The 71,925-nt window shown below is 44.1% G+C and overlaps 2 protein-coding genes across 3 annotated transcripts in view; both read left to right on the plus strand.

Annotated features, from left to right (window-relative positions):
• Positions 1-4,251, plus strand: part of LOC119802133 (NEDD4-binding protein 1-like) — a 4,710-nt gene extending 459 nt beyond the window's left edge. Inside the window, exons 2-3 of the mRNA XM_038313055.1 lie at positions 1,303-1,410; positions 3,229-4,251. Coding sequence (XP_038168983.1) covers positions 1,337-1,410; positions 3,229-3,586 — 432 coding nt within the window. The 5' untranslated portion in view covers positions 1,303-1,336 and the 3' untranslated portion in view covers positions 3,587-4,251. The remainder of the gene's footprint in view (positions 1-1,302; positions 1,411-3,228) is intronic.
• Positions 4,252-43,181: 38,930 nt separating this feature from the next.
• Positions 43,182-59,489, plus strand: LOC119802144 (transmembrane protein 184C-like). 2 transcript variants are annotated; one of them, XM_038313082.1, is made up of 10 exons: positions 43,182-43,738; positions 46,870-47,000; positions 47,093-47,129; positions 48,723-48,928; positions 49,674-49,748; positions 51,666-51,759; positions 54,245-54,357; positions 57,448-57,547; positions 57,994-58,165; positions 58,643-59,489. In XM_038313082.1, the coding sequence occupies exons 1-10, from the start codon at positions 43,610-43,612 to the stop codon at positions 59,020-59,022; spliced, it is 1,437 nt and encodes a 478-aa protein (XP_038169010.1). In that variant the 5' UTR covers positions 43,182-43,609; the 3' UTR covers positions 59,023-59,489. The 2 variants fall into 2 exon arrangements, with proteins under 2 accessions (XP_038169010.1, XP_038169011.1); XM_038313083.1 differs by lacking the exon at positions 46,870-47,000.
• Positions 59,490-71,925: the final 12,436 nt, after the last annotated feature.

A 71,925-nucleotide genomic window follows, 5' to 3' on the forward strand; every position in this document is an offset into this window, starting at 1 on the left:
CGTAGCACAAAAGCAATATGCCCAGGTAGGGGGCACCTAACTGCGGGCTCAGGCAAGTCTAGTTTTCATGGCTGGTGTTTTCCATGAGTTTAGTGTGCAGCTTTCCATGCTGCTGCCGCTGTCAACATGTCAGTAGTGGACTGCTGACCAGTGGTGGATCTGAAGCGTATAGGGAACGTGTAGGGCATTGCGGGTAAGCAACACATCTAGACATGTGTGTCTCTCAGATTTCAGTAGGCCCTTGTGTCAGACTTACAGCTAGCTACATCCTAACAGGGTTTCTGAAAGCTTGGGCTGATGAGATGTGCAAGCCTGAGGACCTGGAAGTCTCCAGAAGCACACAGGAAAGAGAGAACCAAAGTTGTGGGCACACAAATAAGGAAACAATGTAACTTTAAAATTTTAGAAGAAAGACAAACCTTGGCTGCAGACTCTTGGATGAAAGTAAATTACTTGAGACATTTTGAGCTCTGTGTTGCTAAGAAGGTCTTGGTAATGGGTGGAGGAAAGTTTGACCTGGTGGGCACAGTTGATGAGTTGCTGAACTTCTCAGGCACTGGTGTGCGCTAGACACCAGTCTGCACACAAGGAGGCGCACACCAGCCCACTGCTTTTAGACCTCACAGAAGCAACTTGGATACCAAAATGTACATCATAGACATAGATGCTAGGATTTTTTAAGTTTAATTTTATTTATTCATTTATTTGAGAGAGGAGCTTACTATATAGCTGTCGCAGGCTCTATCTCTCCTGCCCCTGGAGTGCCGGGATTAAAAGCATGTATCACCATGCCCAGTCAGTTCTTTATTTCTAGACCCCACGGTGTTCCGTGTTCCCGGCAAGACTTTCCTGCTGAGCAGGCCCAGGCCCCTGTCCTGGCTGAGTAATACTAGGTCAGCCTTGGCTTTCTCTGCCGAGGACGATGTTTTTTCTTTTAAATCAGAGGTGTGCCTATGAACATGTTTTTCTTTTCTTAGTTTCACTTTGTGGCACACCTGCTGAGTCCCAAGCTGAACGTCTCTAATCGTGTTTTCTCATCTGGTAGAAAATAGAATACCTGGCTGGCGACTGGATGAGACTTGCGGGCAGCTGAGAGGAGCTTCTCGCAAGACTGTGTCCACAGCAGAAGTTAGAACGCTTTCACTTGCATGGGGGGGGGGGTTGCTTCCCCTCCAGGCAGTTAGCACTGGGAATGTTCAGACTGACCATTGTCCCAAAACGGAGTGTCTCCTGTGAGGAATGTTCCATTTCCTCAGCAGTGAAGGGAACTGATGGTCAGCACTGTGACTTTCTGTGTTGTAGGCTGCTTCAGTACACGTTCGTGGGGGGCATATTTATGGTTCCCGATGACCCTCTGGGAAGAAACGGACCTCGGCTAGAAGAATTTCTTCGAAAGGAGGGCTTTCTTAGGTATTTCTGTGTATTCCCTTGTATGTGAAAGGTTTTTTATTTTAACCAAATATTGTGCTTTGCAACAAATGCTGTCCTTGAAAACTAGAAATGGCACTTGAATGTCTTCTAGGCCTTAATTAGACTTAGCGATATGTGACCGGTACAGAAGCCAGGCACGGAAGCAGCCCAGGGCTACTCTTCAGTGTGGTCTTTTTCAGTGTTGTCCTGCCTGCTGCCTGCCTTAGACTGTTTCCTCTGAGTCAGCAGGCTCAGCTCAAACTCTGATCCTCTGCATCATGTGCCAGGGTCTAGGCCTGCCCTGTGTGGGTCTCCTTTTCATTTTAATCTAAGAGCACACAGGCATTCATGAGGGTCTCAGAAGAAGCAGGTTTTCAAGCTGGTGCTAACTTGTAGGTCACTGCTCCCTGGAATCTCTGTGTGGGATGCTTTCCCATGCACTTTGTGCAGCCATTTCTTTTGAGTGTCCAGTGCTGCTGTGAACTTGTGTCCTGCTCAGGAACCACTGTGGGCGTGGGGTAAGGGCTGGCAGCTACTGCTTACCATCTCTGCATGTGAAAGCCTGCTTGCTTTATTGTCTGCCACTGAGAAGTAGAGGTTATTTCTACACTAAGAATTCTCAGGTGACCTTGTTAACCACAGCCTCCTTCATGCTAACGTAGTGGCAGACCTTCTTTGTTTTAAAACAAAAGTGAGCTATATTTCTGTGGATCTCCTGGCAGGTTTTTGCATGGGGTTGGTCTAGGTACCTAAAAGGAGAACATAGACTCTGTCCCATCTTTCAAGGCTGCTAGTTGGTCATTTATAGCCTGAGCCTTTGGGGATCATCAGTTTGAACTTGGTGGTGCACTGCAATGGGTTGATTTTCACCCGGAGAGCTTCTTCAATGGAGACTGACAAACTTGGAAAGTCGTGGCCTTGTTATCATTTCTCTGGGAGCCATTGGGTTTTGTCACACTGTTAAGGCGTTGACTCTGGCCAAGGACATGGCAGCCTGCTGTAGGTTTATCCAGTCCAACCCCTCAACTGCACATCTTCTATGGGAAATCCTCATAGGGTTTTAGGCCTCAAGGCCTGTGTTTGAGGCTGTGTGTGGGCCCCATGCTGAGCTGAGGCCCAGGTCAAACTAGAGGTAAATTCTTTGCTACCTGTTCCACTCCTTCAGTAGCCTGGTGGCAGGATCAGCCCTGCTGGTCCTTCTCCCTCACCTAGTGTCATCTTCAAAGTGCTTGGTGACCACTAGCTGTCACTCCTTCATGAGGGGATGCGGCTAATGTTAATGGAGCTTTTGCAGGCTATCAAGCTTCTGATGTTGATGGCACCGTTAGCCCCAGTTCTCAGCTACAGCTGAAATTGGTGGGAGTTTTTAAGCAGGACAGGTGTCCCTGGGTGCCTAGACAACACCATGTGCACACACATTCAGAGCACACTTGCTCCACCCAGACCTCACTGGAGACAGGGATTCCAGGAGCCTCTTGGAGTTGCCTCTGCCCAGAGGAATTCCTCTCCCCAGTCAGCTGATATTGTCTAGAGTAAAACCCTCCAGATGAGCAGGAACCTTGCAGAAGGAACAACCGTGGCCCACCCTCAGACAGCAGACTGGGAGGGGCTGTCCGTCTCAGAGGTGCTTGTTCCCTCATTGGTCTGGAAATGGTGCTGGGTGCCCTGTGAGCCACTCTGGGGGCTGATTTCACAACCCCTTGGCTCTCTGGCCTTCAGAAAACATGGAACTAGCTAGCATCTAGATCCTCTGTGGTAGCCATATGTGCTTCACAGGGTTTCTCACTGCCGCTCTCACCATGGTCACTTTATCCACAGAGACATGCAGCCACTACTCAATGCCCTGCCAAATGTGGACATGTTTGATCCTGGCTTGAGGAGCCCCAACACCCAAGTAGCCAACACCAGCCACCAGCCTCCATCCCGGAACCAGGGAGCCTCTTCAAGCCCTTGGCTTCCTCAGCAGCCCCACTTCACACCCCTGGCCACCATTCCCAGTATACAGCAGAACCTTCTCGTACCAGCACAGAGATCTTCCGCAGAGACCAGTGAGCTGAGGGCGGCCCTGCTGAAGATCTTCCCTGACTCTGAGCAAAAACTGAAGATTGACCAGATCCTGGTAGCTCATCCATACATGAAAGACCTGAATGCCCTTTCTGCCCTGGTATTGGACTGAAGGCTGGGCTGAGAGCCCACTGCTGATGGGGACCAGAGGGAGCTGCCAACTGTGGAGTCCCGTAGTGGGGAGCAGCTTTCCAGAGTGCACAGTGCTGCTCTCGGTAGGAAAAGGAAGGGATGTGTTTTATGTATACAAAAGTCTGGATTTTCAAAGCCAGCTTTTTTCTATGTATAAATTATGCTGCTATTACAGATTGAACATTTTCTGTAAAAGAAAAGTACATTTTCTGCCTGTTCAGAACTGTTTAATAGCAGTTACTCTTGAGTGTATTTACAACTTTATGTTTTTGAAACTATTTTCCTTAAAGCTGAAGAAAAATTGACAAATAAATATGGTTAGCCTTTCTAAATAAAATTAAAAAATAAAAAAAAGGAATTGCTTCCTTAAGGAAAGCAAGCCCTCTTAAAGTATATTTTCTTGAGGTGATCTGTTCTATCCACTCACTTGGTGTGTGCTCCCCTGCCTTCCTCTTGGAGCTGGCCTATTCCACTCTTCTGGGTCTTCTCAGCAGGCCATCTGTGAGAGCGGAGAAGTGGAGCCACTAGATGGCACTTGGTGCCTGGCTGTAGTCAGTGACAAGACAAAGTCAGACTCAGAAGAGCAGGATGACAAGTTTCAATCCATTCAGCCCCATCCTTCTTTCTCTCCGCTGGACAGAGAAGGGAACTGAGTCCCAGCATACTCCCAGACTGGCCCAGCTACCAAATGCCCTCCCCAGCTGAGGCCACCATGTTCCCTATCTGATTCCACAGCTACTGTCACCTCAGAAGGTGAGGTAGGATTGGAGAGTCTGCTAAGGAACTCCCTTCTGTGGCCAGCATGAGTCCACAGCCCACAAGTATGGGGAAGAACCCCATGTGGAGTTTGTACAGCTTTGCCAAAAAGTTTTCTATTCTCAAGGATGACCCAAGCCAATAAATAGCATTAGTAGTTTCAGAGGGGTCTCAGCCCTGCTGTTTCCCTCTTCTGTCTTTTAGAGGTCTCTTAGCTGATCTTCCTGAGCCTTTCAGAACCAGTTATCTCGGTATCGTCTCTTCTCAGTGTAGCTTGAGTTCTGTGTCTGTGAAACATTTCCTGGTCATTCTTAGCATCTTGACTCTCACCTAGACTTTTTAAGGGCTCTGTGTTTTCCATCCGTGCCGTGTCCCGGCTCTCACGATCAATTCCACTGCTCTGTGGATTGTGTCTTTCTCCTGGTCCCACAGTTAGTAACTGAGGATGTGGCGCTGGTTGGTTCTCTGTGGTGCAGGGACTGTAGATCCCAGGATGCTGTCACCATGCGTATACCTTGGTTTCATTTGATCCCTGCATCCCTCAGGAGATGAATACAGAGCTTTCTAGGTAGCCACGGTTGTACTTCAGTCATGTTCTCCTGAATTCATTGATGATGTAACCTGCTGGGGAGTCGTTTGTCATCTGTCACTTGTGCTTTTGAGACCTGCAGGCAGTGAAAGCAGAAAACAGACTTTGCAAGGTACAGGAATAGACTCACTACAGCCTTGTGCCCCAGCTTCTGAGCACAGTAAAGGTGCCAAGGTGGAGCCGTCCCTAGGACCTCCTGGTCTACTCAGTCCCAGTCCAGCATTCCCGGGAGCCAGGAGAGTCAGGGTGCCATCCTGATGCTTGCAGGAAGGAGCACGAGCTTTCCCAGACTCTACAGGCAGATTGACTTTTGTTGTGTAGCCTCTGTGTTCTTAGTATTGTTTCTGAGATACCTGCCCGTGTCCCCTTCCCCATATAGGAGGGAAGAAAAGTTGGAGGAAATCGAGAGGCATTAATTACTGTGTAGATTATAATGTGAAATATAATTCTAGACTCTCTGTGAAATTCATCACCTTTAGGGGTAGCATCCAAATCCCACTTAAACAGCCACCGAAGGAAGCTCACAACCTGCTCCTCTGCCTCATCCCAAGCTCTGTGGCTGTTAGGTGCTTGTAGATGCTCAACCTCCATCCCTCAGTGCCTCCACAGTGAACTTTGGAGTGTTGTGGCATTCCTCCCTATGTCGAGTGCCTCTGACTCCTACGTATCCTGACATTTGGGTGAGGTGGTCAGCGTGGCTGAGGCTGATCATTTTGGTCATTGGTCAAGGTATCTGATGCTTACAGAGATTGAAAGGATAAGTGACTAGTGTAGCTGATGGATTTCCAGCCGCTGTGCGCGTGCGTGCATGTGTGCGTGCATGTGTAGCAGTAGTTGTCCTGGTCCAGTGTGGTGGCACCATGGTTGGCAGGCTCAGCTGTGAGACAGGATGGAGTTGTGTTTACGCAGGCTTGCAAATGTGTAAAGCAAGAAAGAAGACTCCACCCTTTGTTGCCACTGTCAAGTATCGAGTCCCTCCCCCTGGTAGGGGCAATGGCTGCAGACCCTGTGCCCTCTGCACCATGCTCACCCAGGTCCTAGCCTGCCTCTCGCATCTCTTCCAATGCCGCCCATCCTCAGCTTTCTGAGCCATGTCAGCTGGGTCCATTAGTTGCACTGTTCACTGGCATTACCACCTTCCTGTTACCTTTGATCCCTGAGGTTAAAACACCCTGCATTTTGTTGCTGATGCTTTACTCCACCTTCCCACGCTTTCACTCCCCAGTTTGCAAACTTAGCTTCTGCCCACCACATGGAAGGAGCCTGGGAAATCACTGGTTGCCGTTTCATTGTTAATGTAATAGCTACAGACAGGCCATTGGCCTTATTTCTTCCATTTTCCTTCTAGATGCTCTGCTTTCCTTTCTTCTCCTTGAAGGCCAATCCTTAATGCAGTTTCTCCACAGGTGGTTCTAAAACTGGGCCACCCTTAGGGCGCCAGTGAAAAGGGCAGCCCTTGCTAAAATGCAGGTTATCGGGCACAACCCGAGTGGCTCCCAGTTGGTGGCCTGGAACTGCACTTTGAGAAGCTACACTTATTGTAGCAGGTCACCACTCTTTCCTAATGTCACCTTCAATGGTGGTAACACTAATCCTGTCACTAAGCCTATTGAATCGTGACTCCCAGAACCTCAGAAGCGAGGCCTTCGTTCTGTCATCTTCTCTCACCTGTTCCCGGAAAGGTCCCTCGTATCTTTCTTGGCCCTTGGCTTGCTACTGCCCCCCACTTCCCACAATCTGCCGTGACACTGTTCTCTCATGGGTCCCTCAACACTAGGCCACTTTACATCTCCCCTCTCCCAGACTCCAGGGAGCTCATTCAAGTTCCTCTAGAAGACCGTTTTGTGTCTCCTCCTCCTCTTCAGTGATCTACAGCTGCCACCACATCATCGAGTTCCTGTCCTCTGAGCCAAGCGCCCGTGGCTGTTGCCCCATGGCCATATTGGACTATCCATTGTCTATCCCTGCCACAATGCTCACCTGCCACCCAGATGTGGGTTCCCAGGGGCCCTATCCATGCTTATTTCTCTTCTAGAAATGGCCCTCTGCCCTACAGTCCTCCTCCTCAAAGGCCCAGCCCTGAGTCTTCTTTGTGCCCTGAACAGAAGCAGCCCTGTGGTATTCTGTGACCCCCACCCCCACAGCACTTGGTGCCTCGCTTCTGGCTCTTGCCTCTCCGGAAGGTATAGCTGCAGCCAACTGTGTACTGTGTTGCCTCCCTCTAGACTGTGAGCTCCTCGCGGGCAGGGACCATATGGTCACTCTGTATCTCTTGTGGCACCTAACAGTGCCTTGCACTTGGTAGGTGCTCAATACATGTCTGTTCAAGTGAACTGGAGGATGGTGCCTTCTTGACTGGAGGAACTTTGGTGATCGTGTTTCAGAGATGGGACAGACCTCTGTCAGGTGTAGGGGAGGCTTAGCTTGCCTGCTTCACTCTGTCCCCCTTCCCTAGGGCCTTCAGCACACGCCATCCTGGTCAACTTGCCCAGACCTGGAATCCTGACCAGACAGACCGTCCAAAGCAGACAGTTGCTTAGACCTCACCCGCCAGTCCTCTCAGAGATTTTGCCCGTTGTGCTGGGAGCCATGTGGGATGCACCCACAACCATTAGCACCATTTTCTGCCATGGAGAAGAAACATGAGCAAGAGACCGACCCTGAGTCCTGGGCTCACTTTGTCAAGGAAACCTTCCTCAGGTGTCAGGAGGCCCAGTAGTCTCTAAGTGCGCCCAGATGCTGAAGCAGTTTCATGTTAGTTCATCCCGTGAGATCGGGTGTCTACGCAGAGTGAAGTGCCTCACTGTCCTTAGCAGAGCCTGGCAGATTGGAGAGCAGGCATCCAGCTTGATGTTTAGGAAGGTCCCAAAGACGTGTGCCAATAGCCCACCAGGATGAGCACCTAGTCTGGGTGTCAGCATGCCACTCTGTCCTGCTCAAGAGCCCCCCCTCCCAGTTTCCTGCTACCCTACCCCTCTTCCACCCCAGGGAAGGAGGCGGCCTCCACTGTTCTGTGCTGAGGGATGCGCCCAGTACTGTTGCTGTGGGAGGAGAGAGGAAGCACATTTGGTGGTTTGCTTTTGTACACTCTTTATCCTGTAGTCCAGGCTGTCCTTGAATTCACAGCAGTCCTCCTGCCTCAGCCTTCCAAGTGGTAGAGTTGCAGGTGAGACCCATCATGCTTTGCTCCACTGGTTTTGAGAACCAAAAGCAACTCAGCTTTCCATTCTCCAGACACATGGTGCTGTCAAGACCAGGGGTGACTTCTGGGGAAGCAGCGGAGCCAGAGTCCTTCTGCCAGTGCGGAGATGCATCCCAGGGGCTGGACTTGCCCCTCCTGCCTCCTCCTGTTTGGTGGCTTTTGCTGCAAATCACAGGGCTCTCTGCTGCAGACTGTAGCTTCTAGGGTTTTGCTTGCCATCTCTCTCCAGATCCCCAGCTAGCCCCGCTCATCTGCACAGTCTGGAACCCAGACCTGGGTGAGACCCCTCCTCTGTCACTGCTCCCAGCAGAGGAACCAGACCTGTACTGCTCTGCCGCATGTCTGGCCCCTGGATCAGGCCCAAGTTGCAACCTCCCAAACAGGCAGCAGGAAGAAGGGTCTTTCTGAGTGGCCCGCAGGAGCTGAAAAGGTTGTGTTCACAGCTTCCCCATCTATAGGGGCTATACCAGCAAGTCACTTGGACCCTCTGAAAAGGGTTGGACACCCACAGAAAACAACCCCACTACCAATCCCCCCACCATGGATACCTATGCTTTATCTGTCCCGAGACCCTTATACCCAAAAGAAAACACGGGGGCGGTCCTGGAGGAAGGAAGGAGGCGGTCAGAATGACCCTCAGATGTGTGTGTGGGCCCTGCTGTGACACACCCAGTGCTGTGTGGCCCGGAGAAAGGAAACCCAGCCTCTGGAAGGCTTGGTGCTAACATCTGTAGGGGCATAGCATGATGCTGCCATGTGTGGAAGGCTCGCTGCCCTCCCCAGGCTCAGCCAGCACTGCCCATCTGCCCATCTACCATCTCATGGTGACCCTGTTCTGCAGTAAGCAGAAGAGTACGCTGAGCAGAAATAGTTCTCAGGGCAGGTGAGTGCCAACTTTTCACTGGAGTCCAAGGAGAGGAGACTGCCGCCTTCCTGCAGGCCTTTCCCATTTCACAGAGAAGCAGAAGTAACATCCTGGGACAGGGCTGAGAAGAAATGGATACCTCTGCTGAGATATTCCCTTAGGGGAGCAGAACAGAAGAAATGGATACCTCTGTAGTGATACTTAGTTTGTGTTTGAACTAATAAAGCTCGCCTGAAAATCAAAGTGCAGAGCTAAGCTACTAGAGGTCAGGCAGTGGTGGCACACACCTTTAATCCCGGAACTGGGAGGGACAAAGGTAGAGGGAGCTCTGTTAGTTCAAGGCCACCCTGGGCTACAGGAGAGTGAATCTGTCTAAAAGAGAAACAGCTCACACAAATGTGATCCTAGTACTTTGTGATCCCACGCCTTTAATCCCAGCACAGGGAGGTGGAGACAGGAGGGGTGTGGCTGGGAGGAGAGAGGAATATAAGATGGGAAGAGACAGTCTGAGGACAGGCTCGCCTCTTAGGTTTGAACATTGATCAAGGTAAAAGGTCTCTTTAGTGGCTGGCACACTGCTCTGATCCTTCAGCCTTCACCCCCTAGTATCTGACTTTGGGTGTTTGTTTGTTTGTTTGTTTTAAGAATAATTGGAGGGGCTGGAGAGATGGCTCAGTGGTTAAGAGCACTGACTGCTCTTCCAGAGGTCCTGAGTTCAATTCCCAGCAACCACTTGGTGGCTCACAGCCATCTATAATGAGATCTGGTGCCCTCTTCTGGCATGCAAGCATATATGGAAGGAATGTTGTATACATAATAAATAAATAAATCTTTAAAAAAAAAAGAATAATTGAAATTTGTGCTATATACCTCTGCTGGGAAGCTCCCTTGGGAGGGTAGAGCAGAGCTCAGCTGTACCGGTGCTGAGAGAGCCCCAGGATTGGTGCATCTGGCGGAGAGACCACCCCTCCCCATACCCCAGCTTCAGGTAGAGCCTAACTTCCCAACAAGTTAGGATACCTTTCCCTAGTTGCCCGTGTCTTCCTTTCTGGGTGTACTTCTTGGATCCAGAATTCAACTTCATGATTCTCTTCTCGTTGGCCTTCCAGTGTGAATTTAGAGAAACAGTCACCCACCAGTTCTGGAGCTCACCGGTTCTCCTAGACTCCATCCTGAGACTCGAAAGTAGGGATCACCACTGTGTGCTAGTGCTGCTGACATTATATGCGGGTGCTGGGACACAAACATAGGTCCCACTGTTGTCTGAGAAGTACTCTGCCAACTGAGTACTCCCCCCAACACAATCCCTAGTTCCGGTTTCTTAGTCCCCATGTTCACCATGATTGTCACTCTCTGTGGCTCTCATGACCTGGGTGTTCTGCAGAATATGGAAGTCCATATCCCATTCCCCGTGGTGTCTGTCTATCCATGTTGATGTGACTTTGGTCTGTGCTCTGAAAACGATGATGACCCAACATGAAGAACAAAGTAGTTTTCTGCCTGTTGGTCAGAACTGTCACCAAAATGCTAGAGGTTTGGCTGCATGGAGTCAGCCCGTCTCCTAGCCTTCTCATTTCTGCCAGGGATTGTTTCTTCTGAGGCCCTCGGGGCCTCTGTCGCTAGTCTCTCTGAGCTTTGGGAATTGAAGATGACCATGGTGTGTATTGACACTTCTCCTCCTGTGACACCGTTTCTCCAGTTTCTGACACATCTTTCAGTGCGAATATCTGCTAAGAGGGACCCAAGCTACACAACATAAGTGGCGAGCATCCACAGTAATTTTCAGTCCAGAGGAGATCCTTCTTTCACTTCCTGACACCAGGTCTTGCTGTGCTGTGCGATAACCCTTCTGTATGCTGTTGGCCAATGAAAAAGCTGATTCGGCCTTTAACAAGGCAGAATAAATCTAGGTGGGAAAGCCAAACAGGGAGAAAGAAGGGCAGAATCATGTGAGACAGGAGTCAGAAACCAAGACACAAGACGTAAAGCCACGGCCACAGGGCAACACATAGATTAAACGAAATGGGTTAATTTAACTGTAAGAGATATTTAGTAATAAGCCTCAACAACAGGCCAAAATTTGTAATCAATATAACCTGAGCGATTGTTATTATTATCGAATGTATTTCAAGACAGGGATTCTCTGTGTAACCGTCAGTCCTGACTGTCCTGGAAGTAACTCTTGTTGAACAGGCTGGCCTCTAACTCACAGAGATCATCCTCCCTCTGCCTCCTGAGTGCTGGGATTAAAGTCTTGCACCACCAGCTCCCAGCCTAGGGATTATTTCAAAGCTGCTACTGCATGGTGCAGTCCAGAGAAACCTCTGTTTCCAACCCCTCTGTGAAATTTGTAAAATGGTTTCAGGATCACCTTAGTCAGGGAGTGTTGCCCCAGCATGCTTCAGTATCTGGTCCAGATTTGTAGCACTGGACAGGTGAAGAGGAAGGCCAATGCCTATGATGTCAGCACTTGGCAGTGGAGCAGAACGAGATGTTTGAGGTCACCATTAGAGACATGGGGCCCTCATTGAGCTTCGGAATGGGTCACTAGCCCTGTCTCAGAATCAAAAATCAAAATACTTCGAGACACACACACCAGTGCACAAAAGTTCAATTCATTCTTTATGATTCTTTCTCCATTCTCTCTCCTGTCTTCCTCTCTCTTCCCACCCCCACCCCGTATGTGTGCCTGTGTGTATCTGTGATTCTTCTTACATGCACATGCATACACTTGTGTCTGTGTGTACACATACATTCCTTTAGTGTATATGCATGCGGAAGCCACAGGAAAACCTCAGTGTTTGCTCCTAAGACACATTCACCTTGTTTATTGACACAGGTCACTCATCTATACCAGGTCTCGGTGATTCTGCTAGGTTGGTGGCATTGACAGAGACCCAGTAATCAGCAGATGGCTGCCTTGCCAGTGGTGCGATTCCAAGCATATGTCACCATTCCTGTTTGCCAACGGAGAGAAGGAAGACAGGAAGTCAGAATTCATGCTTGCCTAGCAAGTAGTGAACGGATACCTCTCTCTCAAGCTTCCTTTGCTTTTTCAGGAGAGGGTTTCTCTGTAAACAGCCCTTGCTATCCTGGAACTCCCTTTGTGAACATGGCTGATCTTGAATTCACAAAGATCCTCCTGCCTCTGTCTCCTGAGTGTGCTTCCTTTGCTTTGGTTTTTATGTTTTCCCTAGTTGCTCTGATGTCTTTTTGTGTCTCTGAATTTCCCGAGGCAGGTCTGTGCTGATGGCTGGACAGCTGAGGCAGGCACATCTAAGCTGAAGGCTCCTTCCCAGGCCTCTTTGTTTGTTGCTGCTGTTGTTTGTTTTTGGTTTTCTTGAGCTATAAAGGTTTTTCAATATGGTTGTAGCTTTACATCCCTTAAGGCCTTCTTTTCATTTGGCAATCCCAGGAACTGGTTTCTTCCCTCCAGTGAGAGCTCTGGGACCACGTGACCCTGAGCACAGAAGACCTTCCTAGCTACTTCCTGGACTGCTCCTGTCAATGCAGTCAAGAAGCATCGGGTGTGGCCATGCTGCAGACGTGATATGTTTGTGTGCTTCAGACACAGCTCCCAATAAGACATAGGTGCCCTGAAGCATGGGCTGCTACAAGAGTCAATGCCAAAGCTTTTGTGGGAAATAGTTCTGAAAAATACCAGCCACGGTGAAATCAAACAGGATTAGCAAATCCTGACTGAGAAATTGTGCTGCAATATTTCAATTAACTTAGGATTGGATATCATAGGTCTATATCAACGTAAAGAGATGGGTCAGTGTCGGGGTCCAGCCCCAACATAAATTATCTCCCTGGGCCAGTGTGGAGGGGTAGGAATAGTTGAGACACAGTTCACAGGGCAATATCAGGAGGGAGTCCCAGGATTCATTCAAATCCTAAAGATCACCCGTGTTTATTTTCCTAACAGCTTTTATATTAAAAGGTAAACTGAGGGGGAAGTTCATTAGCATTCTGTTTCAAGGTATCAGGACTAAAGCCACTTCCACAAGTATGGTTGCTCTGTCAGGTAGCCTGGATTAACACTTCCCAGGTGATCTCCATAATGGCAAAGAAAGAATCAGAACAATATTAGCATATCCTAAACTTTGTAGGATGGCGACATCCTGTCTGGAAGTCATGTGACCACCTTCCGTGTGGCCAGGTATGAGCTGGCCTGTAAGTTTGTCTGCCATACAATGTAGGGCCTGTATAATATTGCCCCACGGGTCAGGATAAAAATCAAGGCAACATTTAATAAAGTAAATAATAAACAGAGGAATTTATTTATTGATTACTGAAATAATAAACAAATTTCTGTGTCAGGCCTGGGAAATGTTCTGAGGGTGGAACATAGTTCTGTTGCACCAACATCAAGTGAAAATTAGCAGTGGGCTCCATACGGTGGAAAGCAGCAGTGGGTTCATACGGTGGGGAAAGCAGCAGTGGGTTCCATACGACCGTGACATTGTGGGAAAGGCTTCCACACAAAGCTATGAGCTGCCATTCTGTTGTCCCACAGAGGCAGCTTACAACAGGTTGCAACGCTGTTCTTCAAAGGTTCAAGCGACCCGTGATTTTCAGCAGAGTCATCTGAGGAGAGAAAAATGAAGTTGAAACCACAGTTATGCAGGAGCCTAGAATGCTGTGAACAAAATCACAGTTATCGCAGGTTGAGAAATAGATCCCGCACTTAAGAACAATCATTAATGGAAGATGAAGCCTTCACCCATTTCTTTCTATTCCCTTTTCTTCATGCCTCCCAACTTGGGTGTGTGTCTGGGTTCATATGTGTCTTCTGGAGCACCGCCTGTCCACTCCTGTGTGAGTAGGAGGGGTCAAGTGTCACACTTACCTTGCTTCCTGAGACACTCTCCTTGAACCTGTGACTTGTCAGTAACTCTAGACCCCTGTACAAGGATGAAAAGGGGACTTCTCCCTTCCACCTCCATAGAGGTAGGATGATACGCTCACACTGGCCTTCAAAGCTTTTATGTGGCATCTGGTTCTGAGCCCACGCCCTCACGTTTGAAGACCAAGCACTTGGTGGAGTGAGTTATTCCTGTCACTAGGAGGGCAATTTCATGGCTACATTCTCATCTTATGATTTCTCTCAGGAGCCAAGTGTTGTCAACAGAACAAATGAATAATTGACCCTGTGTGGTAGTCAATCCCCTGTTGGAGCTCTGGATGGGAAACAAGAAAAGCTTGTGGTTGAATGTGTTCACAAGTACCTGCAAGCCAAGGAAGACCAAAGGTTATTATCCATTTCCTGCCATGGTGAGCAGCCTGGGGATCAGGAAGTTTGGCCAAAAAACAAAACAAAACCACATGGTTTCTTGACTTGTGTGAAGATGAGCAGTGTGGATTTGCTGTCTGAAAGGGGCAGAGAAGCGACCACATGCTTTCCTGAGGTAAGACCAAAGGGCAGATGAGGCTGGTGCCTTTGAGACCTGGAAAGGAAGTGGCCTGGCTTTACTGGATGGTGTCCCTAATGGATTCTGTAACCTTGTCTGTCAGGGAAAGATTTCTTTCACATTGTCCCTAGCTAGACAGCCTTTGCTTGGGGAGAGCTGACCAGACATGTGTGTCCCATTCTAACCTTCCATGGTGCTCACCCTGAATTCTCTGGCCACCTGCCCACCTGCCTCCCATTCAACTTTACCATGACAGGAGACAGATCATAATGTCAGAGTCACACAGATTTTGCTAATCCCCCTGCTTTCCAAAGGCTCATGAGAAAGCTGAGAAAATCACTCTTTGCTCTCTTAGATGGCTTTCCCAACACAAGGAGCTGATTGGCAGGCCTCTCCCTAAACTCCATGGTGCCCTGCGCTGGTCCAGGACTTATGCTCACATTGACTACTGTGTCTGATAGTCAGCAACAGGGAAGACACTAACACTGAATGCCCCAGCAAGTTGGCAGAGAGGCTGTGGCATGGGTTGGTTGACAGGCTGCCACTGTGGTCAGACTTCCATTGTCACATAAGGCAGACCACTGATGGTTTTGTATGTTGTGTCTTCCAATGAGGATTGAGGGGTGTGCCTGGTATTTGTTCTTTTTCTGAGACTATCTAGCCCATTCTGACCGTGTGAGGTGGTCACAAACATCCAATTGGGTGCAGAGAGGCAAAGAGGGCTCCTCTAGGTGAGGGGTTCCACAAAAGAAACTTCGTTGTGGATAAAACTGAGTGCAAGGGTCTCTTCTGTCTTCCAGACATCTTTATGGAAGTGCAGGTTTGCAAGTTTCAAGAGAGACAGTGGTGTCATCTGCTCTCTGAGAGTGCAAGGAGAGCGGAAGGGTGGGGACAGCGACAGTCAGAGCTCAGGGCGATGCTACTCAAGAGTTTCCTCTCCCCATCCTGGTTAGTATTTGGCTTTGTTTGAATGAGAATGGCTCCCATGGATGAACATGTTTAGATATGGAACATCAGGAGGTATGGCCTGGAAGGAGGAAGTGTCAGTAGGGGTCACAGAGCTTTAAGGATTCTAGAGCCAAACCCATTCCAAGTCCCCCCCCCCCCCGTGTGTGTGTATGTGTGTGTGTGTGTGTTGCTTGAGAATCAGTGTCAGCTATCACCTCCAGCTCGAATGCCATGACTGTCTGCCTATTGCTAGATTCCCATCAGGATGGTCATGTGCTGTCCCCCTCTGCAACTGTGGACCCCTAAGTCACATGCTTTCTCCCATAAATGGCCTTGGCCACAGTGCTTTGTCAAGGCGATAGAGTAGAAACCGCAGGAATGAGCAAATTCAGTAAGTGAATGCTAGAATAGGTTTCTGTCTGCAACAAGTTCCTATCTCAAAGGCCCTAGGGCACCTGGCAAATGATTCATGACACAAGGAGACAAGTGTCAAGCCCTGCTCAGGATGACCTGCTGATCCACTGCACCATCAATACCAGTAGAGTTCGGCACTATAGGCTGCCACAGAGACTTGTGTGTGCAAGCTGTGTTCAGCGGTGGCCGAGGAAGTAGATTGCTATTTGCTAAGCTGACACAACACCCAGATTCAGAAAGACCAATGCCAGCATTCTCAGCAGACATAAGAAAGCCTGATTCATTGGTGGATACCATCAAGACCAGGCTTCAGAAACTCATCTTCCACAAAGAGACACTAAGAGAACTCAAACTAATTCATCCCTTCAGCGCTTCTCAACCTGTGGGTCTCAACCTCTTTGGGGATCTAATGAGCCTTTCACAGGCTCACCTAAGATCAGAAACAGGAGCAAAAGTAACTGGTTTTGGGGGGTCTTTACAACATGAGGAACTGTATTAAAAGGTTGCAGCATTAGGAATATTGAGAACTACTGGTCCAAATAATCCCCTCAGACAAGAACCCTGGATTCCCTGTCAGCTGGGAAGCTCTCGCTGACACAGAGCTGTTCACAACCTGCATGGTTCCCATGAGGATTCTGCAGACACCTCACTCAGCAAGAATGTACACAATAACACTGGCTGACTCCTTGTAGCTCCATGACAGTGACTGTTCCCCCAATCTAGACCCCGACATCATCACTGGACACAAAGCCGTCCAAGGATGCTAGCCTTGTCCAGCGGTGATGTTCCACAGCCCCCTCAAGTCCTAGTTACCTTTTCACAGTGGGCAGAAAAGTCCTGTAATTTTAGTCCAAGTGAAAGTTTCTAAACTTCTGGAACATGGGAAGGGCAGCATGGACCCTGGTGGCAGGAGGCTGTGAAGAAAAGGACGCAGACATTACCAGATCAGCCTGAGGTTGGATAGAGCAGAAAGAGGAGGCGGCTCTTGGGAAGGGGTTGGCTTGAACCTCCCAGGGAGGCATGGTCTTCTGCTCCTGGGCACTCCATATATCTCTTCAGGGAGTTTCTCCTGATCAGATCAGCCCGCCCAAGTTCCCTGTCCCTGCCCTACATGCTCATCTCTTTCTTCTCAGCTGCCTGGCTGGAACTGGAATTTCCTATGGGCAGACTCCTCCCCTTCCCCAGTGTCATGCCCTGTCCCCCTCACTGTCTTACTGATTTTCTTCTCTCTTGCCTTGTCCCACACACCCCTCTCCTCCTCTCTACCCTTTACATGGACTTCTTTACAGCTGGTCATCGATAAGGATCTTCAAAAATTAGGGGACAACTTGGTGAAGACCCCGTGTCATGTGGAACACAAAGTTGCATAACGTGGATTGCAGAAGTTGGATGGCTGGCTCTTTAAAATGGGGTGGCCATGTGTCCGACTTCTCTGCCCAGCCATAGTGCTGGAACAAGTATGAGCTTACCTTGCCGGAGCTAACAGCTCCCACTGCAGGGAGAGGAGGGGTACAGAGCTTGTCCTCATGTGTCACGGGGTGTGTCACAGGGCGTGATGATTTCGGGTACATAGCTCTAAAACGTTCTGGCCTGGCCCCCTCTTGTGGCTCGTAGGCCACACCAGGCCGAACGAGATCCATGGTTTAATAACCATGGCCCCAGGCCTGTTCTTCAGACCTTGAAAGGAGACACAAGCAAAGGACTCTGTTAATGACTCTGACATAGGCAGGACTCACCACTGGGCTAGACTGTTGTCCCACAGCCCTCCCTGATCTTCCTTCCCCAAGCCCAAACCCCTCTCCTTCCCTCCACTGCCCCTTGTTGCTTCCTCTGCTTGTCTGCTTCAGGCTCAACTTCCCCAGAATCCATATAAAGGGGCAGAATGGGAAAGCTCCTTCTAGGGTCACAGACATTAGGGTTCGTGTCCTCTAAATGGTGCTGCATATCCATGGCAAAAGCAAAGATGAAATACACAAGAAGTCACTGGGCTGGTCTACCCGGTCTCACTGGGACTCCATTTCCCACCTCTCCCTGTCCCTCACCTGGGGGTTGGGTCTTCTTCATTTGGGGTGAGGAGGCAACAGCAGAAACAGCAGCAGAGACGATGGATTTGCCTCCTCACCCCTTTAAGGCTCCATCTCTTCCTGTTGTTGTGAGGGCTCTGGTTTTGTTCACCATGCAAGCTGTCTTCACGGTCCACATTTGGGCTGGGCAGAATGCCCTCGGTATTTTCATATTCTTCCCTTTGGATCGGGAGAGCATTCAGGGACTCCTCACTATCCCAGGGGGGGCCAGGGATAACGATAACTTTCGGGTAGAGACAGGGAGGCGCAGGACCACCAAAGCTTGTATAATCTTCTGTGCCCTGCGTTGGGCCATCACCTATGGTTCCGTCACTCTCCCTGCTCTGGCCAGTGTCCGTGATCATCTCAGGGACTGTATTGTGGCTCAGGGGACTATCAAAGGTCACATCAACTTTTGTGCCTTGGCTTGGGCCATGGCCTATATTGTCATCAATATCCCTGCTGGGGCTGGTGGTGACCTCAGGGAGTGCTCTCTGGCTAAGGGGAGCATGATAAGTTACATCAATTTCTATGTCCTGGGTTGAGCCATGGTCTACGTTGTACTTGGTATCCCTGCTGGGGCCGGTGGTAACCTCAGGGAGTGCTCCCTGGCTAAGGGGAGCATGATAAGTTACATCAATTTCTATGTCCTGGGTTGAGCCATGGTCTATGTTGTACTCGGTATCCCTGCTGGGGCCGGTGGTAACCTCAGGGAGTGCTCCCTGGCTAAGGGGAGCATGATAAGTTACATCAATTTCTATGTCCTGGGTTGAGCCATGGTCTATGTTGTACTCGGTATCCCTGCTGGGGCCGGTGGTAACCTCAGGGAGTGCTCCCTGGCTAAGGGGAGCATGATAAGTTACATCAGTGTCTATGTCCTGGGTTGAGCCATGGTCTATGTTGTACTCGGTATCCCTGCTGGGGCCGGTGGTAACCTCAGGGAGTGCTCCCTGGCTAAGGGGAGCATGATAAGTTACATCAGTTTCTATGTCGTGGGTTGAGCCATGGTCTATGTTGTACTCGGTATCCCTGCTGGGGCCGGTGGTAACCTCAGGGAGTGCTCCCTGGCTAAGGGGAGCATGATAAGTTACATCAGTGTCTATGCCCTGGCTTGGGCCATGGTCTAGGTTGTCCTCAGTATCCCTGCTGGGACCAGTGCCCGTGGTGACATTTGGGAATCTACTCCGAATCAGGGGAATACCAGTGGTGTCTTCAACACCTGTGCTTTGGCTTGGGCAAGGGCCCATAGTTTCTTCATCATCTTCCCTCTCGCTCAGGGCACACAGCAGGTGGAGGCCTGACTGGGTGGTGATGCTGCCCTTCTCCTGGATCTCATCCTCTCCGCTGTCGTCATCCATATCTAAATCCTCCAGACAGGAGAAGTACTCCTCCTCTGTCTCACTGTCAAGGACAGTTTCATATGATGAAGCTGTCTCCATCTCATCGTAATAAATCTGTGGGGCCGAAAAATCTGGCCAGTTCTTGTCCCAAAGTTTTTCCCATTCCTCCTCCATGGCCCCCACCCTGGCAGGTGGGGGGGGGGTGGGACCACCACAAGATTCTAGAAGGAAAAAGACAAAAGCAGATCTAGAAGAGAAGTTTATGGCTCTCAATGTCTACATCATGAAAATCATCAAAAAATATTTAGCTATCTCAAACCTCCTAATGATACATCTTGGGGTCAGAGGTTGAAAAGAAAATAAATGCCAACCCAAACCCCAAAGCAATTATGAGAAAGCATAAGAAATATTAGAGATGAAATAAGTGGATTCTTGGAGTTTGAATCAAAAACCAAAGAAACAAAGATCTGGTGATTTGAAAGGATGAAGTCTGACAAACCCTTGACCTGCGTCACCCAGAGAGAAGATTCAAATTCTTGAAATGTGAGACAAGACATGAGTATGAAAGAAGGACAAGTAGGACCTAGGGAACCCTGCGTGTGTGTGATGTGAACTGACTCTAGAGGGTTGATACCCCTGTAAGCAAGAGATTTCTTGAGTCATAAAAGAGACACTAACATTGATAAGATGTTATTAAACCTAAATAGCACTTGCTGCCTTCCAGCTACTCCACCCTGGGCGTGAGGATCAATTCCAGATGTTACAGAACATTCAAAGTGATCAAGTTAGGAATGAGATGGAAAGAGAAACACAACTTCTGCTAGCAAGGACATCCCAGGACCAACAGAGTGCATGATGGGTCTTTCTGTATAATGGAGACCAGTGTTCCTCAGGAAGCTTTTAAAAGATACGAGGAAAGATCCTCTGGAAGCATCCAGAAGACATGAAAAAAGATCATTGCAAACAAAGTCTTGAAAGCCAGTATAACCCTGGGGCTGAACCCATAATAACAACAACCACAACACACACACATACACACACACACACACACATACAGGATTAAGTGTACTCCAATGTCCTTGACAAACATCCACTTGTACATCTGTTATCAGATTCCTTGCTTCTTTACACAAGTTCAAACAATACATGACAGCTAGGATGTTTCCTGTTCACAGAGAGTTCAACAGGGAATCCTAGGACAATTCTATGGGGAAACTAACAAGCATGTAAGGAAATCAAGTGAAGAGGTCCACACTTGGTCACAAAAACATCAACTTTTGTCATTCTCTGAAGAAGAAATAGACATGAGGTTCGTACTGCAACCCACCTCTCAGTTCCAGAGAAATGGTGACTGGAGCTGTGGATCAGTAGCTCCAACCTTAACTGAAATGGGGGTCTTTGCGGCACACACCAGGGGCAGCTGGAATGTCACAGAGCAGAGGAAAATGATCCCAGGTTCTGTTTACATCTATAGAAGTGTTACAGACGATTCCTTGTTTCACACAGATAAGGTTTAAAATAAGAAAAATGAAACCAACGTAAAACATGGCAAAAATATTTAAATGCAACAATTAAGCAAAATGAACACATAAGCAGAAATCTGTGCCTCAACAAAAAGCATTGAGTGTATGTATCAAAAAGAACAACTGGACACAAAATTCAGCCAACAATGAGGAAATCTAATGTCAAGGTCCAAGAGATTAGGAGATTCCAGTTTATCAGGTCAAGTGTAGAAGTCCTGGTGCTCTCTATCCAACAAGAGTTTCTCTGCAGCATCAAGACAAACCGCAGTCTGCTGCAGGGCCTTATAGGAAGAGATTTCACTAACTTCTCACAAAGGCTTTTTGTGATGTCACAGTAAGGAATGGACCAGTAACAGCAAAGAGACTAAAAGATGATTCTCTACCCACCTCCAGGGACTGCATAACTTTTGTCAAGGCTGTGAGCAAATCCCCAACAAAATACAGCTTAAATGACAACGGGTAACTCTCTTCTCAGGCTCTCGGGGGGACAGGGAGAGATGGCAGAGGAGGAGCTGGGGACTTGGGAAGATAAGTCTGAAACAGTTGGGTACATGACTTGGCAGGTCCCTGGTGCACCCAGTCACCCAATTCCTCCTGAGGCTCTGGGCTTTTATGACTTCCCCAAACTGCATCAAACTGCACCTCCTGCTAGAACCCAGGCATTCAGACATACGAGAAAGTGTGAGTCCCTCTCTATCAAACCTGAGTAGGACACTTTGACTTTAAGAACATAGTAAGCAGGTAACATGGTAACAAGGTAACAAGCGCCATAGTAACAGGGTGGACAGACTCAGCAACTCTGTGCTGACCTTTGCTAGGGACACGGGTATGGACTAGTTAGAGAATGAACCCATAGTCTGCCCCAATGCCCTCTGCACTAGGATGCTAAAGTTCTCTAAGTATTCTGACAACTACAGACATTGTCTCCATACTTCACATATTCAATTCCTTTATCTAAAACTCATATAGATGGTCATCTAAAGGATGCTAGTCCTCCCCGACACTGGGATGCTGTAATGAAATGGACTGTACCTCATGGTACACATGACATGTTTTTGGTCTTTTTTGCAGGGCGTTGGGGTGCAACATAGCAAGTGTGGAAGATAGTTACCAGGGTAGATGAGCATTTAAGTGCTTCAGAGTATCTATGAGATAATAGATGGCACAGGTAGATATGATAAACATTCACATGGTGATGAAATAGCTGGCTTACAGCTTGTCCATACTAATAAAACTTTGAGAACCAGAAAAATTAAATTTAAAGAATGTCAAGGAATCATGCTTAAGAATAGAAATGTGGGACTAGTCAGAAGAAACTGAATGAAAAGCACAAATTAAGTCAAGAACCACCTAAGAGACAGAAATCAAAACCAACAACCTGGGAAGCAAACTCACTGTTTGGACGTCAAAGCCAGTGAACAGCGTCTGTTTTCGTAGATCAATAATATCAAGGTTTAAGTAAATCAAAGTCTGAGCTCAACAACTCTGCAGCCAACCAAGCTACAGCTTCTCTGCAGAGTGAGAAGCCCCAGCCCCAGCCAGGGCCTCATGTGGGTGGAGCCTGCAACTCCTCACAATGGCTCTAGTGAGGAGGAAATGAACAAATCACAGCTATTCACAGCCAAAAAAAATTAAAAAAAAATTTAAAAACCCACTTCACCTTCTGTCTCCCAGGACTGCATTGGTTTTCTCATAGCCATGACCAATTCCCTGAGAAGCAGCAATATTTGTTTCATGGGTTGTGCTATGGCTCAGACTCTCAGAGGACAGGGAATCCATGTCTGGGGACTTGGGAAGATGGGTCTGAGGCAGCTGCTTACATGGCTTTGTCATGTCCTGTTGCCTCCAATGACTCAATTCCCCCTGCTGGGTTCCACCGCCATGGGGCATTACAATGATTACAATGTCCTGAACAGCACCCTCTGTTAGAGACCGGAAATCCAGAGAATTGAGGTGGTGTGAAAGCTCTCCCACACAAACCTTGAGGACATTTGGACTTAAATAACAGCAACAGTAACAACAAGAGTGGACTCAGCCGGCTTTGGGCTAGCCTGGGTTAGAGACAGGCTATGGACTAGATAGTGAACACATAGGCTTTTTCAAAATCCTTTTCACTCAGACCCTCAAATTCTCTGATGACTCCAACTACTGCAGCCCTCTTCCTCTCCACCCTCATGACACTCAGTTCCTTTCCCTTAAACTCGTAGATGATGGCCTGTCTGTGACACTGCGAGGCCACGAGGAAACTGTCGTCCCTCAAGACTTTCCAGAGAGTGTTCTGTTTAGTGAGTGGCATGGTGGGCAGGAGAAGAGTCTTAACGTGGTAAGGGGATTTATAACCACAGGGAAATGCCGGGGGAAGTAACAAGGCACGTGGGTATGCTTCAAGTGCACGACCAAATCAAATCCCTTATGTTTTACAGCTAACTTAACAAAAGTTACGGTAAAGAAATAAACCAATGTATGAAATGTCAAAGATGAATGTGTAGAGAATAAGAGAAAATGGTTGATGATGAAATAAACTGAAGCAGGCATGAACTAAATCTAAGCCAAGTCAGTCAAAATTCAGGCACAAACCCGACCCCACTGGGAAGCACACTCACGATGTTCAAGTCAGTGGTGATCACAGATGTTCAGACACACACTAAAAATAAAAATCAATAAAAATCTAAGTCTTGAGTCAAGTCCTCTGCAACCAACCAACAGTTTCACTGTCGCCAAAGAACAAGATCTAGGCCCAGTTGGTGCCTTATATGGGTGGGCCTCTCTCATTCATCACAATGGTTTCTTGTGAGGTCATGGAGCCATGCACCAATCACAGTTGACCAGAAGCCAGCATAGCTTTGGAGTTCTTTGCTCATGGCTCCTCCCACGTAGGTGCCAAGACTCAGTGTAAGGGAGGTAGAGGTTATTTGGCTCAGGCTTGCAGAGGATCAACCCAGCATGGTGGTGGGCTCAGCTGGTGTCACTGGCAGCAGGGCCTTGGGCGACTGTTTTCACTACATAGACATCTCACCCTTGAACCTACTGAAATATCCTTCTAGGGCACTCCTGAAATTCTTTTCAGTGTCAAAACCACAAATCCCGGTTTCTCCTGAGTCAAGATCCCTAAAAGCTCAAACTGCTGAGGGTGACAGTTCAAAGTTAGGTCTCTGTCACGTCAGTGACTGACGATTCTGGGGGCTTATGCCAAATAAGCAGGGCAGAGAGCTGGCTGTGTTGCCTGGTGGCCTAGGTTTACCTTCTGCCCTATTTCTATATAGAATGAGAAATATATAATAAGCAGATCACGTGACTTCATGGTACTTATCTTTTCTACAAGCTGGGAGCTTTACTCTCTACCTGTGTCACACTCCAGGTATCCTGGACTATGACCATACAGCCTCATCCCATCAGCTAAGCAGGGTTGGTCCCGCTTAGCACTTGGAGGGGACGCCAGGCATGTTGGCACACGTAATCTTAGCATATGGGGGTGAAGGCAGGAGGATCAGAAGTTCAAGGTCATCCCTAGGCATATGTTAAGAACAACCTGAGCTCCATGAGACCCTTCCTACAAAAGGAAATGAAAACATCTTAATACATTTTCACAACTTTGGATTCAGCAATCTTTTCTTATCCCAGCAGCATAGGCACACACCAGGTGAGAGAAGGCTGTTAAGGGAGAACCCGGAACAGACAGACCTGGGTGCTCACAGGGGAGGAAGAGCAGCTTATGTCCAAAAACTCAGAAGGTGGAAGATAGACCCCTTGTTGCAACTCTGAGTCATGGAAAAAGATCAACATCGACTCTCCTCCCCACAAAATGTAGCCCAGGCTGGCGTCAGATTTACTATGTAGACAAAAATAGCCTGGAACCTTTGATCCTCCTGCCTTTGTCTCCCAACTCCTTGACAGCAGGCACGATTCCATGCTTGGCATTGCCTTCTAAATTCTCTTAATTATTATTTTTAGTACACTTTGTGTGTGTTTCGATGTGTATGTGTGTTCCCATGTGCATGTGTGTTTTTTCCTATGAGTATGTGTGTGTGTCCTTATGTGTATGCGTGTGTGAGTTCCTATGTGTGTATGTGTTCTCAGCATGTGGCTATCAGAAGTACTTGCTATATATCCAAAGCTGGCACTGAATTTATAGGAATCCTCCTGCCTCTACCTCCTGTGTGCTGCTGGAATTCCAGGTGTACTTCCCTATACCTGGTTTAATTTACTTTGCATTCTGAAAAAAATAGTTCACTTGGTTTATGTGAACAAAAATGTCTGAAAAGATGCTGTCTGGCTGTGAACAGCAACAACAACAACAACAACAAAGCTCCTGGCAGGAGTCTGTGTTGTGGCTGAAGAGACAGGCAGACTAGGCAGAATTTCTGCAAACCTGTGCAGAGGTTTGAATTTGATAGGTCCAGAGACTAATTACTTTACTTTGTGCTGGTTCTAGCACCTTGTAGCACTCAGTATCTGAGTTTCTTCCTGTCTTCCTTCCGTCTTTTTTTTTTTTTTTTTTTTGACTTTTCAAAACACACAGGGTTTGGTTGTCTATCCTGGGCTGTCCTGGAATTCAGTCTATAGAGCAGGCTGGCCTGGAACTCTGTAGATCCACCTTCCTCTGCTTCCTGAATGCTTGGATTAAAGGTGTATGCCACCACCACCCAGCTATCGCTCTACCGAAACTAGCACCACATGATAATAAATAAAAACCTCCTTGAAGCTATTAACTTAGCAGAACATTAGCTTCTCCAAACCGAGAGCTCTAAGAATGTCATCAGATTGCCTGTTCGCCTGTAGAATACCACTCCCCACTTCTCGATGTACCTGCCTCTCTGGTGTGCCCACAAATGTATTGTAAAGCTGACTTGACTTACGTCTGTCTTTGATGTGTAAAATTGCGCAAATCCTGTGAAAAGGCTTCCACATTGGAACATGGAATTTTGGGTAACCTAAATTTGTGTTCCTGGGCCGTGCTCACTCTAAATGACTCCAGAATAAACCATCTCTTATTTCCTTTAGGATGAGAGCTGAGGTGTTAACGTTGGTGTTTCTTTACACCTGAGAGATGGATAACACGAGGCGTTGTCCTCAGCCACCAGATGTTCAGAAACATCGGAAACCCGTGTTCAACACAGTGATGTGATGCATTGCTTTTTCCTGTTGCTGAGACAGCAGTGACTTGAGGAGGTTGGAGGGTAGAGTCTGCCGTGGCAGTGGGAGCTGAAGGCGGCCTCTCACATGGCATCCACAGTCAGGAAGCAGAGAGCCTCTCCAGATGGAGCTTTAGCCCCAACTCCTATATTTTGGTTTGGAAACAAGGTCTCATGTGACTTCACTGGCTTCACACTGTTAGTAGCCACACAGAGCCTGCACCTTCAAGGGTATTCGCTGTGTCAATGACAGGTGACCTTTTATTTCTAGATAAAGCTGTGCAGCACACACTGGGCATGTGCAGGAATGCATCCTCCCCATAGGAACAAGTGTGGCCTCCCTATAAATTCACACCTGTTCTTTGGTTTGGGAGAGGCCGGCTGTAGAGAGGCCGGCTGTAGAGACGATGCCCTGCTTCTTTTTCCTGCTGCAGCTGATAGGTCCTTCTTCCCTTGCTTCCCTCTGGGCGTCTTCATTTTGGCTTTGTGCTGGCCAAGAGGAGAATCCACTGAGATCCGTCAGTCGCTGGCCTGTAACCTCTCACAGAAGAGTGTGCTCACATCTTTCCTCCATGTCAGAATGTACTGAATAACACTAAAGCTGTAAGGCTGAGCAGTTTTAATGATGGCGGTTTGTATAAGTCTGCCTACCTTAGCAGTTTGAACAAGGCAAATTTCAGTTCTTGATTCCAATCCTTCTTTTTTCTTTTTATTGATTTACTTTGAGACAGAGTCTCTCTATGCAGCCCTGGCTATTGTGGAACTAGCTATGTGGACCAGGCTGGACTCAAACTCACAGAGTTCTGCCTGCCACTGGCACCCAAATCCTGGGATTAAAGTTTAGCACCCCACTACCTGGCTTCATTTCCATTTGAATTGCTAATATTAATTCTCATCAGACATCACACTGTAAATGTGACTGCATATCTCTCCACATACAGGCAGGTTAAGGAAAGAAAGCCACTGCAGAGTGCAAGGGTTTCAAGAGTGTGCTGGGAACGTGGATCCACAGAGATAAGGAAAGAGGCCTATGTCAGGAAGGAGCTATGGCGGAACTGCTCCCAGAATCAGGTTTGAGAATGAAGATGGAGAATTCATTTGTGAGATGAAAAGTCTGAACCAAGTCCACAGCAAGAAATGGGTCAGGAGCATGGAACAGTAGTGGGTCAGGTCCAGGTCCATCAAGTAAGCTCTATCAGGAGTGAGGGAAAGAGCAGAACAGGGGGTCCTCAGTTCTTGCACACACAGCATCAGATGGTAGGGTGGTGTGCAGTCATGCATTGCAGTGTTTTTGTTTGTTGTCAAAGGGTTTTACTGTTTTGGATCATGAGGATTCGAACCCAAGTTCTCACACATGCCAGGCTAGGGCTCTACCACTAAGCTGTGCCCCCCTCCTGCCACTACAGTGTGAGGGGACAGCATTTTATGAAGCCCATGTGAGGGAGTTGTGCCCTTTCCTCAACCTGGAGTGTCTGGTATGTCCTTGGGCCTGATCTACCTGATATGATTTAAATGCAGCCATGTTGTGTGGGTCTCTGCAAACACCACGGGCAGCAGGGTGACAGCCCGATGGTGGTTCAAACTTCTAGTCTGATGCCAAGTAGTTTATTTGAGGCATTTTAAAGCACGGCACAATTTGGTGATGTTTCCTGGTGATAATTCACTCAGTCTCATGTGCACAGCAAAGCTAAAGACATGAGCACATCAAAACTCTGTGTTAGGTACAAATGCAGTCTTCTATAAAGATGGGTTCTACAGATTAACTGAGAAAACAAGTGAGATGAGGGTCTGGGTGAGGAGCTGGTGTATTCTCTGCCACATAGGTAGCCCAAAGGTCACCAGGCTATTAATGACATCCATTCTCACCTTTCTGGGCAGAAAACCAGTTACAGCTTGTTGTTTTAAGGTCAGTAGAAGTCCATATTGGCCGGGAGAATCCTGATCTTCCAGCTCAATTGTAATTTTGCTGTGGCTCCTGGCAGGAGTGCTCCCCAATATGATGCCAACACTTCCAGGCCAGCAAAACTTAAGGTTGTGGGAACAGGAAGGAAAAGTTTTCCTAGGGAGTCACTAGGGTGTAATGAGTACATATTTCTTATTCCATCCTGGAAATTCCATCTTGACTCCTGGACCCATGAATCCTGGCTATGGGAGGAACTGTACCATATACTGGATGCTGATTCAAAGCATATAGCACCTTCTAGAGAACCCTGCCTCAGCCCTCCATGCTGCTGCCATCTAATTGACACTGCAACTTGTCTTCAAAAGACCATTCTATCTTTCATCAGGCCAGCTCCCTCGGGATAGCGGAGAACAGGGTGAGACCAGTGGATTCCATGATCATGAGCCCACTGTCATGAACTACACTTTCTACCTCCCCTTACTAGCCTACTGTGCCTTAAGTCTGGTTATAGGTCTAGAGGCAACTATCGGTGGCCCTGAGGGACATCAGTATTGTGTTGCCTGACATTTCCTTCAGAGAAAGTCACAGCTGGTTTAGAAAACAATGAAGAATGAACTTCTTCAGTCACAGGTGACAATGATAACATTTCAAGGGGGAATGAGGGTGGAGTGATTACCCCCCCCCAGGTGAGATTAACCCTTGAGAGTCTGAGAGCTCACAGTTCTCAGCCCTAATAGAGTCCTCCCACACATCCCCATCTCAAGTCCCAGGATCCCATACTTTACCAGTTAACACCCTTGCCTTAACTGCAGACACTCTCTGAGGCTGGGACTTGAGTATTTGCGGTAGTTCAACTGGCCTTATCATGTGGGCTTCTCTTTGATTTTCTGTAACTTGAGGTCTATGACAACTGATCATGAGTTAGTAAATGAGGAGTTCCATGAAATTGATGATCTAAAATAATTGTATGAGTTATTCTGATATGGTACAAAATCCCTGTCATCAAAACTCTCAGTTTTTTTTAAAACTGTGTCCAAGCCTCTGTCACCTTTCAAACACAGCATGAACACCATCAGGATAATCTACATATCCATCTGTTGTAATAAGAAATTGAGATCCATGTAGATGTGAACATGGTACCCTTCTGTTTTTTAATCCTTGATACTTTTTATGTTGGCCTCACAACAGGTTGCTTGATCACCAGGCGTTTGTCCAAATATAGACTCTCCACTATAGCCAGTCTCTGTAGGATCTCCTGTTTGTATGATGAAATCCTCCTGCACATTGTAAATAAGGCAATGATTGTAGTTTCTTATTTGCAGGATGTGGTAGTTTGAACAGGACTGGCTCCCAGAGGCTCATTTATTTGAGTGTTTCCTCATCAGTGAGTGACACTACTTAGAAGATTTAGGGGTGTGGCCTTGTTGGGAGAAGTGTGTCACTGCGGGAGGGCTTTGAGATTTCAAATGCTGAAGACAGGCCCAGTGTCTCTCTCTTCCTGTTCTCCGGTTCAGACAATGAGTGCCTTGGTGTTCATTTCACATTTTCCCGAATTCTCCACATTTACAAAATCAGAAGACATCTGGCATGTTCAGAGTGAGAATAAACCTTTATCCTCCTCTACGTTTTCAAGGTCCATGTGACTCACTTTGGCCAATGGGCTGTCAAAGATGGTGCTGATGGGCAGAGGAGAGGGGTCAGACTTTAGAGCGCTTGTTGTGCAAACACGAGGCCTGAGCTCAGTCCCCCAGAACTTGCACAAAAAGCCAGCCCCAAAGCGCTGGAGTGGGATGGAGTGGGGGGCTGTGGCAGGTGGGTGCCTGGGGCTTTCTGAACAGGCAGTTTAGCCAACTTGGTAAGTTCTCGGCCAATGAGAGACTCTCAGTAAACAAGCTGGGGAGGCTGGAGAGATGACTCAGCAGCCAAGAGCTCTCCCTGCTCTTCCTAGAGGGCAGGAGTTTGACTCCCAGAACCCACATGGTTGTAAATAACTCCATTCCTAGGGGATCTGACATCATCTTCTGACCTTTGATGGCAGAGAACGTGCCTCAATTCAGATGTTCGTGCTCAGCTGTCCAGCCATCAGCACAGGTCTGCCTTAGGAAATTCACAAAATGACATCAGAACAACTAAGGAAAACATGAAAACCAAAGCTAAGGAAGCACACTCAGGAGGCAGAGGCAGGAGAATCTCTGTGAGTTCAAGATCAGCCATGTTCACAAAGGGAGTTCCAGGACATCAGAGCTGTTACATAGAGAAACCTTTTCTTGAAGAATCAGAATCCCTCTCCCCTGAAAAAAAGCAAAGGAAGCTTAATTCTGTACACTGCTTAGTAGGCAAGCATCAGGCCTGAATGCCATGTCCCTCTGTGACAAACAGGAATGGTGACATGTGCTTGGAATCCCACCACCAGCAAGGCAGCCATCTGCTGATTACTGGGTCTCGCTGTCAAGTGACCCTGCATCGAAAAATAAATAAATAAATAAATAAATAAAATTAAAACAAAACAAAACAAAACAAAAAAAAGAACCAGTGACTGTGTCTGAGGAACAAACACTGAGATTCCCCTGTGGCTTCCACGTGCGCACACACCAAGTGATGTATGTGTACACACAGACACAAGTGCATGCGTATATGTGTAAGAAGAAACACAGATACACACACATGGGGGGGGGGAGAATAAAAGATCAATTAAACTTTTGTGGACTGATCAGTGTGTCTCAAAGTATTTTGATTTTTGATTCTTTGAGACAGGGCTAGCGGCTCATTCTGCAGTTCAGTGAAGGCCCTATGTATTCCTAATGGTGACCTCAAACATCTGCTCGTTCTGCTCTACTGCCAAGTGCTGACATTACAGGTATTGGCCTCCCTCTAATCTGTTCAGTTCTACAAATCTGTACCAGATACTGAAGCATGCTGGAGCAATCTCTGTGACTAAGGTGATCCTGAAACCATTTTACAAATTTCATGGAGGGGTTAGAAACAGAGGTTTCTCTGGACTGAACCGTCCAGCAGCAGCTTTGAAATAAATCCTCATTGTATTGTTATATTGAGTACAGAATTTTGGCCTATAGTTCAGGCTTATTACTAAATATCTCTTACATTTAAATTAACCTGTTTCTATTAATCTATGTATTGCCATGTGGTTGTGGCTTTACTGGTTCCCTGTTGTCTTGTTTCTCACGCAGCTGGCTCCTGTCTTTGGACTCGGCCCCTTTTTCTCCCTGTACCTCTGTTTGGCTTCCTCAAACCTGTACCCTTATTCTGCCTTGCTGTAGGCCAAATCAACTTTATTATCAACCAATGAAAAGAATAAATATTCACAGTGTGCAGAAGGGTTATTCCACAAAAAGACCTGGCATCAGGAATCGGAAGAAGGATCTCCTCTGGACTCAGAATTAGTGTGGATGCTCTCAACTCATGTTGTGTAGCTTGGGTCCCTCTTAGCAGATATTCACACCAAGAAAGGTTTCAGAAACTAAAAAAAATGATATCACAGGATGAGAAGTGTCAGTAGATACCATGGTCACTTCCCAAAGCTCAGAGAGACTAGGGACATAGCCCCTGAAGACCTGAGAAGAGACAGTCCCTGGTAGAAATGAGAAGGCTAGGAGGCAGGCTGACTCCACACAGCCAAACCTCTAGGACCTGATGACAGTTCTGACCAACAGGCAGAGAACTTCTTAGTGTTCTTCATCTTGGGTCATCATCTTTTGTCAGGGCACAGGCAAAAGTCACAACACAGATGAACAGACACCACATAACCTTCATCCTGGGGAATGGGATATTGGCTTCCACATGCTGAGGAACACTCACAGAGTGACACTCTTGGTGAACATGGGGACTAAGAAACTGGAACTAGGGATTGTGTTGGGGGGGAGTCCTCGGTTGGCAGAGTACTTGTCAGACAACAGTGGGGACCTACGTTTGTGTCCCAGCACCACATATAATGTCAGTGGCACCAGTACACAGTGGTGATCCCTACTCTTGAGAGTCTCAGGATGGAGTCTAGGAGGATGGATGAGCTCCAGAACTGGTGAGAGACTGTTTCTCAAAATCACACTGGAAGGTCAGTGAGAAGAGAACCATGAAGTTGAATTCTGGATCCAAGAACAACTACACAGAGAAATTAACAGATAGATAACATACACATGCACATACACATACAGACACACACATGCACACATACACACACACACACACACACACAGAGAGAGAGAGAGAGAGAGAGAGAGAGAGAGAGAGAGAGAGACCCCAAATCATGCTTGGAAAGGTTTAAGCACTTGTCAGGATGGAACTGTGGATGCAGCAGCCAGTTGAACATGCAATCCATGTTCACAGTCATCACACATAAGTTCGTCTGCTTGAGTCAGAATCTTCTTTATCTGACTAGAGTTTAGGATCCACGCACTATGCGTTATCAAGCAAATAATCATAAACATAGAGATGTACATGGTCAACCAGTTCCAGAAGGAACCAGAAAAATGCATTTGTGCATTGTAACTCACATGACTCAAACTAACCAGGAAATTCTCAGCAAACACAAAGCAACAGGTGTCATCTCTGGCAACTGAGTGACTCTGGTCACCTTTCTAGGAGGCCTGTCCTGTCACAATGGTGAAGTATACCGTCAAGCTTGGGGCAGGTGAGGCACATGCATTACTGATGAATGGATGCTTAAAAGAAATCCCACACTACTCAGAATTGAGACATAGATATTTATTTAGGGGTAAACTCACAAATCAGAATTCTCTGCTTGAATGGTGGACAGAGATTGAATCCAGCAATCCAACAATCTGAACAAGCAGCTGGTGAAAAGGAGGAAGGGGCGGATGCAGACTCTGTGTCAGTACATATAGTCTAAGAGGCCACACCCCAGTAAGTGGATAACCACAAGCTGTAAGATTTCCTACAGCACATTTCTGGCTGTCATGAAGAATTCTTCTGTCATTGCCTAACAATGACAAGGTATCCTCATGTAAACATGTTGATCCAGTAACTCTCCTAGCTTCAACACAGAAAGAGCAATTCTGCATGTGGAATATACAGAGTCCTGTGTCCATTTTCTCTGAGCCAGACTCAGGAAGGGTCCACTACTCATCCTTAGTCCTGTGTTCCCACGACCCTGAGAGCATTGAGAGGAGAGGGCAGGACTTGTATGACACACCCATTTAAAGTACAGCCTATGTACCATGGACAGATTGATTCCAGATTAAACAGAGCCTTGTTAAACTATGGGGTTTATTGTTGCATGCTCATTCTCAGAGTTAAAGTATTGAGCACATCTTCTACCAGACCTGGCAGCAATGGTACGTCCACCATTTTCCAAGTGGAGAGCGGCAGAGCGACCAACCAGAGCAGCTTCGACCAAGCTGCTTACCATTTTAAAAGCTCTTCAAGACAGTATAGAATTACAGATAACACAGTAAAAACAGATCCAGACATAAAAGAACTCTAAATGAGTCACAGTGTTGGATAAATGTATGTAGGCTTGGAAGAGAGAAGAAAAAGAGTATAGAGAGGTGAAAAAGAAGTAAAAAAAGTCTTTAAAGAGTCAGAGTACAACAGATTCAACGCAATGCCCAGCAAAACTCTTCACAGACCTTGAAAGAACAATACTCAACTTCATATGGAAAAGCAAAAAACCCAGGATAGCCAAAACAATCCTGTACAATAAAAGAACTTCTGGAGGCACCACAATCCCTGATTTCAAACTCTACTACAGAGCTGCAGTACTGAAAACAACCTGGTATTGGCAATATAACATACAGGAGGACCAATGGAACCAAATCGAAGACCTAGATATCAATCCACACACCTATGAACACCTGAATTTTGACAAAGAAGCAACACATATCAAGTGGAAAAAAGAAAGCATATTTAACAGCTGGTGCTGGCATAACTGGATATCAACATGTAATGAAAATTACATGTTGAATTTAATGAAAATAGATCCATATCTATGACTATGCACAAAACTCAATTCCAAATGGATCAAATACCTCAACATAAAGCCAGCCACACTGAATCTTATAGAAGAGAAAGTGGGGAATACACTTGAACTCATTGGCCCAGGAGACCACTTCCTAAATAGAACCCAAGCAGCATAGACACTGAGAGGAACAATTAATAAATGGGACCTCTTGAAACTGAAAGGCTTCTGTAAAGCAAAGAATATAATGAACAAGTAAAAAGGACAGACTACAGAATGGGCAAAGATCTTCACTAACTCCACATCAGACACAGGTCTGATCTCCAAAATATACAAAGAACTCAAGAAATTGGTCATCAAAAGAACAAATAATTCAATTTAAAAAATGGAGTACAGACCTAAACAGAGAACTCTCAACAGAGGAATCTAAAATGGCTAAAAGACACTTAAGAAAATGTTCAATATCCTTAGTAATCAGAGAAATGTAAATCAAAACAACTCTGAGATTCCATCTTACACTTGTAAGAATGGCCAAGATCAAAAACACTAATGACAACTTATGCTGGAGAGGTTGTGGGGTAAAGGGAACACTTCTGCATTACTGGTGGGAGTGCAAGCTGGTATAACCCCTTTGGATGTCAGTGTGGCGATTTCTCAAAAAATTAGAAAACAACCCTCCTCAAGACCCAGTAATACACTTGGTATATATCCAAAGGATGCCACAAGGACATGTGTTCAGCTATGTTCATAGCAGCTTTGTTTGTCAGAGCCAGAACCTGGGAACAACCTAAATGCCCCTCAACTGAAGAATGGATAATAAAAATGTGGTACATTTACACAATGGAGTACTACACAGCAGAAAAAAATAACAACATCTTGAATTTTGCAGGAAAATGGATGGAGCTAGGAAACATTATTTTGAGTGAGGTAGCCCAGACACAGTAAGACAATTATCACAGGTACTCACTCATAGGTGGTTTTTAAACGTAAAGCAAAGAAAGCCAACCTACAAACCACAATCCCAGAGAACTTAGACAACAATGAGGACACTAAAAGAGACTTACATAGATCTAATCTACATGGGAATTAGAAAAAAGACAAGATCTCCTGAGTAAATTGGGAGCATGGGGACCTTGGGGGAGGGTTGAAGGTGTGAGGGGAGAGGCAGGGAGTGGAGCAGAGAAAAATATAGAGCTCAATAAAAATCAGTTTTAAAAAAAGAGATAGAGTACAGAAGTCATAGATTAAAAGAAGAAAAATAAGCCACGTAAAGATGGAAAATTCACAAAGTCTGTATTATGTATATTATTGTGTTTTCTTTGAGATTTTTGGCTGTGAAGGAGCTAAGTACAGAGAGACATTTCATTGTGTGGACTGCTAAGTTAAACCAACATAAAGGTATCTTGATTCCAAAATTTGAGTCTAAGGATATGTTGCTTTAGAAAAGAGGTTCTTCTTTTGTTTTCACAGAAGATGAGAATCTGTGGATTGCTTCCAGACCAATATGATTTTATGGAACAGGCCCCCTGAAAGGTCACCATCAATACCCTAATAATACCCTCAAAAATTACTTTACTCAATAAACAGTAGGAAGCAGTTTGGAGAGAAATAACTATGCCCACATTCCCAAATATTGTCTATAAATGTTTGTTTACATTTAAAGGGGGAAATGATAGAGATATGAATAATTTGCATTAGTATAGATCTTGGTCTATTGATAAAAATTTAAGGTCAATCTTGTTATATGTATATTTCTGTTCTTGATTAAGGTAGTGTAATTGTGTAATTCATTTTAAAAATGTTATGTATAATTAAGAAATATAGGTTAATAGATAATCATCTATAATAGTCAAGCTTGTAGTCATGTTAGATTTTCTAAATGTATAGAGACATATTTCAGATGGATAGGCATTATTCAAACCTTTCAAAGACTACAGAATATGGCATTTAAAATGTTTAAGAACTTAAGACTTTTCATGACAGTGACACACATCTGCTCCTGGCAGCACCAAGTTACTTCAAAAGGACGATGGGCATTGAAGAGGCTCCTTAGGGAGTTGGCAAGTCATTTGGGCAAGAAACTGCTTTTGCCTGGACTGCTTTACTGGACATGCAGGATCCACAGAGAAATGGCTACAAAACTTGCATAAAGGTGAGATGATCCTTTGGGGTCCCTGCTTCATGAAAGAGTCTGACAGACATTCTGCAGGATACAGAAGGAAGTGACTGGAAAACTGCCAATGTAGGCAGATCTGTCTTTTCCTGCTTCATGGAAAAGTTTGCTGGGTACTATGGGCCTGAAGGCTGAAGATGAATACCCCAATGGTACAGAAAAACTTTGGGTGACTGTCCAGGCAGAGAGATGCCTCTGTCAATTCTAGAGTTTTGGAATTTGCTTACAATGCACTTCCTGTTTACTTAGGTAATATTATATCCTTCTGGAGTCTTTGATGGAGTTGAAGAATAGATAGATAGTAATAATATAGTTTTCCTCAGTTATGATAAAAGATAAAGTAGAAATAAATATAGTAACTGTAAGTTTTGCTTGATAACGGTTTTATTATATGTAATTTTACTATGTTAAAGTTAAAACCTTCCTTTGTATTTAAACAGTAAAGGGGAGGTAATGTGGGAGTCCCCTCTGTGTGTTATGATTACCATTGATGAATAAAGAGACTGCTTTGGACCTATAGCAAGGCAGAACATAGGTAGGCAGAGAAAGACAAAACTGGATGCTGGGAGAAAGAAGGGCAGAGCCAGAGAGAGATGCCATGGAGCCACCAGAGTCAGACATGCTGAATTTTTGCTGGTAAGCCACTGCCACTTGGAAATATACAGATTAATATAAATGATTAAAATAAGATGTGTTAGCCAATAAGAAGTTAGAGCTAATGGGCCAAGCAGTGTTTTAATTAATATAGTTTATGTGTTATTATTTCAGTTCTGGGTGGCTGGGATAAACAAGCAGCGTCCTCATTACACAGGGGCACCCCCATATGTAAAAGAAACACTACAAAAGCTTAAATCACTCATTAAACCACACACACTAATAGTGGAGACTTCAACACCCCACTCTCACCACTGGACAGGTCTGCCAGACAGAAAATTAACAGAGAAATAAGGGAACTGGCAGATGTTATGACTCAAATGGAACACACAACTATAGAATATTCCATCCAAACACAGAATATACCTTCTTCTCAGCACCTCATGGAACCTTCTCTAAAATCGACCACATACTCGATAACAAAGCAAACCTCAACAGAAACAAAAGAATTGGAATAACCCCCTGTATCTTTTTGGATCAAAATGGCTTAAAATTGAATTCAACAGCAACAGTAATTTCAGAAAGCTCCAAAACACATGGAAATTAAACAATGCTCACCTGAATCATCAATAGGTCAAGTAAGAAATAAAAGAAGAAATTAAAGACTTCCTAAAATTCAAAGAAAATGACCACACATCATACCCAAATTTACGGGATACAATGAAAGCAGTGTTAAGAGAAGAGTTCATAGCACTAAACACCTACATAAAGAAGTTGGGAAAATCCCACACAAGTGAGTTAACAGAGCACCTGAAAACTCAAGAACAAAAAGAAACAAGCTCACCCAGGAGGAGTAGATGGCAGTAAATAATCAAATTGAGAGCTGAAATCAACAAAGTAGTAACAAAAAACATACAAAGAATCAATGAGAAAAGAGGTGATTCCTCTAGAAAATCAACAAAATAAGCAAATCTTTATTGAAACTAACCAAAAGGCAAAGAAAGAATATCCAAATTAACAAAATCAGAAATGAGAAAGGGGACATAACAACAGACACAGAAGAAATTCAGAAAATCATTAGGTCATAGTTTGAAAACCTGTACTTCACAAAACTGGAAAACTTAAAGGAAATGGACAATTTTCTGGGAAAATATTACTTACCAAAATCAAATCAAGACCAGAGAAGCAAATTAAATAGACCTATAACTGCTAAAAAAAAATAGAAACAGTAATCAAAAGCCTCCAAACAAACAAACAAACAAAGCCCAGGGCCACATGGTTTCAGCACAGAATTCTATAAGATTTTCAAAGAGAACTAATACCAATACTCCTCAAATTGTTCCACACAATAGAAGCAGAAGAAACATTGTGAAACCCTTTTTATGAGGCTACAATTACCCTGATACCCAAACCACACAAAGACACAACTAAGAATGATAATTACAGACCAATCTTCCTCACGAACATTAATTCAAAAATACTCAATAAAGTACTGGTAAACCAAATCCAAGAATATATCAGAAAAATCATCCACCATGACCAAGTTGCTTCATCCCATAGATGCAGGGAATGTACAAAAAATGTGTCAATGTAATCCATCGTGAAAACAAAATGAAAGAAAAAACCACATGATCATCTCATTAGATGCTGAAAAAGCCTCCAACAAAATAGAACATCCCTTCATGATAAAGGTCTTGGAGAGAGCAGGGATACAAGGAACATACCTAAACATAATAAAGGCAATATACAGCAAGTCAACACCCAACCTCAAACTAAATGGAGAGAAACTCCCAGTGATCCCACTGAAATCAGGAACAAGACAATGGTGTCCACTCTCTCCATATCTATTCAATATAGTTCTTGAGTTCCTAGCTACAGCAAAAGGAGATCAAGGGGATACAAATCAGAAAAGAAGTCAAACTCTCACTATATTCTGATGATATGATACTTTACATAAGTGGCCCCAAAAATTCTACCAAGGAACTTCTAAAACTCATAAACAGTTCAGTAATGTAGCAGGATTACAACTCAAAAAATCAGTAGCCCTCCTGTACATAGATGTTAAATGGGCTGAGAAAGAAATCAGAGAAACATCACCCTTCACAATAGCCACAAATAACATAAAATATCTTGGAGTAATTCTAATCAAACAAGTGAAAGACCTCTATGACAGGAACTTTAAATCTTTGAAGAAAGAAATTGAAGAAGACACCAGAAAGTGGAAAGATCTCCCATGCTCTTGGGTAGGTAGAATTAACATAGTAAAAATGGCAGTCTTACCAAAATCAAATGCAATGCCCAGCAAGATCCCAGAAAAATTCTTCACAGACCTTGAAAGAACAATACTCAACTTCATATGGAAAAGCAGAAAACCCAGGGTAGTCAAAATAATCCTCGACAATAACGAAGCTTCTAGACACATCACAATCCCTAACTTCAAACTCTACTACAGAGCTACAGTAATGAAAACAGCCTGCTACTGGCATAGAAACAGACAAGAATACCAATGGAACCGAATCAAAGTCCTAGATATCAATTCACACACCTATGAACGCCTGATTTTTGACAAAGAAGCAAAAAATATCAAATGGAAAAAAGAAAGTATATTCAACAAATGGTGCTGGCATAATTGAATATCAACATGTAGAAGAATGCAAATAGACCCATAGCTATCACTATGCACAACACTTAATTCCAAATGGATCAAAGACTTCAACATAAAACCAACCACACTGAACCTCATAGAAAAGAAAATGGGAAGTACACTTGAACCCAATAGCTCAAGAGATCACTTTCTAAATGCAACCCTAGTAGCACAGACATTCAGAAAAGCACTAAGTGGAACCTCCTGAAACTGAGAAACTTCTGTAAAGCAAAGGATACAGTCAACACCGACAAAATAGCAGCCTACTGAATAGAAAAAGATCTTCACCAACCCCACATCCAACAGAGGGTTGATCTCCAAAATATACAAAGAACTCAAGAAATTGGTCATCAAAAGAATAAATAATCCAATAAAAACGGAGTACAGACATAAACAGAGAACTCTCAACAGAGAAATAAAATGACTGAAAGACACTTAAGGAAATGCCCAACATCCTTAACCATCAAAGAAATGCAAACCAAAACAACTCTGAGATTCTAACTTACATTTGTAAGAATGGCCAAGATCAAAACCACTGATGAGAACTTATGCTGGAGAGGATGTGGGGTCAAGGGAACACTCCTTCATTGCTGGTGGGAGTGCAAACTGGTACAGTCTCTTTGAATATCAGTATGGCGATTTCTCAGAAAATCAGGAAACAATTTACATCAAGATCCAGCAATACCACTTTTCGGTATATACCCAAAGGATGCTCAATCATACCACAAGGACATGGGCTCAACATGTTCATAGCAGCATTGTTTGTCATAGCCAGAACCTGGAAACAACCTAAATGCCCCTCTACTGAAGAATGGATAAGGAAAATGTGGTACATTTATGTAATGGAGCACTACACAGCAGAAAAAATAATGACATCTCTAAATTTTCAGGCATATGGATGGAGCTAGAAAACATCATACTGAGTGAGGTATCCCAGACCCGGAAAGAGAAATATCACATGTACTCACTCATAAATGGCTTTTAGACATAAAGCAAAGAAAACCAGCCTACAATTCACAATCTCAGAGAACCTAGACAACTTTGAACACCCTAAGAGAGACATACATGGATCTAATCTATATGGGAAGTAAAAACGACAAGATCGCCTGAGTAAACTGGGAGCATGGGAACCATGGGAGAGGGTAGACGGGAAGGGGAGAGGAAGGGGAGCGGAAGGGGAGCAGAGAAAAATATATAGCTCAATAAAAACAATTTAAAAAAGAAAAAAAGAAAAGCCAGACAGTTTTCCCTTGCTAACAGGCCTCACAGTAAAGCATAAACAGGCTTCAGATGCAGCTTTCCACTAAAGAAAACTCTGCACTGACTGTTCTCAGTAATAACTACTCATGTCTATGCTAAATGATTAGAGGAAAAGAGTGTGTTCTAAGATATGTGAAGGTCTGAAGGCATGAAAACTTAAAACTTGTAACTTCAAATTGGAGCTGTTCTGGGAAGCAACACATAGTTCACCATCATCTTAATGATGTGCAGCGAGGTGGGAAGTCACCGTTTTGACTAGGGATGGAAGAGAGGAATGTCAGGTAACTTTACCAGCATTTTGATTAGAGGTGACCACACGGAGTGGGCCTACCTAGGAGGTAACAATAGATTTCCAGGATTTTTTGGATTAGGATGGATTTTTGTATAATTCCTGTCTGTCCTGGAAACATGGTTTATGAAGAGAAAGGGTAATCCACTTGGTGTTGATTTTAGAGACAATGAATTGTTTACACTGTTGAAAATTGGTTTTGCTTTCTACAAATTGTGGTTGTGCCCTGTCTTCATTCTTGAAATAAAAAGGTACTTTAGTTGCATATTAGCAGAACACACAGTTGAGAGATCTTAAACTTCTTAAAAGGAAAATTTTAGAATTTTTCAGAAAGTTTAAATAACCAGATATTTTTAAGAAACAATTTTTTAATTGTTTTTATTGAGCTATATATTTTTCCTCTGCTCCTCTCCTGCCTCTCTCCTCCCCTTCCACTCTCTCCCATGGTCCCCCCAAAAAACAATTTTTTAAAAGCTTAAATTTTTAAAGCTATGGGACATTTTAAAATTTATAAGATCTTTTATTATGATACCTTTGTTAATATATGATCTTAATAAGTAGAAAAATAAAAAAACTAAAATTTAGGACCACAGCAAACACAAAGTCTGTGTTCCTAGCTTATGATGCAGTAAGATGCTGACCTAAGCAGTCTGGCAAACGGTCTCTCCTTAACTAAGATCTAATCAGCTAACAGAGATTGATTTAGGAATATAGTCTAACATCCTTGCTTTTACTAACATTGTTAAGCTGTGGCTAATTTGGTAAACTAAGTCATAGAGAAAACTGTTGTGTTCTATAATGGTGTACTATAAAAGGATCAGGAAAGTTCCCAGCCTCTTTGTAGACAAAGCTACAGAGAAACCCTGTCTCAAAAAACAAAACAAAAAAAGATTTATCTTGATATTAAAGGACCTTCACTTTAGAAACTGCTATTTTTTTTAAAGCTACACATAGCTGGGATAAGGCCTATATCTCAGTCTTAAAAGACATACAAGTTAATAGCCAGATACCTCAGAAAGGACCATTTTTTTTGATATGTTCAGATTTGTATGTTTTCAAAGTTAAGCCTAAAACAAATAACTAGAAACCAACATTTCTCTAGTTTAGATAAACGTAACAGATAATGGTCCTCAAACACTTCAGAGATCTGACAGTATGGCATTTAAAATGTTTAACGAAAGCTTTTTATGATAGAGAGACACGCCAGCTTGGCAACACCCCTATCTCCTCCAAAGAAGATGTTGGGTGCAGAAGACCCTCCACCTGCAGCTCGCTTCAAATGTGCCCATAGGGCAGAAAAAAAGAAACTGCCTTTCACCTCAACAGCTGCCAAGATGCTGTCCAGACAGTGGACAAACAGGACACTGGGGAGTCGATTCCCCTGCTTTGCCTAGACAAGGTAGGCCAGTCCCTCCCAAGTGCCTACTGCACAGGAAAGTCTGTCAGATCTTCTGGGCCTGGCAGCCATAGACTGATGCTGCCCTGGGATCTCTGATCCCAATGACTGTGGAGAAATTGGGGTAGCTATCTAGGTAGCCAGACAGTTCCTGTCATTTTTGTTTGTTTTGATTTTTTCAGACAGGGTTTCTCTGTAGCTTTGGAGCCTGTCCTGGAACTAGCCCTTTTAGACCAAGTATTTAAACATCAAGCATAATTCAAGGTCAGAGAAAATGTTTGGGCAATCCGTCACTTGAAACTTCTCACCTGGAAGTGGAAACTGCCTGTCTCTCAGTACTTTGAGCATATATGGGTAAAGAACATAGTATTGTGTTTGATTTCAGAAAATGACATTACAAGCTATATTCATGCGTCTAATTGGACACAGATGTTTGCTTGTTCCCTTGATTTAGAAAGACTTTACGACCCCATTTGTTATTGTTTTGCTTGCAAACCTATACAGCTAAAAGCTGAGTGCATAGAATGTGGTGTCAGAATACCAGTGAGTAGGACTTTTTAACACAATTTCCAAATGTGAACATATATTGACAGTTACTTCCAAATGAGATTTTCTTTTTAATGACTCTCCTACTTGGTTCAGAAATTATGCAGACAAATTCCTCCTTAGGGCTCAAACTCTAGCAACTGACTAAAATCTAAGCGAAAGTTTCCTAGTCTGTCTTTTTCCAGCTGGCTCCCGATTCCCCCCCTAAAGACAACTGGAGAGCCGTCTGGGAAAAAGGCTGTCTCAAGTTCCGCTCCACAGCGTTCACTAAATCTTTCCGTTAGGTGGAATAGAGTCTAAAGAATGAAGAAGGTGTTTGTGAAAGGGTCTCAGTTCCTACCACCCGCCTCAGGCTCCACTGAGACCCAGGAAGTCAGCGAAACCACTAATCCTCCACTTATCTCCCCTGCATCCCTCGCCCCGCCCTCCGGTAACCTAGGTTACAGTCACGCCCTTCCTCTGTAGCTGACCAATCATACAGGCTGATGTTAACGGGCAGGGTTGGCCTAGCTTGAAGCTCCCGGCCTGTCATTGGCTGTGACCATCTGAACGGAAACGGAAGTGGACTCATTTCTTTCGAAGATGAATTCCACTATTGTGGAAGTTCCGGAAGTGTGAGTGAGGAAGTCGCGGGCCGGGTGTTCCGGGGGGCGGAGACTCGCCTGCCAGAGCAGGGGGGAGGGAGTCGCTGGCTTCCAGCTGCAGGTGGGACCCCCCAGGTCACCCCGGCTGTCCTCGGGGCTATGGTGCAGCCGAGACTTTAGGCGACCCCCAGGTGTCGGCGACTGCGCCGCGGCGGACCGGGTGCATGCCGGGTAGCCGGCGAGGATGCAGCCCGCACCTGCGAGCATCCCGAGCGGCCGCCGCTGCGGCAGCCGCAACCACAGCGCGACCTGAGGACGCAGTGCCAGCGACTGCTGAATTTTCCCCTGTGGAGAGCCAGAGGAGGAAAAAAACAAAGAAAAGAAGCCAAAATCTCGGCTTGGTTCGTTTTTTGAGCTGTTCAAAACGAATTTGTTTATGAAAATGCCCTGCGCCTGTAATCGGAACAACTGGAGGCGATGGATCCGACCCCTGCTCGTACTTATTTACGTAATTTCCATCCTCGTCTCGGTTCCCTTCTGTGTTTGGGAACTTCAAAAACTAAAGGTAGGAGGGTCCAGCACCTCTACCCTTTCCTAGGCTAGTTGGCAGAATCCCTTTGTCTGCCCTCTCATGCTTGGGGTCTGAAAAACATTTCGTCTTTGAACATAGGGACTCGTCTGATTTCATTTTGCCGCTACAACTGGAGGTGGGACCAGGTGGAGAAAATAGTTAATGTTGCTGCTTAGAATGCTTTGCCGATACCCATCAATTCCCAGAGAACTCTTCTTGAAATCAGATCTGCTGTGCAGATATTGGTCTTAACCAGATAAACTACCTTGAAAGCTACGTTTTTGGATCTTAGAAGCTCTTCCTGAAAGGAAAGAATTCCTGTTAGTTTGACTAGCTAATTGTTTTTACGTTTGAAGTTATGTCTTTTAGTTTCCTTCTTTAATGGGATAAAGTCTCCTATAGACCATGCTCTTTGGAATTTGCCTTGTAGCCTAGAGTAATCCTCCAAGCACATTCTCAGCTCTTCTGATTATTGAACCCTGGGGATGGAACCCAGGGTTGTGTGCATTTGAGGCAAGCAAGCATCTCTCATCTGAGCGACATTCCCAGACTTGAAGTTACTCCTCAGTCAAGGGAAAAGTTTTACTAAAGTTCCTTGTATATTCATTTCTTCTTTCTTTCTTTCTCTCTCTCTCTCTCTCTCTCTCTCTCTCTCTCTCTCTCTCTCTCTCTCTCTCTCTCTCTCTTTCTCAGTCAAGGGAAAAGTTTTACTAAAGTTCCTTGTGTGTTCCTTTCTTTCTTTCTTTCTTTCTTTCTTTCTCAGTCAAGGGAGAAGTTTTACTAAAGTTCCTCTTTATTCATTTCTCCTTCCTTCCTTCCTTCCTTCCTTCCTTCCTTCCTTCCTTCCTTCCTTTCTTTTCTTAAATGTATTTGTTGGTGTATTTGTGGGATGACCCTGTTGTTGAGGTCAAAGGACAGACAAGTTGAGTGAGTTTGTTCTCTCCTTTCTTCTTGAGTGCTGAGTGAGGACGGAGCACAAGGGGTCAGTGCAGTGTTGGAGGCAAGCACCCTAGCGGCGCCATCTCTCTGACCCACCCTTCCTTATGTGTCGATGTCATGTTGTGACATTAGTAAAGCATTGCAGGCTGGATACCTAACATATCCATAATATATGTATAAAGGTAAGTTAAAATTATCAATTAATTAATAATCAGAAAGTACTTTTATTTAGAAACACTTATTTTGGAAGAGTTATGACATACCATTTAGATGACTCCCCCCCCCGTTTCATTGTGGAAAATATTTTAGTTAAACAATGTGTCTAGACGTATTTGTAGGGTGCTTTTGTTCACTAAACTTTTATTGGCTTCTCTTACAGTCCATATAGCTAGTTCAGGCTATTAAAATATGACATTAAATATTTCTCATTTGTTTTTAGCTTATTTGAAATTTGTTGTCCAAATTTGGGTATAGCAATCTTAATATAAATATAATTTCCTCATTTAGTAGTCCTTGGAATATAGTATAGGAAGGTAAGTGAAATGTGTACCATTTCTACTTAAGACTTCTCTTAGTTGTGAGCTGCAGTTTCAAAGCACCTCTAACCTTTCAGACCAATTCTGATCTGCAGTGTAAACTGCCAACACCCCAAGTCAAGTCCCTCCAGTCCTGATAGGGATGTCTAATGGAGGGTGTGCAGGTGAGCCTGTCATACTGCACTGGATATGCAAGTCTAGGCCTCAGAACCGCTTCAGCTGCAGATACTTGTCTTGTCTGTTCTCTCTGCCCTAAGAAAATGCCATAAACTGGACTGTGAAGATGGCTCAGCAGGTAACGCAATAGCCAGGCAAGCCTGACCCTGAGTTCGCCCTCTATAGCCAACATGAACGATGTCTATGGCAAGAGGAAGGTAGACACATAGTTGCCTAGAAGCTTGCCAGCTGTCTGGCCTGGCATATTTACCACAGCAGAGGACACAAGAGACACCCTGGCTCACAAGGTGGAAGGAGAGCTGATTTCCCAGAGCTGTCCTCTGACCTGCACACATGCACTCACACATGCACACCTGTACTCACACATGCACACCTGTGCCCACACCTGCACTCACATGCACACCTGTGTCTACACCTGCACTCACACACGTGAAAACACATGTTTATGAACTGAGTGCCTACAATAGGAATTTATCTTTTCACAGTCCTGAAAACCATTTTGGAGTCAGATATCATGGGGGCCAGAGGGGTTGCTCTCTGGGGAGGGTGCTCTCAGGTCACAGGTGGCCATGCTTTTTCTGAATCTTCAGGTTGTTGCCCGATCTCATTTTGCGATCACCAGCCCTATGAGACTATGACCTCATTTTACCTAACTCACTTCCCTTCAGCCTTCTGCCCAAATATGGCCGTTGGCATTCGAGGTTAGGTTTCAACCTCTGAAAGGGGAGCACACCTAGGTACTCCCCTAGGTGTACTCCTAGGTATGGTCAGACTTCAGTGTCCGCAGATAAAGAGTGCTTTAGATCAAGGACGCAGAGAAGGAACAGTGGCAAAGGACCCGGCACCAGTATTTCACAGGAAATTACAAAGAACAAAGTGAATGCCCGGGAAGGAGGGTTTCGGGGAACATTTTGGCTGGTGTCCATTGTTGCCACCCTGTCTCACGTTTCACAAGTAGAACGGTCATTGGGAGCTCAGTGATTTCACTGCAGTTGAAGGACTAAAGCCAGAACAGATTTGTTCGAGTGGGAATGTGTGCTAGAAACTTAGAATCCGGAGAATCTTTGAGTTTTGAAGATCTGACTCCGAAGGGCCCTGAGAAATGATAGCACAATGCGCAGAGAAGACTGAGGTTACAAAGGCTTTGTTTTGTGTTTGAGGTTAGAGGTATTAGCTAGAGCATATCCTCAAGAGCGCTCTCATTCATTCTGTAACTATGATTTTATTTAACCCTCTGAGAAATGCCGAGTACAGGAGATTCCCTCTGTGGACGAGGACACTGAGGCAGAGAGAAGTGCCCATGGCGCTGCCGTGCTGTGGCACGTGAAGTAAATCTTTTTAAAAAATTGTTACTAATTATTTTGGAAATGCCAAGCAGAATTAGAAATCAAATGAAAACCCAAGAAATAAAAATATTGAACTTTATAGTTTTAATATCAGAATCTAAACTAATGCGTTCTTTTGTTTTTCAAGGTTGGAATACACACTAAAGCATGGTTTATCGCTGGTATCTTTCTGCTGCTGACAATCCCTGTGTCCCTCTGGGGGATTCTGCAGCACTTAGTGCATTACACGCAACCAGAACTTCAGAAACCTATTATAAGGTCAAATCTTAATATATTTGCTACTACTAGTGTTGACGGACATAATTCATAAACATGATATTAAATGTTATTTTATGGTTTACTTTCAATAGGATTCTTTGGATGGTCCCAATATACAGTTTGGATAGTGTAAGTATATTTTATTGTATTGCATAATGAATTCTTGGGCTGGAGAGATGGCTCGCCCCCCCCCTCTCTTTCTCTCTCTCTCTCTCTCTCTCTCTCTCTCTCATTTTTGATATAGGGTCTCACTGTGTTTCTGGCTGTCCTGGAACTCACTCTGGAGACCAGGTTGACCCTGAACTTACAGAGGGCTCCCAGTCTTTTGACAGAGGTTCCTGTCTCCCCGAGTCCTACAGCTGTTCAGTCCCAAAGAAACACACAGACCTCTACATTAATTATGAACTGGTTGGCCTATTATCTCAGGCGTCTTATTAACTAATTCTTATATCTTACATTAGCTTGTAATTCTTGTCTGTGTTAGCCACATGGCTCAGTACCTTCTATCAGTGAGGCAGTTTCATCTTGTTTCCTCTGCAGCTGAGTGAGGACTGCAGCCTGAATCTTTCCTCTTCCCAGAATTCTCCTGTTCTCGTCGCCCCACCTATACTTCCTGCTTTATTAAAAAACAATTGACAGGGTACAGACCATTGTCCCACAGCACCAGTCTGTCTCCCTAGTGCTAGGATTAAAGGCATATACCACTGCAACTGGCTAAGCTCACTTTTTTTAATGTTGGCAAAGATGATAATGTAATGAAATATGAAGCTGTTTCAAATATCTTTAATGTGTAACTCTTTTCCTACTATTGTCTTAAAGACTGTTGTAGGTGTATTGCAGGGATGCATCTCTCACCACTCCTCTTTAATATATGCTTGGAATTAATAATAGTGACAGCCCTGGAGGTTGAGGAGATAGGGGTGCAGATAAGAGAACCTCCATGAGTTCAAGACCAGCCTGGTCTGTATAGTGAGTTCCAGAGTGCAGACCTGGGGTCAGGGGCTGTTTTACATGTTTCTGCTCCAGGGTTGGCTGAGCGCATAGATGCAGGTTCTCAAGGATCACTATCATGCTTTTCCATGATTAAGTTTTTATTTGTCACCTCACCCCCCAAAAGAGGAGAAAAGACTTTCCACAGTGGATGTAACTGCCCTGGTGGTTAGATATAAAGAAAATGGCTTCAGCCAGGTATTGTGTGGCACACATTTAATCCCATCCATCAGGTGGAACTCTGTGAGTTGGAGGCCAGCCTAGTAAGTTCCAGAATATCTGGGTTACATAGACTCTGTCTGAAAAAAAACAAAAACAAAAACAAAAAAAAAAAAAAAAAAAAAACAAAAAAGAAGAAAGACACACACAAACAGGTGTCTTTAGGAACATTTTCTGTGATCATTTTTTCCCTTAATTTCACATAATTTGAGAACGCATTTAGTTAACTTTTCTTTTTATATTTCTTATTTACCCCAGCACTTACCTGTTTTGTTAGCTGTATTGAAGCTGCTTGTTGCACATCAAGGCATGTGTTACAGGGCTGGGGATGCAGCTCAGTGATGGAATGCACCCTTGCATTCCCTGGCCTCCTCCCCAAGTGAATCCATTCTGGATTATGTTAGTTTGCAGCAAGCATGGGACACAATTTCCAGGCTCCAGAGTTAGCTTCTGTGAGTGGGGTGAATTCACATTGTGTCGAAGACAGGTCTTTAACGTCTTGTTTTCTCATAGTGGTTGGCTTTGAAATATCCCAAAATCGCCATCTATGTGGACACCTGGAGGGAGTGCTACGAAGCTTATGTCATTTATAACTTCATGATATTCCTTAACAACTACCTAGCAATCAGATTCCCCAACGTGATGCTACACCTGGAAGCTAAAGATCAGCAACAGCATCTCCCACCTTTGTGCTGCTGTCCACCCTGGGCTATGGGAGAGTAAGTATGTTTGTCTTCAGTGAGCCTCCGTGTGGGCTTTCAGTATCAGTCAGCTGTTTTTACTGTTAGTTGTTTTCTTTTTATGTTGCGAGTGATCACTCCGGTAGAAAAGTTCATCAGTGTATTGTAGGAGAAAACCTTAGAAAACATTTAGTCAGCATCCTTTTTACAGCTGGGAATAGGAACCTCCGTGACCTTATGTGTGGTCACACAGCTGGGACAAAATGACTGACAAGAGCAACGAAGGAACAGAGTTTGTGGGGCCAGTCCATTGTGGTGGGAAGGCACGTGGCCGGTGCACCTGCTGTCAGGAGGCCGAGGAAAGCCAGAGCTCAGCTCACCGCCACCTCTGTGCAGTTCAGGCCACAGCCTGGAGAATATGCTGCCACCCTCAGTGGCTCCCTTGTCCTAGGAAATCTTTCTGGGAACACATTCTTACATATGCACAGGTACACAGTTGATCTGTGCCTCAGTTTCTCTCCTGGAGTGTGTGTGTTAGACGTTTCTCTGTCAATTCTAGCAAAAAATTGTCTGAGATAATCGGGTCTATTTGGACCATTGATGAGCTCATTGGGTCCTGTTGATCTGGGGTATGTCATGGCAAGACTGGGAAACAAGGAAAGACCAAGGTCCCAGTACTTTCTACTCCTTCTGTTCCACGCCTTGTAAGTGACTTCCATTTCGAGGCTTTGAGATGCTCTGATGCCACTGAATAGTTGAGCTTTGGTGTTCTCTTCTCTTGCAGAATGCTGCTTTTTCGGTGCAAACTAGGAGTGTTGCAGTACACTGTGGTCAGACCGATCACCACTGTGACAGCGTTGTAAGTGTGACCTTTCTGGAGCTGGGTTTTTTTTTTTTTTTTTTTTATCTTCATGATACATGCCAGGTACTATAGCTCAGTTGATAAGAGTGTTTGCGTTGTATGCACAAAGCCTTGGGTTTAATTCCATCAAAACCAAGTGTAGGGATTCATGGCAAATAATCCTCGCACTTGTTGGTAGAGTCAGGAGAATTGAGAGTTCAAGGTCAGACTGGACCCTGTCTTAAAAAAATAATTTATCTTCTTAAATGGGAAAAAAACAAGTAGAAAATCAATGTTGATTAATAATGTAAATCCATATATAAAACCTGTTTTCTATTACAGTGAACAATGCAAGAATTGTCACAAGATTTGCATTCTTTTGAGAGCAGACTGTAAAACACGAAAAGTAAAATCTCCTTTGTCTTAACCAAACAGGTTTATTATTAACCTTGTTAAGAGTTATTAGGAGCTGGGCGGTGGTTACACACACCTTTAATCCCACCACTTGGGAGGCAGAGGCAGGAGAATCTCAGTGAGTTCAAGACAGTCTGGTCTACAGAGTGATTTTGAGGACAGCCAGGGCCACACAGAGAAACCCTCTCTCAAAAAAAAAAAAAGTTTATTAGGAGCACTGTCTTTTGTTACAAGGAGCAGAGGGGTGGGGGAGACTTGTTTGTCCTGGCCTCCCGGCTAACTTACACCTGAAATAACCACACAGAAACTATTAATGAAAACTGCTTGGCCATTAGCTCTAACTTCTTATTGGCTAACTCTTTCATTTTAGTTTAACCCATCTCCATTAATCTGTGTATTGCCACATGGAAGTGCCATACCGGAGATTCTAATCAGCGTCCACCTCAGGCGGAGGACCCATGGCTTCTCTCTGACTCTGCTTTCTTCCTCCCAGCATTCAGTTCTGTTTTCTCCATCTACCTAAGTTGCGCCCTATCAACTAGGCCAAGGCATTTTCTTTATTCGTTAACCAATGAAAGCAGCACACAACACACAAACAGAAGGAACTCCTACACCAGTCTTTTACTGGTGCCACCTTTCATCCCAGCACTGAGGAGGCAGAGGGAAGCAGCTCTCTGTGAGTTTGGCCAGCATGGTCTACACAGACCAAGTCTCAAACACAGACAAAAACCATTTGATGTCCAATTATGAAACATAATCAAACTACCTCAGAAATGCTCCCTTAAAAAAATCCTAAGTGTCAATTTATATGATTCCTCTCTTAGACCTCAAAGTTCTATAGCTCACAAAGTAAAGACAGCCACGCTGAAACAAACCAGGTCAGCTCTTTATTCTGCCCTCGAGCTGGAGCGGTTTATGGCTTATGCTTTGTTTGCTGCTTAGAAACTAGACGAGCGCATAACCCAGTACTTGTGCTAAAAATTACTTTGGGGGCAGGTGTGTCTGGATCTGCAGATATGCATCTGCCAGGTAGTTTACAGGGAAAAGGTGAGCTGGAATCAATGTTTATCTGTCACACTTTGCAAAATCAGGCCTTGTCTTTTGGAGTTAGTGATGATTCTCTAGTTTAATGATGCTGAGTTTGTCATTCCTTTAAGGTAGAAGGAATAATCATATCATACACATCTAGAAGAATGTTCCTCTGTCTGTGACCAGAGTCAAGAGATGGTCCATAGCGTTGCTGAAGTAAACAGTGTTGGAATTCTTAAGTGTGTTTTCAGGGCTGAGAGCACACAGTGGTTAAGAGCACCCCGTACTCCTGCAGAGGACTTGGGTTCAGTAAAATCTAGGGCCAGCATGGCCAACACCCTTTTCTAGCCACCAAAGACACCACACACACACATTGTGCACAGGGCTGCATGCAGTGAAACATTCATATACATGAAATAAGTCTCTAAAGAAGACATATTAAAATATGGGTTTGCTTGATTAGTCATAATGTTGATTTTTGCCATTTTTAAGGGTATGTGAGATTGTTGGTGTCTACGATGAAGGGAATTTTAGTTTCTCCAACGCTTGGACTTACTTGGTTATATTAAATAATCTGTCACAAGTGGTAAGTAAATCATCATTCCTCATAGCTGTACTAAGTTAGTTTCTGTTGCTGAGTATTATCAGGCACTTTCTTGAGAAAAATATTACTTTTAAATTTGTATATGGAACTTGAAACAGCATTAATATATATAAAAGTACAGTAATGTGTTCATGAATGATTGGTGATTACATGCACACCTGTTTGCCCTTGTTACTGTGTAGTTGTGGATAAAAGCATTGTGTGCTTCTAAATAAGCAGAACAACACAATCAACCTGTTCAGTTAGAGGGAACATTAATGTTGCAAATGGAAGGATTCACCAGGTGGTGGTGATACAGTCCTTTAATCCCAGCATAAAGACAAATCTCTGAGTTTGAGACTAGCTGGGTCTATAGAGTGAGTTCCAGGACAGCCAGGGCTACACAAAGAAACCCTGTCTCAAAACAAAAAGAAGAAAAAAAGAAAAGAAAAAGAAAGAACCCAATTGTCTGATCTGTATTTAGAATTAAAGGAAAATAAAGACTGAAGATTTTTGGGTTTCTGTTTGTTTTGATTTTTCTCTGTGTAACAGTCATGGCTGTCCTGGAACTTGCTTTATAGACCAGGCTGGCCTCAAACTCACAGAGATCTGCCTTTCTCCACCTCCCAAGTGCTGGAATTAAAGGCATGCACCACCACTGCCCTGCCAAGACTGAAGTTTAAAAAAAAATGGGTGCTGGTCTAGGAACTTAAGGGCTGTAAGGGGTGTCTTTGGGTGGTGGTGCTTCCTACAGTGTAGTAACTGAAATACAGTGGCCCACACACAGTGTTGGAAGTTTATAATGGTTCCGGGCATGGCAGCGCATGCCTTCAATCCCAGAAGGTGGGAGGCAGGGGCAGGCGGATGTGAGTGTGAGGCCAGCGTGGTCTACAAAGTGAGTTCCAGGACAGCCAGTGCTACACAGAGAAACCCTGTCTCAAAACACCCAAAACAAACAAAACAATTTTTAATGGAAATAAATGTGTTATATCTCCAGAGATTTCCCTCATGTTTGCCTTCATGACCCGTAGTCCTATTTTTGGAAATGAAGTCTAAAGAAATGGTCAGAAGTGCTTTTTCCTTCTGGGGTGTAATACCTATGACAAGAAAGGACTGGAAATGCTCTTCATTGGGTGGGCATAGTTTGTTCTTCCCATTGGCATTTAGATAGATATTAAAAGTAAAACTTAAGAAAAACACACAAAAGTTAGCTACTTTTAGTTGCAAACAATATTGGGGAACAAAATTTTCCTTTAGTTCATGACAGATGTTAGAAAATTGGGTTGTGACTGGTGGAATATGGAGTGTTTGCCTAGCACACATAGCCCCGGGTGTGATCCCAGCCTAAGAGGGTAACAGTTCCTATGTACAGAGAAATGGCTCAGTGCCGACAGTCAGTTTGTTTTGGTTTTTGTTGTTGCTGTTGCTTTTGAGTTTTTGAGAAGGGTTTCTTAATAGTTTTGGAGCCTGTTGTGAAACTTGGTCTGTAGACCAGGCTGGCCTTGAGCTCACCAAGGTCCACATGCCTCTGCCTCCTGAGTGCTGGTATTAAAGGTGTGTGCCACCACCGCTAGGCCCTCGATTTCTTTTTTAACAGTACTAGAGCTAGAACCCAGGGCCTGTGAGTGTAGGACACGCACCTTGCTTGGCCCTGACTCCACTACAAGGATCTGAAGAAGGAGCCTTACTGCTTTCCTATGCTGGAGTAGTTTAAATGAGCATAAAGTGTCTTATCATTGATGCTTCTTGGTGTTGAAGTCCTGGTTGGTTATTAAGACTTGAAGTAAAATGCTTTGAAGTAAAAGGTCACTAAAATATTTTTCCTGGTATCTCTCAGAGTATAATTGTTACAAACACATTCACAAGAACTATATCACATGACATCATACAAATTTATAGCATAATTTGTAATTCTCAAAATACAGATCTGTAAAAGAAAAAAAAAAAAAGAACTGACTCTAAAGTCATGAACATTTATTCTAAGAAGTCAGGCCAGCTAGACTAACAGACTTCTCTCAGGGAAATTTGTATGATGAAGATTTCATGGTCACAATTTTATTGAAACCGTACTTATCTAATGTGTTGATTTATAAACCGTGTATGTGTGTGTTGTGTAAATGTTACACAAGAGACTAGCTAATAATAATAATTGAGTTTTTATAAAAGTGATGGTAATCTTTGTTTAAAAGCTTAACAGGTATGTTTCCCTTTTGACTGAAGGAAATCTTTTCTTCTGCTCATGTCATTTGTTTATTGCTTGAGTTACAGTATGTGAATACTTAGAAACATGTTCAGAAAAAAATGGTACATATGTCTTGAGAAATTTCACATGTATACCTCTGCAGTAACATATTAAAGTCACTAAAACATTGACTAATCAGCCTTAAGTTCCATGTGGAATGTTCCTGTAGAGCAGGCTCTGGTTTCAGCTTTAATAGTCAACCCTGTCTTCCTACTGCAGAGTGAGGAATGTTGCTTTTGTTTCTAGTTTGCCATGTACTGCCTCCTGCTGTTTTACAAAGTTCTGAAAGAAGAGCTCAGCCCTATAAAACCTGTTGGCAAATTTCTTTGTGTCAAACTGGTAGTCTTTGTCTCATTCTGGTAAGTATTGTGTGCTCTTAAATATTCTTTCTTTATAAATGCCAATAAAACTGTTGTTTAAGGGAATTTTTTTTTTCAGTAATGTAAAGACAATGCCAGACTCAGTGGTGCCTACCTGTGGTCCCAGCCCTTAGGAAACTGAGGCAGGACCACCAGTTCAAGGCCAGCCTGAACTGGGCAGACGTCCTTGGGCTGGAGAGAGGCTCAGCAGTTAGAGTTTGCTGCATATCCAGAGGACCATAGTTTGTCCCCAGCAGCCGTGAATGGCGACTCACAGCCTCATGTCACTCTAGTTCAAGGGACCTAAAGCCCTCTTCTGACCTCTGTGACACATGCACATACTTGCACAGTCTCAGTCTCTCTCCGTCTCTCTGTCTCTCTGTCTCTCTGTCTCTCTCTCTCTCTCCCCCTCTCTGTCTCTCTCTCTCTCTCTCTCACACACACACACACATGAAATTTTTTTTAAAGATTTATTTTTTTATTATGTATACAAAATTCTGCCTCCATGTATGCCTGCAGGCCAGTAGAGAGTGACAGATTTCATTACAGATGGCTGTGAGCCACCATATGGTTGCTGGGAATTGAACTCAGGACCTTGGGAAACTCTTAACCACTGAGCTGTCTCTCCAGCCTGGAAATTTTTTTTAAACCCATCTGTTTAGCTTTTGTAAGATTTAAAAAAACAGGCCTGGAAAGATGGCTCAGCAGATAAGAGCCCTTGCAATTCTTTCAGAGGATCTGGGTTTAGTTCCCAGCACCAACAAAGTTAATGGTCACAACCCTCTGCAATTTCAGATCCAGCTTATTCTAATGCCCTCGTCTGGTATCTGCAGATACTGTACTTGTATACACATATGCAGGCAAAACTCACACAAAATAAATATTAAAAAACAGCTTTTTGAAATATGTTTAAAATATAATCTTAGTCATGTGTCGTGGCATATACCTGTAGTCCCAACACTCAGGGTAAACCAAAAGAATCTCACATTGAGTTTGATGACAGCCTGCTCTCTATAGCAAGTTGTAGATTAGCCTCTGCCACAGTGTGTGATCTTGTATCTAAATAATCAAAAAGTAGTCAAATGGCCACTATGACATTTAAAAGATGAAGATAATTTGAGATAGCCTAACTATCTTGATACCATCATTAAAATTATAGTTCTGCTGGGTGTGGTAGTGTACCCTTTAATCCCAGCACTCCCCGGGGAGGCAGAAGCAGGTGGTTCTCTATGAGTTAAAGGCTAGCAGGGTCTACATAGCAAGTGTGAGGCCAGTCAGAGGTACATAGTGTGACCCTGTCTCAAAATGAATAAAATAAATTGTTTAAAATTATGATTGTCATTAATAAAACAGTATCAGTTTAGGAGAAGTCGTTTAATGGCATGGGGAAATGTTTATCAGTGTGTGTTCTTTAAAATACAAGGTAGGATTGGAGATACATTTGAGTGTCCGCATAGTGTATACAAGGCCCTACTGTCTGTCCTCGGTGTCACAAAGCAAACAAACAAACCTAGACATGGTGCTAGATTAGTAACAGGCTAAGTAATAAGAGTTACATAGATGCCGGGCGGTGGTGGCGCACGCCTTTAATCCCAGCACTCGGGAGGCAGAGGCAGGCGGATCTCTGTGAGTTCGAGGCCAGCCTGGTCTACAAGAGCTAGGTCCAGGACAGGCTCTAAAAAAGCTGCAGAGAAACCCTGCCTTGAAAAACCAAAAAAAAAAAAAAAAAAAAAAAAAAAAAAAAAAAAAAAAAAAAAAAAAAAAAAAAAAGAGTTACATAGACAGATGTATCTAGTTTAGCAGTTCAGTAAGGGGAAAAGAGAAAAATTCATGGAATTGCACTGCCAGAGCAGTGATTAGCATATGAGGGCACACATCATGTGCAGTCTTCTACAGACGTAATTTATGCTATGAAAACTTCTGGGACTCAACAGTTTTCTAATTCAGATAACCCATAAGCTGGCAGGATAGCTCAGCAGGGAAAGGCCCTTGCTGTGCACACCAAAGAACTGAGATTGATCCCCAGCACCCTTGTAAAAGCAGAAGTAGAGAACCCAGCTGCCCTCAGTACCCTGCCACACTAATCATAAAGGGAGGGGGATGAGACAGAGTAGTAGAGCTGCAGCATGGGTCAGCAGGAAAAGAGGCTTGCCGTTGCCAACGTGACGAGGGGAGTTCCACCCAAGAGCCCACGGTAGAGGGAAAGAAATGGTGCCAGCGGTTGTCCTCTGATCTCACATACACGGCCGAAAATTAGTCATTTTTTTTTTGATCCTAGTAATTATCCAGGTATGATGGCATGTGCCTTTAATCTCAGCACTTGGGAGGCAAAAGTGGCCAGATCTCTTGTGTTCAAGGCCAGGTTGGTCAACATAGCAAGTTCTAGAACAATCAGGGTTGCATAGAAAGACCCTGTATCTAAATAAATAAATAATAAAGTCCTAGTAGACACATGTAAGCACACTGTTAGAGCTCAGAATCTAATTATTTGTACATGTTTTCAAAACAAAAAATAAATCAATCAAATGCTGAACTTCTGAGAATACATAATGAAATTCATCTTATGAAGCTAATACATTTGTAAGGCAAGGTGCATATATTTAATGTAAACACATTTTGTTTAAGAGTATGTCCTGAAGGCAGGATAGTTTGGAGTCCTAGGATACACTGAGGCCTTAACTGTTTGTGGTTGCGTATTTTAATCTTTTTGTGTGTATGTTATGTATGTGTTTATTGTGAGTGGGAACATGCCCATGTCATGTACGCATGTGGAGATGAGGAGCTTTGAGCATCTGTGTCTTGCATTGAGGTGAGGGTCTCTTAATTGTTCACTGTACACACATAAGGCTTGCTGGCCTGCGGTCTTCCCCAGACTGTGTGTCTCACCTCTCAGCTCCCCTCAGGAACGCTGGTTTACGTGTGTGTGCTACATGCCAGCCTTACTGGGTTCTGTGCTTCTCACTTAGGACCTTCCTCACACTTGTACAACAAGTGCTTTGCCTACTGAGCCACCTCCCTAGCCCCTAATTGCATAAAACAGCTGGTCATTTCATGATTTAGATTTGACATTTACCTCTTCTTGACATCCAGGCAAGCAGTGCTTATAGCTTTGTTGGTTAAGGTTGGCGTTATTTCAGATAAGCGTACGTGGGAATGGCAAAGTGCCGAAGCTGTGGCCACAGGCCTGCAGGTAAGTAGGGCTGTCTCTGAACTCGGGGGGGGGGGGGGGCAGGGGAGGGGTGTTACTGTTTAAGCTATTTAATGCAGTGATGCCTAGAACCTGCCAATGTGCAAACAGTGGGCAAGACTGTTAGCTTACTCTGTAGTGAGGAGCGAGAACCCGAGAGAAACGGCCCATAGGGACTGATTGGTACTGATTTTATTCCTGGTCCGCTTATGTCTGCATGGCTCCTTTCAGTGCTTGTGTAATGCCTTGAGAAATTCTTGAGTGAGGGAAAGCACAAGAGACACAAATCTTGCTTGTCATGTTATGAAGTGTGCGGGGGGTGTTGAAAAGGGAATATAATTTGGATTATATTTCAAATTTATTGACACTCTAAGTAACTTTGAAAAGTTAGCACTTTGAAAAATTAGATCGAAGCCCAAAGATATTTGATATTTGTGTGGCTGTTGTAGGATTTCATCATCTGCATCGAAATGTTCTTCGCGGCCATTGCCCATCATTACTCCTTCTCCTATAAACCCTACGTGCAAGAGGCAGAGGAAGGCTCGTGCTTCGACTCCTTCCTCGCCATGTGGGATGTGTCAGATATCAGAGATGATATTTCTGAACAAGTGAGACGTGTCGGTAGGTAACAGCTGTTTAACTTGTGTTAGTGTAAGTGTGTATATTGGGAAGGTAGGTTTGTGTATGTGCACGTGGGGTCAGAGTTGAACCTCAGGTGTGGTCCCTCGGGATGTTCAGCTTGGGTTTTGGAACAAGGTCTCTCGCTGTCCTGGGGCTCACAGATTCAGCTAGGATGGCTGACCAGAGAGCCCCAGGGATCCTATCTCTGCCTTGCTAGCACGGGGACTACAAACATGCCCAGCTTTGTACCCGTGCTGAGGATCGAACTCATGTCTTCATGCTTGTGTGGTACCCTGACCTAAATACGTAAAATAAGGTCATTTACTCTAGTAATTTAAGAAATGAGAAAATATGGAAAGCAGTGCCATTACAGGCTCTTCAGATTTGGGGAAGCCAAAGGGGGAAGGGAGTGGTTATAGAATTATGTTTACAGTAGTAAAAATAACTTTCGGCTATTAATTTTATATTGTCTTATAGGGAGAACAATGCGAGGTTATCCCAAAAAAAATTGTTTTCCCGGAGACCCAGAGCATACTGAACACACAAGTCTGCTCTCCTCATCGCCATGTGATGCAGGTTCTCCAGGTTCAAGGATATCCTCGCCCCAGGGCCAGTATCAGGGCTTTGGACACACGATTACTACCCAGAATGTAGCTGCTGCAGCCAAGCTCTGTAAAGACATGATGATTGACATCCCAGAAGAGCAGGGCCCTCCTGACGTTGTAGGCCAATATCCAGACCTGGAAGACAGAGTTTCGTCACAGGACACGCTCTCTGCAGACCAGCTTTCTGAAGACGCCATGAATGACATCCCAGATGAACAGAAGAAGCTCCTTGACACATCTGCAGACTCCTAGAGAGCTGCCACAGTCCTCTTTTTGTATAGGACAAGATCTGGACAGTTTAGAATGTTGGAAAATTTTAAAGATAGGCAAAAGCCAGATATAACTACTCTATAATATACACATATATAATACTAATACCTATATGTTAGTATATATATATGTTTGTATATGTTTTATATATAACAAATAATATTTAAATTTCCTAGGCTTTGGCTTTCTTAAACTGTTAGGGTATCATATATTCAAACAGTAGGTAACAACTTCAGCTGAATGCTCTTGCATTTCTCAAGAGGATGGACATTTGAAAATAAAATAATAAAAAAATCAGTGCTTCTTACCACTGCATGAATTTAATGCTCTGGACTAAAAATGTAAATATAAAATTCAGATTAATTTAATCATAATCATGTGCCATTTAAGTTTACATAATTATTCTTCAATTACATGTCTTTCAATAAATCTGATACCATTTTCTGAAATTCTTACATGTCTTAGTCTTTTACTCTTTTTTGGTTTTTTGTTTTGTTTTTGTTTTCTTCTTCTTTTTGAGACAGGGTTTCTCTATGTATCCTGGCTGTCTTGGAACTTCTTCTGTAGACCAGGCTGACCTTGAACTCAGAACAACCTGTGTTAGGACTAGAAACATGCACCACCACTTGGCTGTGTCTTACGCTTTAAACATAAATTCTTAATGCTTTAACAAAAATTTCTTGATTAGAAGTCCCAAATTTCTAAGAAATTTTTGAGCCAGACTTAATGGTGTACCCAGCACTCAGGAGGCACAGGTGGCGGGACTTGATAGTTCTAGTTCAGCCTGGTCTAGGCCAAAGATGAAAACAAATCACTGGTCAAAGTCCAAACCACTTCTGAGGAAAGTTGGACACATGGTCCGTCCTGATTTGAAATACAAGCTGGGTGCCATGATTCATGTCCCTGTCATCCCAGCATATGAGGCTAAGGCAGAAGTGTCATCTGAGCCCCATGTTTAAGATTGGCCTGAGCAACATAGTGAGAAACACACACATACAATACACCACATGCTTCAAGAAAAAATTGTTAGAGAACTCAGTGATCAAGAGCGGTAGCTAGAGAGTTGGCTCAGTGGTTAAGAACACTAGTTGCTCTCCCAGAGGACCTAGGATTGATTTCCAGTACCAACATGGTAGCTCACAACCATCTGTGACTGTAGTTCTAAAAAATTTAGTGTCTTGTTCTAACCAATGCAGGCACCAGGCATGCCCACTGGTGCACAGATAAACATATAGGCAAAATGCCCAAACACAAATGGAAGTGTTTTAAGGAAAAAAAAAAATGTGAAACTAAGTAAAACCAGACAATTGGAACAAAATGGAAAGTTCAAGATAGTTGCTGACAAGAGCACCAGATAGGCATACTAAGGAAAAAAAAAAAAAAAAAAAAAAAAAAAAACAGCTTCCATCCAGGGAATTGTCCAAGGAAGTCTGGATTCCACATACCGAAGGATGAAACTGGACCCTCATTTACACCAGACACCAAAATCAACTCACTGTGTAAGACACAGATGTAACTTGAGACTTTGAGAATATTATACCGTCAGAAGGTACCATGCAAGCTTCCAAAGTCGTACACAGCTATGACAACCTCAACAATAACCCCATGGCATGATAACCCTAGGGATGCAATAGTGGCATGCATATTTGATTTGGACCTAAGATCTCTTCAACAAGAGGGAAACCATGCCTGGTACTGGAAACCTAGCTAACTACTCAGTGCTAGTAATTATCGGAGGAGCATCTACAACCACTAATTTATGACACCAGCCTAATCCCTAACAAAAATCTATAAACATCTGTCCTTATACCCACAGATAATTGTAGTTTTTACCCCTCAACAAGGGAATTTATCTACAACAGACTATTACAGAAAATCATAACCAAACATGCAGAGTTGTGGGTCCCAGTCCCAATGGTTAAATCTACAAAACATTCCTACACCTAAGGTTGAGGGGACATTGTGGAAGAGGGTGGAGGAAGTATGAGATCCAGAGGATCAGGGACTTTGCTGTGAGATTGTGGCTCCAGGTAATGTCAGAATCTACACTCACAAAGTCTCACCAACATGGCTATCCAAATGTGAGCTGAACAAGGACAATACCAAAGGACAAACCAAACTGGACAGGGAAAATCCCACAAGACCTCAACCCTACACAAAACAATAGGCAACTGAGGAAAACTGGAAGTAGGAGAGGTGGTTTTTTTTTTTTTTTCATAAAAAAGCACAATAATTGGTTGTCTGTCTTTCTTTCCATGCATGGCCCCGACACTGTATTGCCTGCCATATCTAGAGCTCCCATAAGAGCAAGACAAGTATGTAAATTAAAAGCTTCTGCAGAGCAAAGAAAACATATCAGTGATACAGAGATACATGCTGGGACAAAGACTTACAAACAGTATCTACTTAAAAGGAGTTAATAGCTATTTTTTAAAAAAGCAAAAAACTCATACAGCTCAGTAATAGAAAAGCTGAACAACCTTTTCAATAAAACAAAAATAACCAGCAGGTGCTGTCTGTTTCTTTGTGATTGTGGACAATATGACAAGCCTTTTCACATAGCTGCCACCATGCCACAGGACTGTATCCCTCTGTAGGCCTTCACACTATCTGCACTGAGAGCTGTGCACTTGGCTCCAGCCAGGCCCCACATTAAGGCTCGTTTCTTTGCTGCTTTTAGTGCAGCCTCTTGATGTGGAATGTCCTTCTGTATATGTGTTGCTTTTAGTGGCTGTTGAATAAAGTTGTTTCAGCCAATGGCTTAGCAGAATAAAACCAGGCAGGAAATGTGAACAGAGATATACAGAAAGAGTAGGCAGAGCCAAGAAGACACAATGTAGTTGCTAAAGGAGAAAGGCACTAGAAACTTACTGGTAAGCCACAGCCTCATGGTGATACATAGGTTAATAGAAATGGGTTAATTTAAGATGTAAGAGCTAGCTAGGAATATGTCTGAGCCATTGGCCAGTGTTGTAATTAATGTTAGCAGCAAATGCCTTGTAGCTCTTTTAAGAGGCCCTGCCACCAACACCAAACACTCAAATGCTGTTTAAAAGCAGCCATCAGCATGCTTCTTGGTACTGGTATGGACCTAGAAACTCCACTGAGCTGTGGTAAAAAAAAAAAAAAAAAAAAAAAAAAAAAAAAAAAAAAAAAAACGTGGCTCCCACCAATACCCCCTCCATGAGGTGGGACTCTCAGGAAGCCAAGGAATGAGACAGATCCAGTCACCAAAACTGCAGCACTAATCCCAGCCATATCATTTAGCAGATTAAAGACTCAAGGTCAGAAAAAGATAAAGGTATACAAGACAGATTCAGACAAAAAAAGATACTCTAATGGTTTTTACAGTGTGTTTAAAAAATATGCATGGGGCCGGGTCCCAGCACTTGGGAGGCAGAGGCAGGTGGATTTCTGTGAGTTCAAGGCCAGCCTGGTCTACAAGAGCTAGTTCCAGGACAGACTCTAAAACTACAGCGAAACCCTGTCTCAAAAAACCAATACACAGGGGGCTGGAGAATGGCTCAGTGGTAAGAGCTTGCCTGCTCTTCCAAAGGTCCTGAGTTCAATTCCCAGCAACCACGTGGTGGCTCACAACTATCTGTAATGAGGTCTGGTGCCCTCTTCTGGCCTGCAGGCATACACACAGACAGAATATTGTATACATAATTAATAAATTTTTTTAAGAAAAACAATATACACACAGAGGCTTGAGAGAGAAAAGGAAAAGGATATAAAAAGTTCTAAAAAAAGGAAAAAGAAATAGAGTAGTCAGATGTGGTGGCACACACCTTTAATTCCAGCACCTGGGTTGCAGAGGCAAGTGGAGCTCTGTGAGTTCAAGGCCAGCCTGGTCTAGAGTGAGATTCAGGACAGCCAGAGCTACACAGAGAAGCCCTTCTCAAAAAACTGAAAGTTTAAAAACAAAAGAAATAGAGTAAAAACAAAACAAAACAAAAAGCCAGGTAAAGATGGAAAATACACAGAGTCTGGATTGTGTATATTATTGTGTTTTCTTTGAATTTTTTGACTGTTAATGAGTTAACTGCTGAAGACATTTGATTCTGGGGCTACTAAGCCAAACCAACATATATATTTTAAAAGTATTTTGACTTCAAAATTTGAGTCTAAGGATATGTTACTTTGGTAAAGAGGTTCTGCTTTTGTTTCCACAGAAGATGAGAACCTGTGGATTCCTTCTAGGTTAGTGTGGTTTGATGGAACAAGACCCCCAGAAAGGTCTCCTGAAACACTAAAATACTTTGTCCACCAAACAACAGGAAACAGTTTGAAGAAAACTATGCCCAAATTCCCAAATGATTGTTTATAAATGTTCTATTTTCATTTAATGAAAGTTGTTTATAAATAAATAATGGTCACAGTTAATTTCTAAAAAAAAAATAAGGGGAGATGATAGTATGGATTTTTGGTTTACTGATACCAAAATTAAAGTCAGTTTTGTTTTTATGTATATTTCTACTCTTGTTTAAGGTATTATGTTTATACAGCTCATTTTAAATGTAATGTATAATTTAGAATTATGGGTTAATAGTCATGTATAAACCCATTAGTAACCATACCTAGTGAGAGCACATTAAATGAAATCCCAAGAATCAAAAAGAAAGATTTTAAAATAAATATTACAACTATATTAAAAAAAAAAGTAAGAAGGCACAAACTTCTGAGTTCCAGGAGAACATTAAAGGAGGAAATCAGGACAAGATATAAAAGAAACTGAAGACAAACCAAACACGTAGAAATTAAAATTCCAATAATTCAAATAACAGGACCTGTAGAAAGATTCAGCAATCCAAAGGACCACGAATAGGACAACACTATCAAGGCTTAAGGACAATGAGGAATTGGATGTTCATTAACAAAGATACATTAATTTAAAAAATATGCCTGGGCTGAGCTGTGGTGGTGCACACCTTTAATTCCAGCACTTTAATCCCAGCACTCAGAGGCAGATGCAGGCAAATCTCTGAGTTTGAGGCCAGTCTGGATACAGGGCTAGCTCAGAACACCCAATGCTACACAAAGAAACCCTTTCTTGAAAAACCAAACATATATGTGTGTGCGTGTGTTTCTGTGTGTATGTGCATGCCTGAAACACGCAGGATTCATGAGGAACTATGAAAGGACCAAATCTATGAATTGTAGACAGGTAAGTTTCATGTCAAAAGAACAGGAAAACAGTTTTCATAAAAATGACCGACAGCAAGAAACTGCACCTCATCTGAGATGCTCATACAGGTACTGGAGGCATTTAGAAGACCAAACCTCCCATGTTATCTTATGGTCAAAACACTAAATATACACAAGAGAAGTCTATCTAAAGCTGCAAAAGAAAAAAGGTCACATTATAAAGCCTGACTCATCAAAAAAGCAAATTCCTTAACAACATTTTAAAAGACGAGAGTTAGGAATTAAGTATTTCAAGGTCTGAAAGATAATAACTTCCGTCTCAGACTCCTATACCCAGTGTGGTGATGAATCCACAGATTCATAGGGAGTGGCATCATTTGAATTAGGACATGCAGCCTTGTTGGAGTAGGTGCAGCCTTATTGGAAGAAGTGTGTCACGGAGGGTGGGTTTTGAGGTTTCAGAAGCTCAAGTCAGACCCAGGGGCTCACTCTATTTCTGCAGCCTGTGGATCAGGATGCAGAACTTTCAAATCCTTCCCCAGCACCATGTCTGCCTGCACACTGACATGTCCTGCATTGAGGATTGTCTCAGTTTCCACTGCTGCAGTGAAATACCTAAAGTCAAGCTGGGGGCGGGGGGGACACGGGGTTATCTGGCTTCCACTTCGGCACTGTCGTTCATCACAGAAGGAAGTCAGGACAGGAAGTAAATCATGGCAGGATCCTTGAAGCAGGAGTTGATGCAGAGGCCATGGAGGAGAGCTGCTTGCTTACTGGTTTGTTTCCCATGGCTTGCGTAGACCACCTTTTTTGTATAGAACCCAAGACCAAACAGCCAGAATGGCACCATGCACCATGGGCTGGGCCCCTCCCCTCAGTGATCACAAAATGAGAAAATGCTTTACAGCTGGATCCACGGAGGCTCCTTCCTCTCTGATGACTCTAGCTTGGTCAAGCTGCAGGACAAAACCAGCCAGTACAACGATAATGAACTATAGGCACTCCCAACTAAACATGATCATGGTGTCTAACCTAAGACAGAGGTTAAAACCCTATTGCTTTAGAAGGGGTGGGGCACACACACCAACATGGAAAGACTGTGGAGGCCAGGCTATCAGAAACACTAGTAGGAATCTTTTGGCTGGAAGAAAACAACACAGCACCCAAGAGGCTATGACAACAGACACGGCTGTAGCTGTGCCACAGCAAATGAAGAGCAGGAGAAAGCGAACACTGGAGCGACAGGATGGAGGGGCTTTCTTCTCACCAACAACTGAACAGTAATGCTCCCAAGTCCACAAAGACACAGATGAGCCCCTCGCGGTCAAAATAAGGATCCACTATGTGTTGTCTCCACAAATGAGCCACCAGTATAAACTGATGGTACTACGCGGTGGGAGGATGAAATGGTGTTCCAAACAAATGGAACTATAAACAAGCAAAGTACCACTGTTTACTGCCTGACAGAGCCAGGCAGTCACAAGGTATGACATGATTGTATCTAAGGCAACAATCTATCAAGAGGACATTACAATTCTAAACTTCTATGCACCCAGCACATGTGCAGCCATTTCACAAAACAAAACTACTAGAGGTAAAGCCAAAGATGAGCGGTAGGAAGATGGCCCAGTGACTAGAGGGCTTGCACAAAGGAGCAGGAGCAGCATCCAAGCTAGACAGCTGTGGTGGTTCTCTGTCACCCAACACTGGAGAAGAGCCAGGGTCCGCAAGGCAAACCAGCTAGAAAAGACTTTGCTATTGGTGCTCTCTGGCTTCAGCAAGAGAACATAACTCAATAAACGAAGAATAAGTGAGAGAGACACAATATCAACTTCAGGGTTCAGTATTCACGGGTACATACTGTGTGTGCACACTAGCACAAACATGTACTAGCACATAAGCCACATGCAAATAAAATTTTTAAATCAAATAAAAAGTCACAAATTAATGCCAACACCCAGCAGGTGACTTTCTCAGCAGCAGACAGGTCATCATGTCAGAAGTTACACACCTTTAGTTTGACTTGCTAATTGCTTTTACGTTTGAATTTACGTCTTTTATTGATTTCTTTCTTTAATGGGATAAAGTCTCCTATATACCATGCTCTTTGGAATTTGCCTTGTAGCCTAGAGTAATCCTCCAAGCACATTCTCAGCGCTTCTGATTATTGAACGCTGGGGATGGAACCCAGGGCTGTGTGCATTTGAGGCAAGCAAGCATTCTCCCATCTGAGCGACATTCCCAGACTTGAAGTTACTCCTCAGTCAAGGGAAAAGTTCTACGAAAGTTCCTTGTGTATTCATTTCTTCTTCCTCCCTCCCTCCCTCCCACCTTCCCTCCCTCCCTTCTCTCTCTCTCTCTCCCCTCTCTCTCTCTCTCTCTCTCTCTCTCTCTCTCTCTCTCTCTCTCTCTCTCCTTCTTTCTTTTCTTAAATGTATTTGTTGGTGTATTTGTGGGATGGCCCTGTTGTTGAGGTCAAAGGACAGACAAGTTGAGTTTGTTCTCTCCTTTCTTCTTGAGTGCTGAGTGAGGACGGAGCACAAGGGGTCAGTGCAGTGTTGGAGGCAAGCACCTTAGGGGCGCCATCTCTCTGACCCACCCTTCCTTATGTGTCGATGTCATGTTGTGACATTAGTAAAGCATTGCAGGCTGGATACCTAACATATCCATAATACATGTATAAAGGTAAGTTAAAATTATCAATTAATTAATAATCAGAAAGTACTTTTATTTAGAAACACTTATTTTGGAAGAGTTATGACATACCATTTAGATGACTTCCCCCCCCCTTTCATTGTGGAAAATATTTTAGTTAAACAATGTGTCTAGACATATTTGTAGGGTGCTTTTGTTCACTAAACTTTTATTGGCTTCTCTTACAGTCCATATAGCTAGTTCAGGCTATTAAAATATGACATTAAATATTTCTCATTTGTTTTTAGCTTATTTGAAATTTGTTGTCCAAATTTGGGTATAGCAATCTTAATATAAATATAATTTCCTCATTTAGTAGTCCTTGGAATATAGTATAGGAAGGTAAGTGAAATGTGTACCATTTCTACTTAAGACTTCTCTTAGTTGTGAGCTGCAGTTTCAAAGCACCTCTAACCTTTCAGACCAATTCTGATCTGCAGTGTAAACTGCCAACACCCCAAGTCAAGTCCCTCCAGTCCTGATAGGGATGTCTAATGGAGGGTGTGCAGGTGAGCCTGTCATACTGCACTGGATATGCAAGTCTAGGCCTCAGAACCGCTTCAGCTGTAGATACTTGTCTGTTCTCTCTGCCCTAAGAAAATGCCATAAACTGGACTGTGAAGATGGCTCAGCAGGTAACGCAATAGCCAGGCAAGCCTGACCCTGAGTTCGCCCTCTATAGCCAACATGAACGATGTCTATGGCAAGAGGAAGGTAGACACATAGTTGCCTAGAAGCTTGCCAGCCGTCTGGCCTGGCATATTTAGCACAGCAGAGGAAACAAGAGACACCCTGGCTCACAAGGTGGAAGGAGAGCTGATTTCCCAGAGCTGTCCTCTGACCTGCACACATGCACTCACACATGCACACCTGTGCCCACACCTGCACTCACATGCACAACTGTGCCCACACCTGCACTCACACACGTGAAAACACATGTTTATGAACTGAGTGCTTACAATAGGAATTTATCTTTTCACAGTCCTGAAAACCATTTTGGAGTCAGATATCATGGGGGCCAGAGGGGTTGCTCTCTGGGGAGGGTGCTCTCAGGTCACAGGTGGCCATGCTTTTTCTGAGTCTTCAGGTTGTTGCCCGATCTCATTTTGCGATCACCAGCCCTATGAGACTGTGACCTCATTTTACCTAACTCACTTCCCTTCAGCCTTCTGCCCAAATATGGCCGTTGGCATTCGAGGTTAGGTTTCAACCTCTGAAAGGGGAGCACACCTAGGTACTCCCCTAGGTGTACTCCTAGGTATGGTCAGACTTCAGTGTCCGCAGATAAAGAGTGCTTTAGATCAAGGACGCAGAGAAGGAACAGCGGCAAAGGACCCGGCACCAGTATTTCACAGGAAATTACAAAGAACAAAGTGAATGCCCGGGAAGGAGGATTTCAGGGAACATTTTGGCTGGTGTCCATTGTTGCCACCCTGTCTCACGTTTCACAAGTAGAATGGTCATTGGGAGCTCAGTGATTTCACTGGAGTTGAAGGACTAAAGCCAGAACAGATTTGTTCAAGTGGGAATGTGTGCTAGAAACTTAGAATCCAGAGAATCTTTGAATTTTGAAGATCTGACTCTGAAGGGCCCTGAGAAATGATAGCACAATGCGCAGAGAAGACTGAGGTTACAAAGGCTTTGTTTTGTGTTTGAGGTTAGAGGTATTAGCTAGAGCATATCCTCAAGAGCGCTCTCATTCATTCTGTAACTATGATTTTATTTAACCCTCTGAGAAATGCCGAGTACAGGAGATTCCCTCTGTGGACGAGGACACTGAGGCAGAGAGAAGTGCCCATGGCGCTGCCGTGCTGTGGCACGTGACTGCAGCGGTGGCTGTGGTGGCTCGTTTTTCCTGTCGCGTGGTTTATGACTGCTCGACATGGAACTTTCCTCCTAGCAGCACTCTGAGGACACTTGGTCTGCATCAGTCCTTGGCACACAGGAGCTGGTCCTCTACTCAGACATGATCGCAGTGGGCAAAGATAGTATGGGAATGTTTTGTTTTGTTCTAGGAGGGCTCTTTTGGTTGTCCTGGAGCCTCCCAAGTCTTTGAGACTAAAGGTGTGTGCTCTCACACCCCTCTGACTCCAGGTCCAAGGACTCTAGCGCCCTCTTCTGGCCACAGCAGATACCCACACATGCACACCCACACAGACACAAACATATTAGAATTTTTTAAAAAGTAAATCTTTTAAAAAAAATTGTTACTAATTATTTTGGAAATGCCAAGCAAGATTAGAAATCAAATGAAAACATAAGAAATAAAATATTGATCTTTATAGTTTTAATATCAGATTCTAAACTAATGTGTTCTTTTGTTTTTCAAGGTTGGAATACACACTAAAGCATGGTTTATCGCTGGTATCTTTCTGCTGCTGACAATCCCTGTGTCCCTCTGGGGGATTCTGCAGCACTTAGTGCATTACACGCAACCAGAACTTCAGAAACCTATTATAAGGTCAAATCTTAATATATTTGCTACTACTAGTGTTGACTGACATAATTCATAAACATGATATTAAATGTTATTTTATGGTTTACTTTCAATAGGATTCTTTGGATGGTCCCAATATACAATATGGATAGCGTAAGTATATTTTATTGTATTAAGAATTCCTGGGCTGGAGAGATGGCTCCCCCCCCTCTCTGTCTCTCTCTCTATTTTTGAGATAGGGTCTCACTTTATTTCTGGCTGTCCTGGAACTCACACTGGAGACCAGGTTGACCCTGAACTTACAGAGGGCTCCCAGTCTTTCGACAGAGGTTTCTGTCTCCCCCAGTCCTACAGTTGTTCAGTCCCAAAGAAACACACAGAACTCTACATTAATTATGAACTGGTTGGCCTATTATCTCGGGCTTCTTATTAACTAATCCTTATATCTTACATTAGCTCGTAATTCTTGTCTGTGTTAGCCACATGGCTCAATACCTCTATCAGTGAGGCAATTTCATCGTGTTTCCTCTGCAGCTGAGTGAGGACTGCAGCCTGAATCTTTCCTCTTCCCAGAATTCTCCTGTTCTCGTCGCCCCACCTATACTTCCTGCTTTATTAAAATACAATTGACAGGGTACAGACCATTGTCCCACAGCACCAGTCTGTCTCCCTAGTGCTAGGATTAAAGGCATATACCACTGCAACTGGCTAAGCTCACTTTTTTTTAATGTTGGCAAAGATGATAATGTAATGAAATATGAAGCTATTTCAAATATTTTTAATGTGTAGCTCTTTTCCTACGATTGTCTTAAAGACATTTGTAGGCATGCTGCAGGGACGCATCTCTCACCACCACACCTTAACATATGCTTGGAATTAATAATAGTGACAACCCTGGAGATTGAGGAGATAGCGGTGCAGATAAGAGAACCTCCATGAGTTCAAGACCAGCCTGGTCTGTATAGTGAGTTCCAGAGTGCAGACCTGGGGTCAGGGGCTATTTTACATGTTTCTGCTCCACGGTTGGCTGAACCCAAAGATGCAGGTTCTCAAGGATCACTATCATGCTTTTCCATGATTAAGTATTTTATTTGTCACTTGTCACCTCGTCCCCCAAAAGAGGAGAAAAAGGAAAGGACAAAAGACTTTCCACAGTGGATGTAACTACTGGTGGTTAGTTATAAAGAAAATGGCTTTAGCCAGGTATGGTGTTGCATGCCTTTAATCCCATCCTTCAGGTGGAACTCTGTGAGTTGGAGGCCAGCCTGGTCTACCTAGTGAGTTCCAGAATATCCAGGTTACATCGACCCTGCCTGACAAAAAAAAAACAAAAAAAAAAAACAAAAAAAAACAAGAAAGACACACACAGATGTCTTCAGGAGCATTTTCTGTGATTATTTTTTCCCTTAATTTCAGATAATTTGAGAACACAATTAATTTTCTTTTTATATTCCTTATTTATCCCAGCACTTAACCTGTTTTGTTAGCTGTATTGAAGCTGCTTGTTGCACATCAAGGCATGTGTTACAGGGCTGGGGATGCAGCTGTGATGGAATGCACCCTTGCATTCCCTGGCCTCCTCCCCAAGTGAATCCATTCTGGGTTATGTTAGTTTGCAGCAAGCATAGGACACGATTTCCAGGCTCTAGAGTTAGCTTCTGTGAGTGGGGTGAATTCACATTGTTTTGAAGACAGGTCTTTAACGTCTTGTTTTCTCATAGTGGTTGGCTTTGAAATTTCCCCAAATTGCCATCTATGTGGACACCTGGAGGGAGTGCTACGAAGCTTATGTCATTTATAACTTCATGATATCCCATAACAACTACCTAGCAATCTGATTCCCCAATGTGATACTCCACCTGGAAGCTAAAGATCAGCAACAGCATCTCCCACATCTGTGCTGCTGTCCACCCTGGGCTATGGGAGAGTAAGTATGTTTGTCTTTAGTGAGCCTCCGTGTGGGCTTTCAGTATCAGTCAGCTGTTTTTACTGTTAGTTGTTTTGTTTTCTTTTTATGTTGCGAGCGATCACTCCGGTAGAAAAGTTCATCAGTGTATTGTAGGAGAAAACCTTAGAAAACATTTAGTCAGCATCCTTTTTACAGCTGGGAATAGGAGCCTCCGTGACCTTATGTGTGGTCACACAGCTGGGACAAAATGACTGACAAGAGCAACGAAGGAACAGAGTTTGTGGGGCCAGTCCATTGTGGTGGGAAGGCACGTGGCCGGTGCACCTGCTGTCAGGAGGCCGAGGAAAGCCGGAGCTCAGCTCACCGCCACCTCTGTGCAGTCCAGGCCACAGCCTGGAGAATATGCTGCCACCCTTGGTGGCTCCCTTGTCCCTGGAAATCTTTCTGGGAACACATTCTTACATATGCACAGGTACACAGTTGATCTGTGCCTCAGTTTCTCTCCTGGAGTGTGTGTGTTAGACGTTTCTCTGTCACTTCTAGCAAAAAATTGTCTGAGATAATCGGGTCTATTTGGACTGTTGATCAGATCATTGGGTCCTGTTGATCTGGGGTATGTCATGGCAAGAGTGGGAAACAAGGAAAGTCCAAGGTCCCAGTACTTTCTACTCCTTCTGTTCCACGCCTTGTAAGTGTT

The sequence above is a fragment of the Arvicola amphibius genome, chromosome 15 (assembly GCF_903992535.2).
Source record: "Arvicola amphibius chromosome 15, mArvAmp1.2, whole genome shotgun sequence".
NCBI classification, from domain to species: domain Eukaryota; kingdom Metazoa; phylum Chordata; class Mammalia; order Rodentia; family Cricetidae; genus Arvicola; species Arvicola amphibius.

Bases quoted from the DNA above. Each gene is read 5' to 3' on its own strand.
- LOC119802144 (XM_038313082.1), top strand. From the start codon at position 43,610: ATGAAAATGCCCTGCGCCTGTAATCGGAACAACTGGAGGCGATGGATC. The intron at 48,929-49,673 runs GTAAGTATGTTT...CTTCTCTTGCAG, and splicing joins CCACCCTGGGCTATGGGAGA to AATGCTGCTTTTTCGGTGCA. The intron at 49,749-51,665 runs GTAAGTGTGACC...GCCATTTTTAAG, and splicing joins ATCACCACTGTGACAGCGTT to GGTATGTGAGATTGTTGGTG.